Consider the following 72,089-nt stretch of genomic DNA (forward strand, 5'->3'; position numbering starts at 1 on the left):
TAGATCTATGTTTAGATGTAGAGGCCAATGCAAAGTGGGGCATTGAAAGCCTAAAACCAATATAATGGGATGAAAATAAGTGAAATGGTCCAGTCACTAAAACCATTCATTAAAGATGATTATTTTATCTGTTATGGAAAATTTCAGCAGGTGTGCAAATATTCATGTTCGAAGTCAGATATACATTCAAACTGTATCAAGATGTTGACATAATAAAATAATTGTGCATTGGAATAATGTGTTTTCATAGAAGAAATACCAATCATAATTGGTGTTCCTTGCGCATCAAAGTGTTGTGCCAGTTCTCTGCCTTTGCTGGTCAGATCAGATCCCGAGGTCACATTAATAAATTTTGATGTCACCTGTGTCAAAATTCATGGCATCAAAAGAGGTTTATATAGTATTAACTGTATTTAATAACACTGAATACCTTCACAATAAACAACCAAAGAGATCATCAGAATGAAGCAATTCATAGTATATATATATAGCAGCAAAGCAATTGTGCATGCACATTAATAGGGAGGAAGAGTTTTGACAAGTTGATAACATTCTAAATCACTTTATTTAAACAGCCGGATACTTACACCAAGAAAGTATTCCAGACAGAAGGAAACTTCAAAAGACCCAATCCACTTCTTGCTTCCAACAAAGTTCTGTTCTTTATCTCCAAGGTCAACCAGAGCCTATAAAAATGTGTTTTAAGTAAATTCTTCTTGCAAAGCAGGCTGAGTTTTTGGCCCTCTCAATCTTTTCCAAATGCAAAGACGTATTAAACGACACATTCAATCACTAATAAACCAATAAGGTTCTTCTGATTCAAAGAAAAAAAGTTTCATTACAGCAGTCAAATCAACTCAAAGCATGAAGTAGTTTTTGGTGTAAATATCGTTTCAAATGAAATCATTCTAAATTGTTAATCAGTATTTCCCTGTCCCATTATCCTAAATTGAAATTTACTTAAATCTCTTTAAAGATTAAAGTTTGATCATTCCCACAGAATGATATTACCTAACCTGTTGAATTTCTCTGTGGGAAGGGATAGGTTTATCTGTGTAGCCTTGATAACGAAACCAAGAAATGAGTGTCTGAAGTGATCGATAGGCACATCCCCACTTGTCATCATCAAATCGATCCTGCATGTAGTGGTGGTAAGTGTAGTTGCCTTTTACCAAATGAGGCGTTCCATTCTTTACTGAAATAGAGTTTAAAACACAAGCCTTTCAGATATACATCAAAACAAATTGTGTGAATACCACACAATCATTCTTGGCTGCTTAAGTAGTTTCAACAGATGTTTACTTTTACTGATAATTCTAACAGCATCATATGTTATCTCTCCACACAGAAAAGTTAAAGGAAAAAAAAGTATGAATTTAATGAAAAGTCTAACCTCCTGAGGAGAGAGACCCACATGAGGGTTAATGATATATCCCCCAACTGCTGTTTGGCCAGGAAATATCCTAGCATTCGCACGACGGAAAATGGGCTGATCCACTGCAAGGCACATCTGCTGATGAAGGGTGTGTCTTTGGATTCTGCAGCAAAAAAGGATTCATGAATCAAGAGTCACTCAACAAGAACTGCACAAAATGACAAACATGAATTTTGAATCAAACGGACTGCTGAAACAGACAAAGAAAAAGATAAGGAGTACAGAATTTTTAACAAAAATCGGATTTTATGCTGTACTAATGTCACCATATTCACAATTTGAAGAGTAATATCGCTGAGAATCAATATTTATTTACTGATCAGTAATGTTTACCTAAATCACTTTCTGAGAATCCCCTTGGATAAATGACGGTCACACAAGTATGGCGGCTTGGTATAGTAAAGTGGAAAGGCTCTGGTATATGAAACAGATTTTCCTGCAAATGCGAAACTGTACAATTTTTAAAAGAGCCACCATGTACTACACATCCAAACTAAAACTTTTAAAGGTTCATAGTGTTTAAGTATTCTATTTTTATTCATGAAGTTTTGAATAACATTCAATTAACATTAATGAAAGGAAATATTTTAGCAAAAAGAAAAAATTTTCACAAATATTTATTTGATCTGTCACTTCAAATAGAACAAGATCTAACTTTTTCCATTTAAGAAAATGCTTATTGATTTCTAGGGACAAGAGGAACATGGTGGAGGTCATGGTGATTAAAGTGGTGGTGGCTCGACTTGAAGGTACAGGTGCAACAACTCTGACAGTATTTTTAAATTTAAAGTGTAATTATATTATTCTGGTGTTAGCTGGAAACTGGTGCTAAAAATACCAGAAAAAAGTCTAGGAACTTGCTTTATATGGTTTCCTATGGACACTTTTATTAGAGAAAAATCAAATGACTTAAGCTCCAGCGTATATTACACAAATGAATTATGAGAGGGTAAAATTAAATCTAAAAATAAATGTATGAAGCATGGATACAAGCACAAAAAGATTAAGAATTTTAAATACTGGGACATAACAAACACAATAAATGCTAACCAAACTTTACAAGTTATAAGTTTAGGGCATGGCAATGAATGCAACAATATAGTGTCCCAGTCTTATTGGCCATGTAAGCACAAGCTGGTAATCAGTCTGAAGGACCTTTGAATGTTGGAGGAGTGATTCTTTCATAGCTTGGAGCTGTGTCTTTACAGCATTGGTCAAGACCTGAAACAAGTTGCTCAATGTCTCTGTTTCATGTACTTCCACAAGGACATCCAGAGGAAGTGTGATGTCGGTGACAAGAAAGCTTCCTATAAAAGAAGATACTTTGTGTTATAACAACAATATAACTCCTAACCATCATAAAAATAACAATTCTTTTCTGTCACAAAGCAATGAACAAACTATTCATAGCGATGTATAGCATGGTGTATTAAAATATGAAAATCGTATTAGTCAAGCAGCATAATAGCAACAGGCTTCTCAAAGACTTAAGTGTACATCTTAAATATTTGATCTAACTGTGTGCTAAGCAAGCAGATAAAACCAACTTTATCTAAACATCTTAAAATTAAAAAGAAGTTAGTAAAACTATTAGGCTACATAATAAATATATATATCTACTGATGCAGCCTTAAAAATATATCAGGTTTTAGCTTAAGTGACAAGCGAGTGTTTTAAACCACTACACTACCGGACTCCCTACTGTAAAATTCATTTCTGATATTGAGATATTTTTGGTACCTTTTTTATGGTGAACTGCAGGTGCACAGGATGGATGTGCAAAACTGTTGTCTTCTCCATTAATTAATCGGTACATGTCAACTACTACAGGTGACTGCTGAAAGAAGTTTGAAAGAAAACAATGTCAGCAAAATACTTTGAAAGATGCAATTTAAAAAAAGAGAAATCCACATGATTAAACATGAGAAAATCCAAAGAAACTTATACCGTTATCGATATATATATCTCTCTTTCTCTTTGAAAAAAAAAAAAGGAAAAATTATTTGTGTACTGATGTCAAATGGTAAATGAGCTTAACTTTAAATTTCGCCAAAATTAAATCAGCAAAATAAGTAAAAGAAACTGTAAGCATTCTAATATTTTTTTAAAATGTATGAATCTTATAATCTGCATAAACACTGTCTCTCTCTTATGACAATACATTCTAAAATACAAACTTCATTATTTCTGCTTATTTAAAGAAAATGCTACAAGGTGATAATGACAAACCCTTTCCTCCTCTCACTGATTCTGACTTTTGCCCCTAAAAATTTTATTAACCTGATCTGGAGTTACTTTCTTTTTGCGATTGTGTGTCACATTATCATTTTCATTGATGAAAGCACACAGGTCTTGGCAGGTATACAAAGACTTGGGACCAACTATGTTGCTTTCTTTCAGAAAGACTGAAGACTCGTGAATACCATAGCTGAAATGTCCAGAAGTCAGCGCTTCATCAACACTTGAGACTGCTTTTCTGACTTTGTTCGCCCATGTCTCTGCTGACAGAACATTTCCATCACTAAAAAGGTTTAGATAATAGAACACTTTATTTGTCCCAGAGAGCAGTGTTTCTTGAAACAGAAGATGCAAGCAACTTAGAAATCAGATGTTTCTTGCAAATACCAACTTGTGCACGTGAATATGTGCATATGCCTATCTACATTAATCGGTACATGTCAACCACTACAGGTGACTGCTGAAAGAAGTTTAAATTGCCCATTGGGACAAATAAAGTTGGTTATTATTATTACATGACTCTTCAAGTGGAAACACATCAACTTCTACATTTCTATACTTCTTTAAATGAACTTTTGTTATAGAATGTAATAATCTTGAAGAATAAATAAGTTTTTAAATAGACAACATCTTCAATATGCTCAAATATAAGAAAAAATTTTTAGTTTTCTTACTGTTGGGAGACTTTCCACTATCCACATAAAGGTGGAGGGTAATCTGAGCCTTGATGCGGAAGGTCACAATTCGTTTATCCAAATCTTCTTCAGGTTGTTCAGTTAGTTCAGTGACCTTTCCTTCATTACCTAGCAGATGAAAAGAGGCTACTTGTTTACCTGCTACTGGCTGCAGTATACAAAGGACAAATGGGTTTTTCGCTGCTGCATTCTGTGAAAGAAGAGATAGTAAACACTGATAAGGTAAGAAAATAGAGCTAGCTGAAAAGATAAACCAATAACTGATTATAAAATATGAAGATGCCAATGCGTTTTATCTGTTAATAAAATAGCAATAACAGTTAAATAGCAATCACAAGAATGGAACAAATCAAAGAAGCTTTGGTTACTCAGCTAAAACATCATGCTATTTATTTCGGTTCAATAGTATATTTTTAGTACAAAGACAAATATACAATAAACATGACATGAAAATAAAGTTTTAATAAGAATGCAGGCCTGCTCTTTTCACATAAGACTGTAATAAAAGTAAGAACCATTTTACAGCAAGGTTCAGGTGATTCAGGGACGATTTTTCTTACATTGGATTTTCTGCCTGTGACTTAATTCAAAGTTTGTTTTTGGTATTTTGTCTGATTTCAGAAGATAAGCAGATACCTGTATATCCCCTGGAAGAGACTGTAGTGCTGTTAGCATATCATCTGTCAATGAATTTTTGGCGACAAAAACGATTCCCAGAACAATAGTGCCTGGAAGAAAATGTAACAAAAAAAAAATTCATAATACTCTTCTTCAGCACAAAATATACATTTGTACTAATTTATATTAATGTAAGTCAGCCAAATACTGGAGCAGAGAAATCAAAAAAGAGACCACAGCAAATCATTTGTATGGTTGTCAAGCAGATGTTAGATAAAAACGTAAAGCTAGAAAAAAGGAGGCTTCAGGTTTCAAATTTAGATTCTTTATTGAATGTTTAACTGAAGGTCACATGTTCATGCAAAGGACATCACCAGAGGTTAATAAAGGTAAATGTCCTTAGCCAAAATACAAGTATGCAAAGGAAGCAGCTTGTTAACGTTGACTGCCAATAAGATCCGATAGCCTAGTGAATGGAGTCTCAAAGAAGATTCGCAGTGTTTCTACAAAATTCAGACCCAGCTCTTCATCATATGTGTGCATTTCACCTAAGTTTTGAGTGCGATGTGGATATACACTAGTGTCCACACTATAGTATTATTTTATTTTCCAGTTGTTAAATGCTTCTTACACCCTGAGTCTGGAAAATGACAGTCTGTGTCCACCTAATGAATTCGATGTCCTTTCTACTAGACCATTTTCTTACCACTATCTACACTTTTGTGACAGCTACTCATCCTGCACTCCTGGGAAGTTATCTGTAAATGCATAATAAAATCCAAGGTTGGAAGCAAGAGGGCAGAGCTTGCATATACACCGTTGTTAGTTTGGCATTGGTGTAGTCAGTTTCCTTTTGGAAAACCAAACAAAAACAAGTAACAGAGGGAAAAAAAGAGCAACAATAACAACAAAATATAGTTTGCAGCTGAAACTGGTTTAATTTATTTTTACAGTTTCAAACACATTCCCCCTTCATCTCATGATTTACGTAACATTACAAGGAATTCAATGTTTCCTACTGGAATAGGAAGAGTACAAGTATGCAAACAAAATCTGTGCCTCATGGCACTGGGTGCATATGTCATCCTCTTTGGTGATATGCTGAAGATTTAGAACCTTTTGGGTCAATGCTGCTAAAGTAACATCATCATCGTGATTTTAAGTTTTTTGACATGCGTGCCTTGCATCTTTCCTCACACTAAACCCTTTGGTCAGAGGAGACTGTTCTGCTTGAAGTGAAACTGTGACAGACTGGGGCTTCAAGAAGTCAATGACTGCAGATCCCTTGCAGCCGTTTTCTCAAAAATGTATAATTTAAATCTCCCAAATTGGCACACTTAGCAAATGTTTTATATTGAATGGGGATAATCCCTGATGTAATGTACACAAGGTAATTCTTTCAGTTACAGAATAACTGTCACCTAGTGGATACTAGTTACAGATGATATATGTCTGTTAGGACAACCAAAGATGATCAGCATATGCCCATCCATTTTTTATATCTTCACTTCGAGCGATGAGGTGCATGAGACTGAATATGCATGAACATGATCTACAACTGACCACTTGTAAAAGTCAGCAGCGTGTGTACTCCTACCTTCCCTTGCACGGGTGAAACCATTTTAAACAATAGCCACAAAAAGTTCCACCTTTAACAGGAGCAACAGTAAATTTAACATATCAGAGTTGATTGTATGGCCCATAACAGTCAAGATTTAATCATACAATTTAGCCTTAATATACCATAGAAAAATGATGACCAACCTCCTGTAAGATGAAGACAGCACTGCTGAAAGTCTTCCAGAAACTTATTTGGGTTGCTTGCATTACTCTTCCATACATTCTGTATACAAAGCTGCTCATTTAACATACGCCCAATGAGGAATCCCTGGACTCCTGTTCCCATCCATTTTGCTGTTTCCAGTGACTGAAATAGTGAATACCATGACTACCATGAAATAGTTTTAATGACTAAAAACTGCAATGCTTAGCCTAGTAAAAGAAATGACTTTTGAATTGATTGTTGTATCTAAATGTATGTTTTTATAAACTTGCACTGACTGATTGATTAACGTCAGTATTTAGATTTTATTTCTCGGTGCTAAATTGTCTCATGCAGTAACGCTAAACACATTATTTCGAAGTTAAGTTCAGTGATTAGCCCTCCCTTCCCAACTCGTACGCAGCACTTGTCTGACTGTGTGTACTTGTCTGACTGTGTGTGCACGTCAGGGCGGGGAAGGGAGAGAGGATAGGAGAGAAAAGCATTACAGAGACTAAAAAACAAATGCTCGATATGAACATGAGCTAAACCTTGAGGGTTGTATTGTCGTCGTAGTGGTTAAAGGGATCAGTAATTGAGTTACTGAGTCGCGGATATGGATAACGCAACATATGCTGGTACATAACTTAAAGCTCAAGATAACGCATATATTGTAAATGAAGATTACGCACTATAATTCTGAGCACATTTAGTAACAAGTTAAAGCACACAAGCTTACTTTATGAAACTTACTTGTTTTAAATCGTTTGATACCCAAACTTGTTTCAACATCGTGACAAAACCGCTTAACACATATTCGGAAGTGCTACCGCAGAGCAACAACCAAAATAAAATTAATTATAAACCATGTATAAATAGCACCGACGAAACAAAAAAGGATAGATGACTTGGTAAAAATAATTAAAGCAAAAATATTTTTAAAAAATCCGTTAAATAATAACTGTTTGATCATGTTTTATCTTCGATCTAATTACAAAGCGGACGAATATCATCTTCCAGTCGTCCGTCGTCTGCTTCACAAATTGTGCCTCCAGAGAATGTTCCTAGTGTATTATTTAAAAAAAACAAACACTTAGCAGCCAGTACATTGGGATGGACAGACGCGTTAGTATATGTTTCTCCACTTCTACTTTTTTTCGGTATGTAGGCGTTAAGGTGCACAGCTCGCTCACCAGTGCAATCTATTTCATCCACTTTACATTTGTTATGTCGATCGTCCGTGATTTCTTACCTCTGTTAATTGTCTAAAATTGTACATAGCACAAGCCTCAAAGTAATTTATAAATTATTCTATTATAATTTTAGTGATGAGAGTAGCAGAAATTAAAATTATTACATATGTAATTCTCATATATTCCCTAACGTTGACAAAAAGGGGGCAACACTCGATCTATCCCTTCAGCTACAACAAATTCGCTTCATTCCCTTACTCCATCGTGACGGAGATCCTCAGGGCCGCAAACTCATTGCGGTGTGGCCCGACTTAGGCAGCAGCAAGCGAGAAGCGATCTCATAAATTTCTATTAAGTTAGTCATAATAATAACGTAAATATGGCGGGACAAGCAAAGGAATGTCCATTACAAGATCGACAGGCCACGTACGTTTACATTACTGGATATAGACTTATGTTTCTCGTCAGCCTATATTGTGGTTACACAGAGAACAAGCAGACGGAGTGTAAATATACATGTTGCAAAAGTGTTTTAATACACTTTGACGAAACTACCGCTTGACCAAACACAGCAGGCTAATTTTGAAGTTGATAATTTTGTATGGCTCGCGAATAAGTGGCCCTTGTCCTTTCCCCACTCCTGCCGTACTATATAGTATTCTTTCCCAGAGACTATTGCTGCTTTAAGGCACAGTCGAAATAGAACGAACATCTATACAGCGAGGGATAGGTGAAAGACAACTTTCCTATCGGCCGTCTTCCCCATATTCTTTGTACTCTCCCACCCACCATTTCTTTCTCAATCAGACTTACATACAAATATAAAGGGAGAGGTGAGTGAGAGGGAACAGTTTGGGATGTTGACGCGGACAGGAATCACATCGATTACCCATGCCTGAGCAGTTAGGAAGGATTTAAGTAAACAGCTTGAAGGAGCGCTGCACCCTGGTAAGATTTTGTGTGTGTGTGTGTGCGCGATGTCTTTGTCCAAAAATAAGGATGCGTTGTAAGGATATGCTGGTGCAACTTTATATCCCACCGCTTCTCCCAGTCAGGGATGAACAGTTGCTCTTTAAAACGGTGTATGACAGATGGTTGTCTTTATTGAAGGTTAATAATCATACGTATTAAATGGTATCGCTCGCTGGAATTTCGGCTCGTAGTCAGCCGGTATAGATTGAGTTAACCACCTTAATCAAAACACTGATGTACTCTTCTGGGTATGAGGCAGCAGGAAATAATGTGTCGCTGAGACAATTGTTGTCTGGTGTGAATATCTCTGCTTTGTCAGTATTTCAGTAGGCTCTAAGCGCAGTCTGTTGTCAGATTAAGAGTAGGTATTTTTTCTTAAAAATGCAGTCACTCCCTACAGATACAGTGTGCGACAGCGACAGAGCGGAGTGTCGCACCTGTAAAGAGGCCCGTAATAAATCCGTTAACGAGATGTGCGAGACAGAAGCAGAGCTTGACGGGGCGCAGGAGAGATAGAGGATAAGAGTGCTTTTTGGTTCATAGAGGTTTTCTCTACATTCCAATTCAGTGTGGAAAAAAAACCCGGTTTATTTAGGTTTTGATCTTCAATAATGGGCAGCCTGAGATGAAAAGAGAACAAACACGCCTGATGCGACGTCACACTGAACATCTCTGTTAAAAGGCTAGTGACGCCGAATGCGAGCCCTGAGCCAGTGAAGAGGCATCCACTGTGCGAGCCACATAGTCGTCAACGCACACATATAAGAAAAAGGTAGGTTCTTTTAAAAAAAAATTGTTATAGACGTTAAGACAATGAATCACAGTAAAGCCATTACTGTTGAATTCCCGAATGATCGCTGATTTCAGACAATGCCATTCGTTATATTTGTATACTGCATTCTTGATTATAGCAATTATTATGCATTATTTATGTTAATGACTTTATTATGCATTTTCGATAAATAATTATCTGATGCTTAATTATGTTAGAAAATAAATGTGAAAACAGAGGAAGGAGCACTTGATTTCAACACTAATGATATTTCCCTCTTTTTTTTCTACTGCATTTAGTTACCATTTCTTTGCCTGCAGGATGACAAATTCTCCTTACTTATGAGAAATATATAAACCAGAATCTTTCTTTTTTCCTCGTCGATTCTTTTCTCATTTTTATATTTCATTCTGCTATCTGTCTGGATTTTCTTTCTATTGATGTCTAAGAGGGGATATAAGAATACCTTGCGATTTCAGAATCTAATGCGATGTAGCAGGAAATGTTACAGAACTTGCAATTAAACATTTTGAAACATTGACCCAACAACTCAGGAAAAGGCGCTGGATGTTTGTATTCCGATCCTACCCACACAAAATGTATTTTGTATGCATGCATGCGCTTATGTGATGAGATGATGACGGCTGCTGTAGCTCGTAATGTAGACTGAGTCCTCGGGAGAAAAGTGAACACATTTAGAGCTCTCCAACTCTTTTCGTCTTTTTATAGCTTAGCTTGCATTTGCATTTCGAATAAAACCGCAGAATTTATGCAGTTCCGAGCATAAAAACATTTTCCTAGGGTTTTTGTCTCTCCCGCCTCTCTGCAAATCCTTTGCTTTCTTGGATTTGACCAGAGGTTTATTCTTTGCGTTTAAGGTCTCATAAAAGAAGGGCAGAAAGAGGTGGGCTTGACAGAACATCTCTACGGGGTCGAACGTAAGGTACCGGTATGTTCTAGATACGCTAAACTTGTGGCCTTTTCTGCAGAGGTGGATAGAAACTCTTAGGTCCCCTTCATATCCAAACTGCTTGCACCTCTAAAGGCAACTTTTGTCGCATAGTTCTTCAGCCTGGAAAATCAGTTTCAACAAACACACTTCACACACAAAATATTGCCTCTGCTGACTGAAACAAAAGGGGAAATGTGCTACTGACTGAGGGTTATAAGGGCAAGGTGGTTCCAACCAGTTTAGCCTGACCATCAACACTGACGTTTCGTTGCCATATTATACAGCAACGAACATTGTCAAAGAAAATTCTATCTTCGCAAAACGCCACTGGAAATTGATCGTCGCCAATGCTTCCCAGTGGCCCTATTCTTCAGGGTTTCTACCTGTAAATGTTCATCACCGTAAGGGCTGAGAATAAAACAAAAGAAAAACAATCCAGCGTTAACAACAATTTCTAGCTCGAAGTCAGTCAAAATGAACAGATACTTACAGAAGGCAAAAGAATAATTACTTTATAGCCTCGTGATATTAAAAATATTAATACAGTCAATTATAAAAGCGCACATAGGTCCTTTGGTGTGAAGTTTTATTTTTGTCTTTGTCGGATTATAACTGACATTCATAGAGCAGAATAGAAAGAGGGATGGGTAGGAAGGGCGAGAAAGAGAAATAACTTCTGAGGTTTTATGCCCTCCCTGACTCTCAGCTCATGCTACACCCCTGCTTTAACTGCTTTTCCTTGTCTCACTGTTTTGATCCCATTCTCTATTTCTTCTTGTTTCTATATATATTTATTAATGTACAAAACACATAATGTTAAAAAGGAATAAGCACCACCACCGCTGCCTTCTCCACCAATATCATCGTCAAGTTAGCCTCTTCATCCGTCACCAGAAACGGAGGAGATGAAGTTACAATCAAGCTCAGGATGGTAAAACACTCCATAATGCGTTCCCGAGAGGCAAGTACTCCACAAACTACAAATTGAAGCCAGGCTCTACGGACTGCAGCTCAGACGTTCTGTAACAACAAAAGAAAATATAAAAGTCATTATCTTTACTCATGCTCTGTAAGTCTTGGAAGCCTTCTCAAGCAGCCAGAACAAGGAAATGAATGCCTTTACAGCAGCCCTATGCAGTCTGCAACAATCTGCTCAACATTCTTCTGGTGGATTTCTCTTATTGCAATATCGCGGCAGCGATCCAGCTGACAGAATGACAAAGGAAGAAGAGAGGCCGATCCGAGAGACCCCGCAGATGTGATTTTCTGAGGCCATGACAATAAAATCAAAGCCAGATAAAAGAAAAGATGGGTCCAGCAGCATCCGCAACTACTACCCACTTTGCAGGTTAGAAAGAGAGAAGAGGTGACTATCCTCAGACTGAGAACGGATCATTCCAGTTTCAGACATCACATGCTCATCAAGTTCCTCATTGAGAGTCTAGTGAGGGCCCTTGCCACGGCGCCAATGCCAGTGGCCCACCTCCTGCAGGACTGTCCAACCTACCAGAAACTAAGAGCAGAGTCAAAGCCTGCCGACACACCGATTAACAAAAGTTCTTCGGATACCTGCAGTGTCTGCAGCGCATAGCAGGCCTCTAGAGTTATCATCCGAGCCTACGAAGAAAAGGAAAGTTTCTTCACCTTCCCCCTGTCGAATCCTGGAATTTTGTGGTTTTTAACGAGAATTGGCAACACTGCCACATTGGAAGTATCGATAGTACGGACAGGACTGGAACCTCTTTTAGATGAGCCAGATTTTTGTGTATATACAAGTGGGTTTTATTTGCATGATTTTTACGTTTGATAAATCTTTTTTTTTGCTGTAATTTCACGTCGTTAAGTATTTTCCTTGAGGAAGACCAGAGGTGTTGGCGTGTAAGCCGTGTGGTGAGATTGTGACTGACGTGTGAACATTGTACTTAACGTTCCCCTGCCCTGCAGGATTATTGTAACGTGGGTGGCACGATTTACATAATAACTGTCACCCTCGTGTCCAGTTTCCCGGAGCCAATGTTCCCGATTGACGAGACAATGCAGAAACATTGAAACAATCGCCCATACCGTACGTGTAAGATTGAAGATCGCAGACGGTTGTCAAATAAAGTAATAAAAAGTGAATGCCTTTGTCAGAAATTATGAAAATAAACATTTCTTTCAGCGAGTCCAGAATTTCTTTATTCTTTCTCCCATACTCGCTACCCACATTAAAAATGCTACAATGTTTCCTACAGAAAAGACAACACTAAAGATACAAAGTAATTACTTTTTTTAATCTTCACGAAAGTGTGTGCTAGAAAATTAGAGCTCTTGAATTTTCATTGTTCTTATGCAAGACCGCTTAGTGCCTTGTCTCGGCATGGGAGGAGTACTTCTTGATATGTAGATGTGACAGGCCACAGACGTTACATGTACAGGTGAATATATATTCGTGTTTTCTGGTCTGTGTGTGTACCCATGCGAATGTGAGTTCATGGATGTTTGTGGGTGAATAGTTGCCTACTGTTCGTAAGTCCCAGGTAGGCACATCCCTTTGTGCTGTGCGTTTGCAATTACTTGTAAGCCAGGCCCGTTCTTACCCCCGCGGGGTGCGAGTTATAGGGATTAATTTGGAGCATTGTTACCATATTAATCAAAAGCGTGTGGCCCCTGACGACTATCAAAAGGGCTGGGCCCTAGGCAGATGTCTGCCTCTGAACACGGCCCTGCTTATGAACCTAACATCAACATTATTGCATCATCCCTGAAAGTTTTGGCTTCCACATTACAAAGCAAACGTCCTGTCATGAAATAAAAACAGAGGTAAAATATGTATATAGCTTAAATGCACGCAAAAACAGGAGCAAATGGAGTTTGTTTCAATTAATTTGCACAAGGGTGTATGCCGACTTTTCATCCAGCTCAAAATAAACTGTTTTTTCGAGAATTTGCTCACATGTGTGAAGAAAACTTTACAGCCGGAATTCAGCTTTTGAGATCAAACATAGCGCATGCGCAGACTGAAACGGATGCGTCATTGCTGTGAACATGTGGCTTGTCTCAGCAGTCAGTTAGATAACGGTTTAGGTGTGAGTGCCTTATTTCCAGGGCACGTGCGGTCCTTGGAGGTGCTTATAAATGTGTATATTTCAGGATGGGCAAGATAAGGCCTTAAAAGTGCTTAGTTTTAGCAACTAGGTCTATAGATATATATTGCTGTCAGGTCCTTCTACACATAAAGAGAGATGCTTGTTAGTAAGTTGTTTGTTTGTTTGTTTTTTGGTTTGTTTGGTTTTTGTTTTGTTTTTGTAAAGTGTGTTCACATTATTCTTTTCGCGCTCACAATTCAAAAACTCGTCACCGAATCTAGGAAATATTTTTGTTTCTAAAGGCCAAACTTCCATCGTCTCGCTTAAAAGAATAAAATAATGAAAGCTTCGCTCCCCCCCCCCCCCCCGCAACAAAAAAAGCTAAGATAAGAATTTTTTTATAAACTTGCTTTGGGAACGGCATGTTAAAATTTCATATTTCTGACTAAAGGATAAAAAGCTAATCTACTCACTTTATTATTTTACAAGAAACATGCGCCATTTTCAAAGGCTCTGTCTCTTACACACACACACACGAGAAAAGGTAGGTGTCCTCAAAAACCATGGCTGTTGACAAAAAAAAAAAAAAATGGAGGTGAACCTAGTGAACCAACTTAGGTACGAAGAGGATTAAGTATGTTATATATTCCTCTTTTAATTTATAAATCTGTAATAAAATAAAATAAAACGAGTGATGAGTTAGATTTGTCCTCGAATGGTCCTTATGCTTCCAGTCCTTATTTTCAATGTGGTCAGTGTGTGAACCCTGTATTTCTAATTCACTGTTTGCAAGAATGACTGAAAAGGTAAGGACGACCCTGTACGAGGGCTATGATAAATATTTGTAGAAATCGTTACTTTACGTGAATTTTCACACTGTATTCGCCACTGAGGTATCACATTGATTTGAGACATTGTCATTCCAGTGCCGAGAAGTGTTTTATTACGTCTGGCAACAAAAATATCGAATAAAGAGGCGATTTTTTAATTCTTTTCAATATGGGAGTATACGGTTCGATTAGATTGAGTGAAGCAGTCGCAAAAACCGGTCTGACTGGATGCAGTGCCTTTGAAAGGTTTTCACTTTTTTCTCTAGGGAGGCTTTGAAAAATGTTTAGTTTGCCGCAAAGATGAGATCCAATTTCAAAAGAAATGAATTTTTCTTGGCAGACGATCTGACATTTGCGAGCTTTTTGACCACAAGCTTTATTCAACTTTTGTTCGACCGTATCAGGTCTGCTGTAGGTGTTGTAAGCAGTGCGGCAAAACGTAACAGGAGAAGATAGTTTATTATTAAGAGTTTATACAAAAATATTCGAAACGGTTTAACAACAATGAAAAAGAAGACAGCGTCCCAGAGAGGGCGAAGGGTCGAGAGATCGTGGCGATGCACATATGTGATCAAACTTGAGTTTGGTAATTGTTTAACAAAAGAAGCTTCCGGAGTTTGTATACTTAGCGGGCTTCAGTTCTGATTAAAAGATATATATATCAACCTGTGGAGTGTCTATGAATTCAACGTTAAACCTTTGAGAGTATGGCGAGGCATACGACTGGTGTTGCAACAGGTAGTGCTATCACTATGGACAAGAACAAAACCATGGGAAAAGCTCTCACTGAATGACGAACAACAGCTCTTGTGTTGCCCATGGCTCCCACTGTCAGTACCACCGCTGCCATGGGTACCACGGCGACGACAGTCATGATAATGATGAATTCGTTAAGTGCGGGCTACTTGAGGTCGGCCTGTCAACAGCAAGCTGTGTGGTGAGAAGCCAAGGAAGCGCAATTAGTCTTCGCTCTCTTATCTATGGTGACGGCTTGACTAAGTTCGACAGGAATGTTAGGTCGGTTAAAGGCTAACCCAAGAGAGAACACCTCTACCCCGTTTCGAGAAATACCAGCTTTTCACCATTGCGATTTTCGTTCGCGTTCAGAAAACGCCAAAATCTCTCTTCCAACGACCTTATAAAACGGAGTCTTGGAGCGTTGGATTTGAACTTGAGAATGATGTCAGAAGTTAAAGGTTAGGGCTATGCACGTGTGTCTTTCTCAAAGAATCATTATTTTTAAATCTGAAAGTGTAAGAAAACACACAAGTATGAAAGCCTAAGTAAGCGTTGTGTTTTGTGAACCTGTCAGGAACTTTAAGTTTTAGTTTAAGTGGGACTCCGGTTAACCTTTAACAGGCAGTCCAGAGCTGGACTGACTTTTGGAAAAGATATGCAGCCAAGAGCTACTCTTGAGCGATGGACAAAAGTGATGACTAGACTCATCAACTAGAGACCTTTACCTCACGTTGACAAGGGAGTGTATGTGTGCTCACCATTCATACTCCCATTTCGTAATATTGTGGTACACGAGAGATTAAACACTTTGTCAAAAAAGGACTCTCCTCTCAAGAATAAAGTGTGTCTGCAAACACCAGTCGTTTGAACGGCGAAAGCTGTCGATGCTGGTGGTTTTAAGGGCCCTACCTTTTCGAAATTTTAACTGACGATTCAGGTGTGTGTCACGTATGTGCCGTGTTTGCAGGTGGGCGGCTTCTACGAGTTTTCAGTGTCATAATTTTATTTGCTTTCAACTTAAGCATCAAATAAGAACCCAGCTTTACACTTGAATGCCATTGTAACGTAAGTTTTCTGTATTTTCTTTTTCATCCCTTTTTCTTTCATTTCTATCGCTCTTCTCATCAACACAGATTGAAATGTCAGATAAATGCCCGCTTTTTCAAGGAAAAGAAACACATAGAGATATCCCCTCAAAGCCTACTGATTGCTCACGCACCAGTGCACATGAGTGTACCAGGTACATGTTAACGACAACACAGGGATGTTGGGGTCTTCAAAGGAGTCTGTAGTGAGAAGGGGCTCACAGTGTCAGTAAGAGCGCGCTTCGTAAAATTAGTTTTAAAATTTACCAGTGTTCAGGTAATGTGGACATAGGTCGAACTTGCCTCAGCTTGTAAGATGTCTTGCGTGGATGTCTTTGTTTACGAGTAACAATTGTTACATAACATGAAAACTGCTACAAACTGAAATTTTTGTTTTTTTAATGTAAGCTTATTTATTTGGTAAAAGCACAGACTCTGCTGCTCAGCAAGCAGAGGTTAGTGCATAAAGCCTAGAACATGGCCAACGCTAACGCTGTAGCTGAAATAAAACACTGAGTAACCAACGTAGATCATACTTTGCAATAAAGACAATCAATTTTCAGTTTGCTTGCTCATTGTCTGCTGAAACAGATGACGACAATGGTGGGAGACGCCACTTGCCAGGTGGACCGCGAGGACGTGAGACGGAACTCCTCTACACTTGACCCGACAGGTAAGACAGTCAAAAGGTCTATGTATGCCAGTCTCTAATTATTCTTACTTATTTCATTTCATACTTTCAAGTCTTCAGAAGATCTTTTTTGGGATTTGGTTTAGTTAATGGCCACCAGTGGAGACTAGCATGCGTACTTAGCTGTAGTAAGTGTGCCTCCGTCGGTGTGTAGTTTTCGCGCGGGTTCACATATACAGAAACAATGGAGTTAGTAGAACACATACACAGACCCTTCTTGACTAGCTTCAGGCGTTAGCGAAGTCCTGATGCGTGTCATCATCTATCATCTAATAGAGTGAACCAGTCCTTCAGCGTCACCCGTAGCTTACACCTAGTGGCGCTCATGCTAAACACTCGGAGGTGTGTGTGTGTTCGTGGGAAGGGGCAGACTAGGAGTGCACAGAAGACTTTATCAATATGACTTTTGTTAAAATATAAATATCTTCGTGTTGATGACAATCCTATTCCCTGCTATACAGTTTATGTGTTTATACCTTAGATGGTTTTGTTATGCTCCCCCTTAAAACGGTCCGATGGCCTTTTCAATAAAGTGATTCTAATTCTCATTCCTCGTCCACCATATCAAATTATTTGTATTTTTCGCTGACATGAAATGTATCCTAAACGACGTTCTTAACCGAGCACGCTCTGCTGTGGGACTGTGTCTGGTAAATCATTTAAAATGTTAATTTAAAATATATCAAATACAGTCACGTGCCTGACTAAAGGTATATAGGTTGCAATGTTTTTCAGATGGCTGGATAAAAATCTCGGTGTAAGATATTGGGTCAAGTGTAGGAAGAGGGACAATAACTATGTCCGGGACTATGCACAAAAAAAAAAAAAAAAGTACGATATCACAGTACGATGTCACTGAAAAGAAAACCATCAGATAAAAGGTCGATGACACCACGTTTTTCCTGTTGTTGAATGTCCAAAACTGTACTCCTTTTGCGTTTTGCCGAGTTCATTCCGCGTTTCGTGCACCAACGTCTTTCTAACGTTTTTACAGTGATGAAATACGCATATTTTTTTATCGCCCTTGTCTCAAGGTTATTTTTTTTTTGCTGTTGTGAAACTCTTTGTACTTGTCAGCTTGTCCACGTTCTCCCTTGACGCCTAGTCCGCTGTGGACCCTCAGTAAGCTCTGCAGTGCATAAACGTGCCATCATCCATTAATCTAGTTATTCATAGTAGCAAGGCTTGAATTTGGTATGAACAAATGCTGTACTGTTGAATTTGTGTAGACACTGTCCATAACAATGTGTCCAGGAGCCATACATGGCTTACAGATCAGACGCAGAATTTTTGCAGTATACATTTAAGCATACATTTCACATCTCACTTTTTTTGCTCTGTGACCCCACACTTTCTTTTCTTTCGTTCTTCCTTTCTTCCTTTTTTCTTTCCCTCCATCTTCTATTTTATCATCTGCTTCTTCTTCACATGAAAATGCACAACATGTTAATTCACATGATCAAATGAGTCGGTGCATTTCAAAGTCAGTAAATGTTGAGCACCTTTTCCCTTCAATCAGGTCACCACGACAGCGGGCCGGTGTCATGTGCTCACAATCCCCCTGCCTTAAACATCCGACTCTATAATGCGCATGCGTCATATTTAAATATAATTCAAGCTGTTTCTTGGGGAAGACACCTTTGTCAGAGTCTATATCTGAATGCTCTGCCTTTGCCGTACATTGCAAATGCAGTTATCTGAGCAGCACGTGTGATTTTAATATCACGCATGCGCAGGGCTTAACCATGCATATACAACCAAAGGACTGGCTTTCTAATTTGCATAATACAGTACAAAAATAAACATAGAATCATAACGCAAATCATTTAGAACATTTCACAATATCGGAAATGACGGCGCTAAAAGAAGTTATATTTGAAACCGTCCACATGCACAATATTAAGGACTTTCGGGCGCTGTTTCTTGGAGCAAGAAAACTTTGTCAAAGTCTAGATATAAATACTATGCCATTGTGAACACGCGTGATTTTAATATGACGACGCATGTATAGTTCAGGGTCGGATTCCTGTGACAGGTGGATTTCGAGCCACACGGCACCGCTCTATTTAAGTTATATTTTAAATTATATTTAAATATGACGCGTGTGCATTATGGAGGGGTATTTCTGAGCACAATGACACCGGGTGTAATTTGTTATCGCAAAACATTTCCATGCGTGTTTGTTGCATAGTATTTTCATGAATCTGTTAGCATGCATCTATGCCAGCGGAGATACCAAACAGACTCACAGGTGGTGCAAATACCGCCAGGTACGTCCATTCAGTTTTATTATTATATTTAGATTATGTCTAAACGGTGAGGTGGTCAAAAAAGCTGACGAACCTAAGACAGAAAAAGGACAACTAAACGCAGATTGTAATGCATACAGATTGTCAGGCAAGCCGGAAGACATAGAGATAAGCAGATGCAGGACAACAATAACAACGGAGCTATGCAGAAAGGTTAGAACATGGCGGAGCATTGCGCAATAACATTCCATTTATACGTTTGCTAAAGTATGAATATGCGCGAACTTGCTTTTTATAAGAAGAAAGTAAAGAAAAAGAGACAACGCTGAAAAGATGTGCTCCTGCTCTTTTTTCCCAAAATGTAAATCATATCATGGAGAAAGACGATAAAGATGCGCGCGCGTGTGTGTGGAGTGGGTGTGAATATAATATGAATGTGTATATAAAACTCGCCTTTTCACTAGAATTCCTGCATACGTATTAGACGTACGACAGTCTCGGTCCCTTTCCTCCCAGTCACATATACTCTTAGCTTTCCTTTGTTTGTCCCCACGTAATGGCCCCTACACCGCCCCTTATGTGGCACTTTATCTATTGCTCTTTCTCTCTTCCCCTACCCTCCCTGTCACGATCTCTACTATTGTCTTTTAAATTGATCCAGATTACAAGTGTTTCCCCTCAGGAAGTTGTGGGGATCAATATACAAAAGGTTGTGGGAGAGGACTGCGATGGTTATAGACGACTGAAAGAGAAAGCAACGTTAATTGCACGAACAATACATTATTGTCTGTATCTGCCGGTCGCTGTCATCCGCCCAACCGAGGTTAAAAGACAAGAACCCATCCACCCCAAAAAAGTTTGCTGGTAATAACATTTACCTCATTAATTCTCTTTGCGAGGTCACCAGTGCGCTTGCCTCATATATTTTTTTAAACGAATACTTTTACCAGTCACTTCAACCTCTTCCAATGCAAAGTACAATATCAACAGATGTACGACCTCACTTGTCATAGATGGGTCGGTCCGCTGAAAATTTGAGGCTGATCAACCCTTTAATGCATTTATCTCAATTGTTGTTGCTTTTTTTTTTTAAACGATAAGGCGTACAGGAGCTCTGGGTGTAGAATATTAGTGTCAGTAAAGCAGATACCCGTATCTGATATCCTACTTTGAGAAATGACTTGGCAAGTGAAGCGATAAAGCAGCTGATGGCGAAGGGTAATCATGCAAAGAGGTCATGACGATAGTTTTGTACTTTCAGTCGGCCATTCAGTTCAAATACTAGCTACCTTCCTTAACTGTACCAATGTATCAATACTTAGCCAATCTGACAAGCCATAAAAGTGATTTCTTTTTGAAAGCGTCATTAAAGGAAAGATGAAAAGAGATTCAGGGGACGGAGAAGTTTTTAATCTTCAGTCGTCACATTCTAAACCCTTTTACTAAGAGTAACAATTGCGGCAGTTGGGACTTAACTTCCAACAAACGCCAGTTACTTCCCCTTTCCCTTTCTAAAGGCAGTAAGAATTCTTTTGTCCCCGATCTAATTTATCTACACTTTATTTCAGAGAGTAAACTCGCTGATTCGAAAACCTGGCTGCTCAAGAGGTGCTCGCGTACCCCTTTCGCAACAGGTCTTGCAACAAATCTTCAGAACGCCGTATCAATTTGACACGGGTGGGCTCTTGGCGCAGTCATCGCTATAGTCTTTAAAGGATTGTTTGGTGTTAGCCTCTGGAAGGCAGGGCTGGCGCTGTCCTCGATTGCTTTTAGGAGTTCTGGTGATACTTATTTTTTTTAAATCTTCTGTCTTAATATCTTTCTTCTGAGTTGCATGATATGGATGGACAGAACTGTAACAAGTGGGACATCAGCAAATCTGAAAGCATCAGAAAAGGTAAAGGATACTGTGATGGAGAATCATTTTCCCCCTTTTTGTTTGTTGTTTTTTTTTATTGCATATCTTTTATAGAAATGTAACCGTTTTTCTGTTTTCTCTGTTTCCGATTTTCAGCAGTAATTAATTTTTTTTTATTCCTTAGCCCTTTTGTGATTTGTCAATCTTAAATTTCTGCCAAGCTAGCCTTTTTTCCATGTTTCCAGGTGCATTTTCGTTGGACTCTGGTATAAAATATGATTTAAAGTATGTTTTTGCCGCCTACTTGATATTATAGAATAGATAATCTGCATTAATCACAAGCTGCGCAGAAGGCTTATGCATATATAACAGAAGTATGAATAATAGTAGCTATTTCTGACCCCACCATCTGGAAGTCTCTGCTTTGTTTTCGAATAATGTCTACATTCCAAGCTTTAAAAATCCGGCAACAACACCTATGTAGTTAAGAAATAACTTTCATCGGATGAACTGGTCCGCTCACTCCACAACTTCTCATCCACGACCTTCCACTTCGTTCATGTTTGTCATGGTCGTCTGCCGATGCAATGATCGGTTTGTTTATAGTCTTTTGTGTATGGAGCATTGATCTCGCCTCCATTTAGAGTTTAAAAAATAAATTTTTTTCACAAGTAGTCTGTTTCTGCACCAATTTCTTAATTTCTTACAGTCAAAGTTGATCTATATACATGTCTGTTTATCTATATAGTCATGCAGAGATGGAAAGTAAACAATTTAAAAAAAAGTTTCTTTGATGGGATTATGGAAAAGTTCAGTGGGAGGGTTTTGGGTGGAGATCAGATGTTATGGATGCATCACAAACGTTGATGTTGATTTTGATGGGAACAAAGTGCTGTCACTATGCCGGATCTGCCATCTTGGGTGTTTTCCTCGCCACTTAATGATAATACAAAATATGTTTAATAACAAACACTCCTTGCGAGGCTCTATCCGGATGTATATAAACATATTTGTTCTTTGAAGTGTCCTGTCACCCCCTCTCTCTCTCTCTTAGCAACTTTGTTTCACCTACCTGTATGACCATCCCACACTTCAGCATGAGGTAAAGATGGAAGGGAAGCTGGGTTTCAGTGAGAATCAATATTATGCACAAAGACATTAAGATGACGGTGCTGTTCGAAAGGTTAGGTCTTCGGAAGTGTTAGATTCAAACCAATATTTATACCCTGTCTGTCAAACTTTTGTTAATCTCGATTAAAAGAAAGCAAGTCTCGAATGGCAAAACTTTATTATACGCAATGAAGTAGAGCATAAGGGTAGATGAAGACAAACAGAAAGGAAAGGAAAACCCAACAGTTACTGAAAATATGTCTTTAAACATTTTACTGGATGTATTCACCCGCTAAACAAGTACCCTGAATTGACACTGTAGTAACGAACAAGCTGGCTGATAGCGGATGTCAAGCGGTTCCCCTCCACGACATGGGTAGAGGTCAATCAGGGTGTTTGGCATGCAGTACACATTCCTCGGATGGTCATTAGTCACTCAATTGTCTTTACTGAGATATGCGAACGTAAAAAGACGGGCTGAAAAGATCACTGTTGTGTTGTAAACTGTCTCAACCTTAAATTTAAAAATAGGCTGGAGAAAAGTTAGTATTATCTGCTTTTCCGATAATAAATGCCTAAAACCTCGAAAGACGAAAATGTTTTTGTTACAAACGATGCGAAAAGAGAGCGTCGAGCTCATAGAAAATTCAATTATATGCGGTCGACATTTCATGATTTCAGAAAAATGACTCGTGCACGGCACGGAGAGAATTGCTAAATGCTGATTGGCTGTTGCCGTAGGACACTGATTCTCTTCATTTATCTTTTTCTCACTGTAGTGGAAAGAGGCCAACATGTCTCCAGCGAACTTTAATTCAGTCTATACTAAATGAAACCTACTTTTCGTTACAGGTCAAGTAAGACTGGTAGATTCTTTATCAGCTCACTGCAGTCCGCTTAAAAGATACGTGCGAATCCGGGCTCTGAATGACGGGATTAAAGACTTTCTCCCGCTGAGAGTCAAAGGGGTAACGAGGACACAATGATAGCAAAGGTTTGAGACACTACTGAGTCACATTGCCTGGCATGCTTATCAAGCCGAGAGTACAGATAACAAAGAGTGGCGAGAAGAAAGACACATGCACTTTGCGACTTGGTGTATTTCCGGAAAATGGCTCAACAAAGTTGTCGTTTCTTGTCTTGTTCCACTTTGGGAAAATGTAAAGGTCAGAAAGTGGAGTAATCCAAAAAGTCATTTTACTGCACTGGTCTGTTTCTGCTCTAGGTCTACCCGGGCGTATTCTGACCGCTGCTCTCCCTTCTCATATCTCATGTAGCGACAACTACGTCCCGCATTCCGACCTGACCCTGCGCTATGTCCGTCGTGAAGTAAGCGGTTCGCGGTTCACAGGCCTACTGATTCCAGGTGAGATAAGCGGTGGCGAGACTTCTTGGCCTTCTGTCCATCCTACGGTTCAGTGCCGCCAAAGGCCGACTACTCTGTCCTCGACATAACTCACCGCTAGCTCATTCCCACAGTTACCCATTTCACCTTCTGACAGTCTGCTTACCAGCGCGTCCGCCTGTCTCGTGGAGGAAGCACAAGTGCGGCACCAACACTATAGCCCTATTGCTAGTTATCACATGACAGAGCTTTTACTACAAATCTTCAAATAATAATCTTGTTTACCTGTTTGAGATCAGTAGTGTCATGCTAATACACGGACCAGTTAAGGTGGTCAATCAAACTGGTCGTCGGGGATGGGGATCAGTGGCTGACAGTGCTCGTTACTGCATGGAACATCCAGTCCATTTCTTCACGTATGCTTATCTTGGCGATGACCACTTTGCTCTTTCTCAGCAAGTAGATTCGACATCTCTATTCTGTAAAGCTGATGGGGACTATACGTAACCTGTATAGTCTGTACTTGGTAACCATGGTACAGCAGGATACTACTTCGCCAAATCCTCGCCGTCTGGCCCTTGCTGCTGTCGCTGTTGCAATTCTGATTCGGATATCTGCCATGCAGCTGCCGTTTTGGGGTAGGTTGGTTCCCTTACTGAAAGGTGTTTTTAATTTTATAAACGAAGGGAGCAGACAGAGCGGGTATCCCCAAAAATTCTGAAAATCAATACATTATAATGAACTAATTCTTTATTAATTTTTCTCCCTTTTGCATTTTCTATCTCATTCTTTCATCTTTACATCCCCGCCTGTTCTTCCTTCAGCTCAGTCAGGTGGAGCAACGGGTTAGCACGTCACCAGAGAGGATTAGGTGCCCGGGGTTTAGCTCTCGTCTCGGCAAACTGCTCGTTCTCTGCATGTGGTATCTGTTTACAGGGTTGGATGCTTTGCCGTGATATAGCCTTAGTTGCTGGCTTGGTGTAAAAAAGTCAATTTCATCCCCCCACACACACAACTACTCCCACACACACACACCGATCTTCTTTCACTGTACCCATCCTGGTTTAATTGTACTGAAGGACCTATATATATATATCACCTTCCCTTTGGCTACACCCACATGTTTCACCTGTTCACTCGCTTAATTTTGTTTTACCCGTGTTTCTGTATGTGTTGCACCTGCATATTAATTTCTGTTGCGTTCTCTTTTTGTTATCTTCTTTTATCGCCCTCTCTTCCTTTGTCTCTCTATTTTTATGTTTGCTTTTCTTGTTCTCTCTATTGCAGCCCTGGATCTAACGCGCGTTTTTCCCTTAAATTTGTCATTTTACATCTCCAACTGAGTTATATAGCTTTTTATTGACCTTTGATTACCTTTATATTCGTGTTTGCAAACTCCACATGGACACTTAACATATAACTATTGTTAGTAGGAATGTGTTTTCTGTTTCCCCTGGACATATCTCGTGAGAGAAAGAGAGCACGAGGTCGCAGGTCAGCGAACAGCTGCATATAAAGTGTTGATATTATGGTACTGGTACCGCCTGTGCTATTGACAAAACATGATTCAGCAGGTCACTTCGAGCCTTTTCCTAACAGAAATGACAGCGACAGTCGGCCGCAGCTGAAGGAGAAAGCGTGCTCAAGTGGTTCACAGCGCTTGTATCACGTGCCTTCCTCTCCCTCCTCCCACATAACCGTAGGGAGTGGACCGCGACACAAGCGGTGAGATCAAAGTAGAATGCCGTGACCCACCCCAGCGTGTTCAGGGTGCTCTGTCCGAGACGGCAGCGTGACTCAAGCACACCTGCCTGCCGATGTGTTTTCTACATGCTGCTACAGTCTCTGACCCCTCTAGCAATCCACCCACCATCGCGGATATTCGGTCCTTGAAGGCAGTATGTAATTACCTCTAAACCACGTTCTCCATTGAAAGAATTAAAAGCATTTTCAAAATTAAATAATCTTAGAATTTCTTATTGTAGTCAGTAACTTTAAGCCATAAAGCATGGTTTATCCCCATAGGCGTACAGCATCAAAGAAAGATTGACTGACGATAAGAACGGTTAAAAAGGGTACAATGAAATGAATAAAAACAGCGAAGAATAAATAAAATATTGAAATGATATATATATATATTAAGACGCAGTAAACATGAAATCAACATAAGATCACGTGATCGGTTACGCTCACACACGATATTTTTTTTAAATATTTCTTTGGACGTTCCCAAAGTCATTCACTGATACACTGGCATATTTGAGTGTACTCGCACCCAACGGAAACGGCCGATCCACCCCTACTGATAAAGCCCATAGCTATTTTGGGTCACACTCCCGTCGTCATGGGTGTCTACCCACTTTTGAAAGGGTGTTTTGCGCTCGGAGTATTCTGACGACACAGCAAACACCGATGACGTCCGGGGTGGTTGAGCACTGAGCAGTGGACTTGTGTCGCAAAAACAAATAGTAGCACAGCTGCAGTCACACTTTTCTCTGGTGAACTGTCCGCGAAAGATCGTGAGGGTAGTGAGCAGCAGACGGTGAAAAAACCAGCAACGATCCGAAAAGCGTGTTTGTTAGAGGAAAGTATCGCTACAAAGGAACGTCGTCTGCTTTCGCACCTGCGCACCTGCCCAGAGTTGTTTCACACCTGAGCGAAAGACGGTTTTTTCCCGCCGACTCTGAGCACGCTCAGCAAAGTACTGCTCCACTAGATTCGTACATTCGTACACGTTGGGGCCAGTCTCCTAAGCAATGAGCCCGGCTCCAGACTGTGAAGCACCACTGTCCCCACGAAAGCGTAACCCTTCGGGGCAAGACGGCAAGGCCAAGCCTCGTCGCGTCTTCAGCTTCCCTGGAACCCAAGATTTTCCGGAAGTGCACGAGGGTGAGATACCTTGTCTTATTTCATATCCTTTCTAAAGTCACGTGCGTTGTCTTTGGAAGAGTACGTGATTAATTAGTTATCGAGTGATATCTTTATAATTAAATTAACTTTCGACTAGGTTCAGAATCTACATAACACTTGAAAACCTCTTTCGATCGACTTTCGTACTCGAACTTTAATCAATTAATAGATTTATTGGGGCTTACTTAGTGCTGATGCTTTTAGGGGGCTCCTAACGACACAAAATTACATTGAGTGAATGGTTGGTGGATGGATGGGTTGGTGGATGCCTGACAGATTATTTAGTTTTCGTATGAGTAAATACCTCACATCCGTAGATCTGACGTTCGACAACCAGCTCGATAGAAAGAGACAAAGTACAAACTGAAAGACAGATGGATGAACAGATAAATAGACCGTCACTATCAGCAGTCCCATGCGCAATATTAAGTCGAGAAAGAGAAGATGAAGCCATTGAACTATTCTTTCATGTGTCACCGAAGTGCTAGTGAAGGCAGTTCTCACACTTTACGGTTTACTTTCTCTGGATGTTTGCTGTTCACGTATTCCTCCGTCGGCACATCAGCTGCCATTTGCAATATGCGCACACTCTGCAAGCTGTAATCCTGCACACAATGAAAGGCAATCTTCATTCACAGTGCAACTTTGAAACCTGCTAACGTGTTGTGTATGATGACAGAATGACAGCGAAAGTGATTTAGCTAGAAAACATGCCAATAATTTTTGTTTGAGTGAAGGGAATGGCTAAACTATAGGACGAGTGTTTTTGTTTTTAACCTTTGGCCTACCCCCACCTATGTTTTTCCATTTTTCCTAAACCAGTTTCTGCTCCATTGTTGATAAGCATCTTGTCGAACTTTCGGCATTTCAGTCTTGTGGCAGCAAGAGAAAATGTTCCTCTGCAATATCTTTTTACGACCCTGTCAGGCGGAGCATGAAATCTCTCGACTTCATTCTCCTGACCTGCGCAGCTGGTGAAATGACAATATGCGAGTGGTCTGACAGAGATGCAGATGGAAATGTCTGCTGTAGATAGGAAGTAAGCGATAACACGTTCGCGTATCCCTTAACAATGAAAACAGGTTCGTGACTTCCTTTCATCTGTTGTGTTCTCCTGTTTTGTACTTAGTGCTATCCCCTTCCCGAAAACATGTCAGTCTGATGCCAGCAAGTGCAAGTTTGTTCTCTCACTGGAACTATGCTAGCCGAGGGAGGGCAAAACGTTCTCGAACTTGTTTACAGCAACAACTTATGTTGTTGTCATTCCTGGTAATGTTACTTCGGCTTGATAAATAAACTCTGATCCAGTTTACTGTCTGTTGCTTGCTTTAAAAGCCTTTTGTGTGTCGAGTTTTCGATGGGAGCCAGCTAGCTTTGCTACAAAGAATACCTTAGTTGTTTTTCCTTCTTTCTTTTTTGCGGTGCACGGACGACCCGGCAGTCCATGTCACTAAGCATTACAGAATGAAAGCAAGTTGCGCGTTGTTGAAAACTGCCAAAGCCCTTCGTGCCCTTAGCTATAGCAATAAACAGGTAAAGCTCCACTGCCTGCGTCACCAGGTTGACCCGAAGTGAGGAAAATACAGGTGTGGTTGTTTGTGCTGGTCGTGCGTAACATGACCTAATACGGCCTGTAAGGCGAGGTGCGCTCGCTTCACATGACCTCGCGAGCAACACGCTTCTCTGCCTGCTCCATCTCTCTGATACGTGTTCCTTCATATTTAAAAACATAGTATCGATTACAGATGGTTTTATTTGTTTTGTTTTCTCCTGCTTCGGTTTATATATATAATTCTTGTCTTTACTTTCTCTTTTGTGCGTTATGTCCATGAATTCAGCTGTCTGTTTCTTGGACTCTCTTCTCTTTGCGGAGAGAAACGCAACAGTGAAGCAGCAGGTCATCGGGTCATGTGACCATTCGTGGTTTATTTAATCCTCCATCGTGTAATTTTTCTTTCCAAGACACTTTACGAATCTGGCAGTCCACAGTTATATCTGTGCTGTAGCACTTTTAGAATAGATGATTCCTTCATACAGTTTGAAAAACGTTTAAAACGTCTTTGTTGCGATGTACTGCTAAGATGAAACAAAAGTGTTTTCGAGACGCCTCTGTATGTTCCATCCCTGAGGTCGATCGTGGTCTGTCTGGAAAATGAAAAATTCCTTTCTCTCTTGCTATTGCAGAGGATCATTGTAAAACTCGAGCAAATGCTCACACGGATCTGCACAGAGAACATGGCGTATATCGTTTCAGATGACTTACCTCGTTTACCTCGTTAACAATGTAGATCCGTAAGTCTTTCTTTATAAATGATAGATGTAAATGGAACAACCCAGTTTTCAAAACCTATACTCTTCAGGTTACACACCAGGTACCACGCAGAAATTACTGTACTTCTCTATAAGAGCTCTTTCGCTGGCGCTGCTAAAAGCAAACTACCTTTTACTCCCCCCCCCCTCTCCTCGCAACCCTCTTTCCTTGCGGATGGATGAACTAGAGAAACGTTTTGTTCGAGGATAAAGGTTGAGCGTGCGGCGTGCTGAGCACTTCTTTCGGCCGATCATCATGTGAAAACTGAAGCCATTAGAGGTCTTGAAATAGGGGGATTTCCGTTCGTGTTATCTTTACCCCGAGGGTTTAAGTAAGGGGCTGGGGAAGGGGAACACTATCGATTTGACAAATATTCACCAAGGTTTCTGCCATTATCATTCCAGTATTTACACATAACTTGAAAAAGTGCTCTTATTAGGATAAAATCTTACGATCTCGTATTAGGGAAAATAAAGTTTTCAAACTCCTTCCACATTTGATTGAGTAATAATAATTTTGTAATAAATACCTATATATGTTTACCAGTTTGGACGTTTGAAGACAGCAACAGATAAAATACAAATGTCCTAGTAGGACATAACATGTACAATTTTTTTCTTGTTTTTTTTTTTTTTGAAAATTGAGTCAGGCTTTTTTTTTTTATTAAAGAGTTTCTGCTGTGCTTTGTAGCTAATGGTGATTAGGACGCGCAACTGTGGGGTAGAAGGTCAAGGTTCGAGATTTGCTAAGGTTTGTGTGCTAGAAAACTCTCTCCTTGTCCCCATCCAGCATGACTGATTACCTGATTTCTCAGCGAAGGTTAAGGGGGCAGAAGGAAAGGGTGTGGCTACACCTTTCACACGGCGTGCCTTAGACACAGAATCACATATATATGCTCAATGCCCTTGGACATTGGGACTATGGGAATTCTTTACTTTGTGCAGGATATTATCGTGTCAGCGTATGAAAACTAAGAACCTTCAAATCAAAATTATCAGACAGGTATTTTATTGCACACAAGCCGTGGCAGATGTAGGGCGCCACCTGTTCTGTGTACCTTACGCTAGGCTGTTAATTAGAGGTATATACTTAGCGTGTATTGAATGGTGAAGCCAAGCTCTCTTTGGCCCTTATGCCCTCTTTTACAGACGGCAGCTGTGAAATCATGCATGTAATAGAGTAATAGTGGAGAGCGAAAAACAGCAATTATCGGGATCTCTATGGGTACACACGGAAATAAAGCGGTGAGGGTGGGGAACAGAAACGATCATCTTGCAATCTCCAAAGAACTTTTATGACATTTGCTGCAGTGTCAAGGACATAAAGTTTGTCACACAACTTAAATTATCTAAATGTCAACATGCATGTGTGCATAAACAGTTGATATGCTTTGTTTCCTTAAAAACACAGCAAAATGTCTCCACATCGGTGAATGCATGTTGAATGTGGATTGATTGTACTCACTCGTATCTCATTGGTACCCGTTATCTGTCGTTTTTAATGAGTTGGATAAGGTGAAATCAGCACAATCATTAAATTAAAGTCAAGTGAAAACCACACAGTCGCTTTACACAGTTTTCTGACCTGCTCTCTCGCCCACTTACGTTTTAGTCATAAAATTTTACGACTTAATCATAACGGAAGAAAATTACTACCTATTTATATTATCTAGTTTCACTTCCATGTCGAGGTACACATATGCGTGACAAAGCCTTCTTGAAGATTATTACAAATTTTATATTCTGGTTACAAGACCGTCCAGAGGGTGAAAAGTTGTATATCACAGAGGGAAACAATAATATGAGGCAACAGCGCATGCCAGCTGAAACTATGCGAACTAGGGGTGAGGTCTCAGTGCGCGTGCCCTCACTCTCTGTGAGACACAAAGATGGTGTTTCAACATTCTGAAGGTTAATGTTGGTCATATCTCCTGTGCTTTGATTGTTGTTAAGGGTAATTAACAAATATTCGTGTAACAAAACAGTAATTTAAAGCTGCATTATACAACTCTGCATAACAGTGTAAACTGTTAAGTTATTTTGGTTTTGTTTGTTTGTTTTTATTTTTTATTTTGACAAGATCTGAAATGAGTAAGTTAGAGAAAGGGATGGCAAGTTAATGGGCTCTTACTCGCATATCGATTCGTTCCAGTACTTTGCTCGCTCACTCACTCAACACCGACCACTAAACAAACTAGTAGCCGATAACAACTTTTCTGCTGACAGTGAACCTGAAGTTGACAGAAGGCTTAGTATAAAATCTTAATTCTTTCATTAGTTTACCAGCTCACCACTCGTTGCTTAGGCTGCCCAGTCATCATGCAGCCTAGTAACAGGAACGACTGTACACTGTTTAAAGTCTGTCTAGCAACGCAGCAGCTACAGACACTTGGAAAGATATTCTGTTGACACCTGTAACCAACAACGACGCTTTTCTAATGGTCGTCAGAACAAAAGCGCCTTTAGAGCATAGTAATTTATTTTCTGTTGTATGTATCCACATAGCCTTTCTCTAATCGTTTCTTAAACTACTTTTCCTTCATTGACTTCGTTGTTTGACCCCTTCACCTCTCCTGTAACATTTGATACACACGTAACCATATATTATATATCTAGTGTCTTTTATTTATTGGTACAAGGAGAGGCCTAAAGCTATAATTATATTTAACAGCCTATCCCGTCTAAACGAATTTTTGCAAAGAAAGCATTTCGCGAGTGACAGCATTTTCTTAAATAATTCTGTATGCTGTGCTGTTTGGTGTTAGTAATTTAATTTCTTTCTTCATTATCTTTTATATATTACTTGAAGGGCTTTAAGTTCTTCGTGAAAGGGGTAGACTATGTCGTGAAATCCATTCTCTCTTGTTTCAGTAGTCACTGTGATACTTTATTCCCCTACTCATGACTGAACATGCATAAAGACGCTTTAATTGCTGAAAATGTATTTGTCTGCCATCTCCATTTCTGGCTCACAGCAAACATTCTCACGCCTATTTGGGAAGTCCTTCAGTCGTGTTTTGGCTTCCACAGACGACCTTGCTCAGAATCTTTAGGTCCTGGACACCTTCGTCGTCTGCCACATTCTCTATTTTCGTTAATGCGAGTCAGGAAATGTCTTAATCATCTATACGCCGCGAAGACATAACTGTTTGTCTTCTTGTCATCAGTCCTCATTTACATCTATCTTGACATGGTGGAGAGACCATTCCCAGTAGTCGGCGCTCTTGGTAGTGTACTGGCTACAAAAATGCTTTGACGAGCTTTACAGTTCGGTTTATTTCGTAAAATAAACAAATGGGAAATGTCTGCCATTAGAAGGAGTAGATTTTACCCCAACGTGTGTGTGTGTGTGCGCGCGCGCGTACCTGCCTGTGTGTGAGTGGGTGGACGTGAAGAGCTTGGAAGAAGATTAATAGGTAAACATGTAGAAGTAGACACCATGTACATTTTTCAATGACGAAAGATAAATCTGACTTGCTTTGTTTTCCTCGAACATAAAACGTAGGGATTTCGTAGTGACAATCTTTCTTTGTTAAAGAGCCATGTTAATATGAACACATTTATACTGGTCTGGAAGATCTACATTTTCCTCACGCGCAAAGGGCGTAGTAGTTGAGTAAAGATGTCGTGTGGAGTTATCATACATCACCTAAATATGTTATTCAACGTCTGAAGCACGAAGTACGTCCACACAGTCGCCTTTTGAGGACATACATAGACTGAAGAATCTCTCTCTCTCACACACACACTCACACACACCGACCGTAAAAGGAAAGAATGTTGTCCATATATCACAACAGACTGTACACGTAAAACCATAAGTACATGTCATCGTGCTGTCTGAACCGTGAATGTAACCGTCGGCAAAGAGCCGTTTCCCAACAGAGCCGCCATGCTTTCATTTTTTGCAGCTGTCCCTGCCCCCGTCCCTTAACCTACATACTCAGAAATATCTCTTGGAGACCACAGAAGGCGAGAAACGTTCATGATGCTCTTCTGAGCTCTGCTGGAATTAGAAGAGCGTCTAAGAAGATTTTGCATGGAAAAGAATTTTAAATCCTTTTTAAGTAGAAGCTAAATACGTGGATTTTGTGGCATCTGTTTAAAAATGTTTTCGCGAAATCGGTAAAGCCTGCCGAACGAGTTTCTACAATTTATCATTCTGTTGTATTGTGTGTATGTGTAGGGGGGTCTTTTTTGTTTGTTTGTTTATAGGAAATCAAACTCCCATGTTTTTGTTGCCCTTTGCTCTCAGTCACTTTTTCTTCTGCATGTTGTTGAGATATAAAGATGCCGTTTGACGGTGAAAAGCCAAGTCGATGATGATGCCGTTCGCCTAATTTCTATCTACTATCGCCTTCAATGCCTACTCGGTCTCTGTAAACTCATTCATCGTATGCATGGGCTCATAAAAAGACAAGATGTTTCTGAGTTTCTATCGATATCTGAGAAATTCGTGAAGAATGGAAAGCCAAAATTTACCCCATCCCCGGCCCCATTTTTAAAAAACCAATGTAATACATGAAAATATAAATGACAAATAAAAGAATGCAGAAAATGCTAAATATTGCTGGTTTGGTGTTAGAGTTAGCTTCCCTTATAAAGAAATGAAACGTTTCAGAACTTGTAGGCCACTATGTCACGAATAATGTATGGACTTTAATACTACCACTGATGTAGCATTATCGTGGTCACATGACTGGTCTAATTTAGGGATTTATGACTGAGTATCGAAAGTTAAGCTGCTCTGTATGGAATGTCTCTCTCTCTGTGCACCTCATAGGGAAGACACTAAGTTCCCGAACTCATAGACCGCCTTGTAGCACTGTTTGAGAACTCAATATTCTTACAAGTATGTTGCTGCATGCATACATGTCCTTAGTGTGTGCAGATCATAAAGTGTTCTCCTTTCCGGCCCGGTTAAGATTTTGAAGTAACGAGAAAGAGGCCTAGGAGCGATTAATAAGTTTTTCGCTAAACTCGCTTCGAGAGGCTGTATCGTAAAACTTTCTGGAACACCGGTCACATGCACTGTGCAGCATACTTTACCTTCTACCTGAGAAATTTATGGTGTGGGAAACATCGAGTGCCACTCACGGGACGTCTGTCAGGCTCGATCACATTGTGACTGACTGTACTCCTGTGACCGACGGTAGCTGGAGAGAGTTTACTAAAGGGCAGTTTCATAAATATCCTGCTAGGTTCTGCAGTTGTGAAACTTTCAATTAATTAAAAATATATATAAGATATATATAAGAAGATGGTGAAGAATAGCATATGTGTGCATACATGCAAACATAGATACACATACCCATGCACAGGAACACATACATACACACATGCATCCATACATTTGTCTTTAAATTATGATTGATATCTATTAAATTATGCTTAACTACACGGATGAGGGAAATGAGAAATAGGTTTTTGAAACTGTGGAACGAATTTTCTGGAACTGTGAAAGTAGTTGGTGAGGTCAAGGTCAGGTGACAAACATTCTGTAAGCTGTGGAGACCATTAGTAAAGTGGCTGTCACAAGTACGGGTTACTATGGAGGATGGTCATGGTAGTGAAGAGAGAGGATATCGGAAGGGTATTCATAAAAGTACTTGTGCGGGTTTTTAAATTGCACTATTTATTATCGTGGTTTTTATGACACTACATTTTTTTGCCGCGAGAATCTGTATGTTGGAATGTTTGTCCACCAGTTCTTACATCAGAGGATGGAGCTTATCTGCAGCTTATGAAAGTAAAAGTTATAGGAGTTCTCCCAGTATTTCACGTTTCACAGTACCCTTTGTATGTGACACATTTTCTTCCCTAAAGAATGCAGTTCGATTTGAACTTCCCACCTCCACCCTTCCCCTACCCCCCCACCCCCACCCCACAAAAAAAAAATCCTTTCACTAGCATCGCACTGCCTAATCTTTATTACATCCCGGACATTCGACATGACTTTTAGAGACGTATCTGGAACTTAAATTTCAGCTCGGAGCGAGAGGGTGTGCAACAAAATGCAATGCTCCCTTTCAAACACGCGAAGCTAACGAAGACTCATCAGAAACACATGTTTTTGAAGTTGGAACAAAACGTTTTGCCTCTGAGCCCCGGACAAAGCGCAAAAATACCCGCGAGAAGGGCAGGGTATATCTGACATAGATCTACATTAAGTTCATGCCGTGTACAAGCAAGGCTCCCATCCATCAACTCCACACATCTGAATGCATGAGAAGGGAGTCAGGGTGCGTTGAGGGCAGGGGATTGCACCGTGGGACATTCAGTCGTCTTACTTCTCATGGGCAGACTACCCGTGTAATTTCGCACTTTGTTGTGGAGAGTTCTTTTGTGGTATAGTCACTATCGTGGGAAACTGCTAGTACGGTCGAGAGGTTCTTTTCATTCTCTGCCACTGTAAAGAATGGCGCCTTGGACAACTGCTAATGTATTTCTTCAACGATTTGTAACTGTGCGCTGAAAAGAAAGGTTGTCTTCGTCAACGATCGATTACTTGTGAAAGTACCTCCTATTCACCTTTGCAAGAGCTGTGTTCCCACAGGCGCTCTGGGTACAAGTCAAAAGAAAAAAAATAGCAGATAATTTAGGTTACTAAAAGCAGTTTTCATTGCCATCACATAACCAACAGAAAAATCAGTAGAAAGCACGACAGGAATCGGACCATCACCCTAAAACCAGATTTACATCTTTTTTGATTATTGGCTTGAGATATTAAATAATGTTAAATATTGTTAATTTCATTTGCGTCAACATTGTTTTAGCTCGGTCTACATGCTGGTAAATGTTATTTGTCATTTTCCTGGAGACACAGAGGCTCTTTAGTTGGCAGTTTTTTTAGTGAGTCGCATGAAACACCTGCTTAAACATGCAAGAACATGCACTTTTTGTGTCGGATTCATTTGTAGGAGCCTTTGTGCCTCTTCTTATATATTTGGCTAAATTGTTTACAGATTTTCCTCTGGTTTCAACTCAACTAAGCCATTGTTTTTGCGGTTAGTGAATTCGGCTCACTACATTTTAAAGAAGTTAGTGTCGTGTTCATATTTTGGTTTCTCACGCCTCTCAAATGCATAACCCATAACCTGCTGACACAAATGTTCGTAAAAGGATAACTTCGATACATCTTGTTACACGATTATTTTTGTTTACTCTGCACAACAAACATAATGGAGAGCTTTCTGTGTGCAAATGTTGTTTATTGCCTCAGAATCCTTTTTGGTTTGTTTCTTACTCAACAAAAATAACAGCATCTCACCGCACCATGTCATTTTTTCTATTTTGGGCAAGAAAAGCAAAGATAATGAAAAGACACTGTGCAGGTCTGCGATTTCTAATGCATTTTACAAACGTCTTGCAAGATGCCATGGCGTGGGCCCCCACCCAACCATGGTAGGGTTTTTTTTTTTTTAAAGATGTAGGCCAAAATAGCCTTTCTCGCTCGAGGAGTCTATTCAGTAAGGCTTACACTGCAAAATGTTTCCAAGTAATTTTTAACTTTTCATGACACTTTTTTTTCTTTTGGTCGGGACGGCTGCACAGGAAGAGTTTGTTTAAAACCGATATTCTGTGAAAGATAAGTGTTGTCTTGAGAATCTGCTCATATCTCATTGTGGGATCTGATACAGAGTGAGCTTCAACTTTTTGTATGCATTTCTAGCGCACAGAATCTCGAGTGAGTGAATGAATGAGTGAATGAAGTGAGGGAGGGAGCGATCGAGTGACGGAGAGAGAGAGAGGCAAGAGAGGCATGCGTATGCATGCACACCTAAGTTGGGCGGGAAACAAAACTGGAACGCAGACGTGGATGTGGAAGAAAAAGAAACGAAGCCGCTCACCCTATCCCTCCTTTCCCCCCTTTCCCTCCCTAAAAACGCGTACACACGCATGCAAACAAAGCAGGAAATATGATACAAAGAAAAACAGCGTTTGTTGTTTATTTTCTCATGTTATATTCAGACCGCACGTGCATACGTTTAACATATTCAGCTGCTTGGCTTTTGATTTATTATAATGATGCTTGTGCGATGTATTTTACCACTGACTCTATTGCCAACAGATGTTACAGACAGAAGAGTTAACTCTTGCATCATCGTCATTCTTTTGTCTTGTCTTCCGTGGTTTAGACTGTGTCATAACAGCAATATATTTTTCTGCTGACATTGTATTCAGGGGCTGTTCGGTTTAGGAAAACAAGGCCAGCTATGCCAAACATCTTTTGGGGGAACAAGACGAACTCCGGGCTCCAGTCTGCCCCAGAAAGTCGGCCCCATATTAACCGTCTCCCACGCGTTTCTAAACTCTTATTACGAGCACTACTTCTGTCATCGCTCTGACGAAGAAAGCAAAACATAAGGAAAACAGTACTCTATCATCTAATCGCTATCAATCGTCTAAAAGTATCCAGACAAACTCCTTAACAATGGAGGCCGTTGATAACCGAGTTCTCTCGCAGGAGTCTGAAATGTAGGTTTTTTTCCTGCCAGGAAATAGATGTTTGGTGCGATTGTTCGCGCCATCTGGATTGCCAGCTTGTGAAAGTCAGTGAAGTATTTACTTCTATTACACCTTCTGTTCCTTTCAGTTGTCCTCCTTCCTGCTCAGAAATGTATTCATTTTAAAGCTAGTTTATTCTTTTTTGTCCGGACTCCCATCCTTCCATCCGATATCTCTCCAGCTTATCCGTCTCTTTGTTCTTTCTTTCTTCTTTCTGTCTGTCTGTCTGTCTGTCTGTCTGTCTGTCTGTCTGTCTGTCTGTCTGTCTGAACAGTTATTTCTGCTTTTCATTTTCGCTCGCTCGCTTTTTCAGCAACGATTATGTTGTTAAATGTTTCGGTATGGTAGTAAAAATTTTACGTGCTTGGCGAAATATATTTACGTGTAGCACAGTCAACGTTGTAACCTCATACGGAGGCACAGATCAGTACCACACAAGTGAAAGTGAGAAAGCCCCTATAGCTGTTACAGGTAACTTTATGGGGCAACTACACAAATGAAAGTTAAAAAGAAAATATGCGTTGAATGTAGGTGTGGTGTCTATGGTGTAGAGTGTAGACTGTAGAGAAAGTAGCAGTAGAAGTGCACTTTTGAAAGCTGTGGCATTAGCTGCGAGTCTCTAGCTGCCAGTTGGTGGAAACAATCTGATACTTTGAGTAGATAATTTCATTTAAATTGATATTTTTACAGGAAGGAATTACGTATTTTGATAATGGCAGCTGACCACCGCGAAGCCAAGCAAAAGTCCTCAGATTGCATTCGTCTTTCCAATTCTATGTGAAGCCTATCCCTGGTAGAACCTGACACATACACAACCCCCCACACCTCCCTGCCTATTATTTCAGGTTAGGTTAGTGCGCGACGATATGCTAAACACTTTTATCACCATACACTCGACTGCAGGCCTGACATGTCGATTCATATCTTTTCTTTTAACATGAACATGCGTTCTTGTTAAGTCCACTAATGAGTAACCTGTTATTGGAAACTGACACTTCGCTAGTTTTGTTAATGATTTGCTTTATTTTAAAATATTCTAAAGAAATGTCACTCTTGTCCATTCACGCTCCATCGTCTGCTTAAAATCTTTTTCGTTGGTGAAGAAGAAAGATGCGCGCATAATTATGCATTCAAGAACACCCGAGGTGTCATAGTCATATGCATTGCATCGCGTGCACGCACATATTCTTGCATGAACTGCTGCACACACCTCGCATTTCCTATGTAGATATTCTGCTAGCTGCAGTTTGGCTTACAGCTGTGTGAAGTCCTTGCCGCCCATGTTCAGTCGTAAGAAAAAAGTGAAGGGGGGGGGATGAATTGTTTCCGCCGAGTAAATATGTGTAGGTTAGCTGTGCTGCTTTTTTTTTATATTTTTATTTTTTTTTTTATCGGGCTCACCCCGCCTCCCCCACACTCCCGCTGGTCTGCTCTCTGTTCCTTCCCTTTAACAGCTAGGCACCCAAACTTCGTCTGAGATTTTCAGACAGAGTCTGCAAGAATCAGGTTTCACAACTACGAGCGAAAATTGTCATCATAAACACGTGGCTTGCCATTTTCTTTTTTTGCCCCGCCTTTTCTCCCGAATGACTTCTTCCGCTGCGGTGGGGGAAACCGCAAACGATCTCCTAATGCGAGACAAAGCGGCATAAAGTGCTGCAATCAGGCAGATTTTGAACATATTCTCCTTCGTTTCAGTACGAAAGGACATAAAGTGCTTATAATTCCACTGACTTTTCAGTCGTTACCAATTATTATAGAACAGTCTTGGTGCCAGTATCAACGGCAAAACTGCTTTAATGAACGCCTTACTTTTGCCCAGAGTTTAAAAAAAAAAATACTCGTACAACAGATGCTGTGTTGTAAGGTGGTGGAGAATAAGGAAAGAAACATTTCTGTGTGGAAGTTGGAGACGCTGATTGATTTATTGCTGACTCAGTGCAAAAGCTTAGCAAAATGTTTGACACGAAGACCAGGAAAAGCACGATCGCTTCACCGTTGTGGGCTGTGGTTGGTCTGTACTGTTCAGATGACAGCGACGACGAAGGTAATGTGGACACCATGGATCACAAAGAACCCTCCAAGAGTCGGAGAAACTCCACTGAGTCGGGTGCCTCATCGAAGTCGGGTACGTGCATGAACCGTGCAGTAAACCATCCTTTACCAGTCCCCCTTTTTTCAGGTTTATCAGGACCGCTCAGACAGGTGTAGTGCTTTATCTGTGCACGTGCGTTGTCTTAATTCTATATATCCAGGTATGTTTCTGTTAACCTGTAATTAACATGTCCTTGATGATGTCATACGCATGAAGGATACGTTAAGTTTAAAACGGTTAAAAGGGGGAAGGGTTGGTGGCAGAGGGCAGTGTCTGCTGTGAAGCCTTAGGTAGAAAGAGATTTCAGTCATTACCGTACACCAAATGGTCCGTGAAGTCTCGCGAGCCCCGACACTTTTTTTTCCCCTTAAATAGTTACTTTCTCGCTATATCTCTGTGTTTGCCCGCATTTGTATGTACGTATGTAAGCTGCATATGTTTGCGTGTTATTGCGTCTGTGCGCATCGCATTCGTGGTCTGCCTACACAAATCGTAATCGTCAGAAAATCAAGGTCAAGAGAGAAAACAAGAGACTTGAATGCATGGATCTGGCCGTTAGCCAGGTTTGTTTGAATAATACAACTGCCTCATCTTGGAATCTGTCTGCGTGTCTGAGGGGCTGCTTATCAAACAATTCCAGACGGCGTGCCGGAATTTCGTTGTATTCAATTGTTCAATCTTCGTTTTCTCATTTTTATTAGCTTGGCTGATCTCGCCATTTGCTTTTGTCCATCAGTTTAGAGCCAGCGGTGTGCTGTCTCGAGCAACCTTCCCTGTCCAGCTTTATTTTCAAATGACTTTACACGACTTTGACAGATTTAAGAAAGGTTTTCTTATTGACTGCAGTCAGCTTGGAGCCTTAATGGGGCTCTTTAGGACAAACACAAAAAATGGGATCCGTTTTGAGACAGGCATTTGCATTTTAAAAAAAAAAAAATTAAAAAAACATGGTGAGCCACTGCGGTGGACTTTTGTCTTTCGTTCCAGCCGTAGACATGTCAGGCTAAAGACCTGCAGGAGTTAGCCTTTTTAACATTGTGAGCGTGCAAGACTGCATCACCGTCCAGAGACAGAGATTATCAACACCGCTACGAATCACCACGCAATGATTGAAACAACCTGTACTCCCACGTATTTCATTGACTGTAACCTTCGCAACTTGTTCCTGTACATTTTTCCTAAATTCATTGATTGTGATCTTTTCTGTGCCTAATGACGTCTGTACACCTACATCTTGAAAACACAATGGGTGGTAATGGGGCAATGGTTTAGTTACCTACCCGTCGGAGACCCAGGACATCTCTATTTCATCTCTATTTTCAACTCAAAGCAGATTTTTACCCAAAGACATCTCACTCTACCCCCACTAACACTTGTACTTTGTTGCCGGCTTGCGTCCTCTTTCCCGCATGAGTTTAATCGAGTTCAGGTTTTGATTCATTCAACACTACTTCCTCTCCAGGCGTTGTCGCGTGTGCCGGCGGTTAACCCTTCACTACCAGACCGCATGCAAAATCCCCTTCCGGCTTGCACACTTAGAGGATGCATATCTTGCAAAGGCACGTTTCTTGTGTAAACCTTTCCTATTTACTATTGTGTATGAGCGCAGTGAGATTTGTAGCAGATGAACATCGATGAATAATAGAATCCCTTCCTAACCGGGCAAATGCGTTTGAGCAAGTTCGGCAAAGTTCTTGTGAAGGGATGTGAAGGTTTTTGAAGGGATGTTGGAGCTTTAGGCAACATGGTGAGCTAAGTTTAGAAGTGTTTGCCAGTCTATTTGCCAATGGGACTTTATGGGGGTGTGAGGCCTTGACACTTTTCCCGGCAGAAAACTGCTTTAAGAACAGAAAGCAGGTTGACCAAAGTTAACCACAGCACCTGCGCATTTGTCGCAGCAGTGAAGCAGAATTGAACTCATACTGCTACACTTCTCTGCTGCGCAAGCCCTTTTACTCGTTCGCTTCAATCGACGCAGCGTATCTCACGAACGGTTGCCTGTTATCACCTCACACGTGGAGTGAGGTTTGCCCTCACGTCTTTCAACAGCGTGTTGTGTCTGTAGACGAAATTGGCTGGGGCAGCGGTTCTCAAATGATGGGGCGCGCCCCCCTGGGGGGGGGGCGACGTGCTTACAAGGGGGGCGCGAAGGTGGTCATTTTTTAAAAAAGTTTCTTATACCGGTATTAGTGAAATTAGCTTACATTGCTGGCTAAGTGGGGGGTGGGGGCGGACGTACCTTTGCTCGTCAGGGGGGCGTCACAAGTAAAAGGTTGAGAACCGCTGGGCTAGGGGAACGATTAAGTCTTGCATACTCACTCACGTCTCAAAAGTAGCATCGACCCTTTCTGATAAAACTGATTAAGAGTTGACTTTTTTTTTCATAACTATTTTATAAAGCTCTGTAGCTAAGTGGTTAGCACTCTCTGCTTTAAAGTAGAAGGTCGCAGATTCGAGGCCTGTTCTGCATTGTGGCTGTGAAATCTATGCTGTCCAGCAGAAATGATTACCCAGTGAATCTGAGAAGGAGGCGGAAGGAGGAAGAGGAAGGTTGGACAGTTTTTCTGTTTCCCTCTTTCAATCTCTTCCAGCACCCACCCGTTACCCAAACCTTCCTCCTGACCTTTACGGTTTTTGTAAAAGAAAGTTTGCAAAACTATGATGGACCTGACAAGCGAAGAGTGAATACTTTTGTCCTCTCGTTGTGTGAAGCCCCTCACCCAGCCGTGAACTCGTTACAGGGCCCTAGCTCTCGGGTACCTTCAAACGTCTTGGTGAAAATGTCAGACAAGTAATTAGAAATCTCACAAGCAAAGCGTGTCATAAAAGTCTCGAAATTGTTTAGCCGGAAGCTTTTTTTTTTTTTAAACTGACGCGTGCTTTCTGTCACCGACTGCCAATGTGGTCAGATAAAAGACTCTCCCGAGAGAGAGAAAAAAAAGAGAGGGGTGTTCCTAGGCAGGGTTGGTCTCGGCCTGCAAAGGTGGAGCCCTGTTCTTTCATATGTGTAATTTTTATTGAGGGGTTGACCTTCCAAGGCTTTACTCGTTTGAAATGTGCAATCGAGCTTTTTTTAACTGAGGTGGCTCGCGATAAAATGCGAGGTGCTCAACGTGATCGGGTTAGAGCTGACAGGGACGCTTGTGAAAGCTGCCTGCTCTCTCGTTCTCTCGTGAGACCGCACTCGCCACGTTGAGCTGTTTTCTTTTTTGGGGTGAAGACCAGGACGCTTAAAAAGTCATGAAGGAATGGAAGGTCTGCATGGTGACTGCTACACCTGGTTTTGACCTGGATGTGACACGGCACGCATTGAAGATTTCACCTTAAAGTATGACTGCTTACTCTCTTCCGATGTTGATGTACTAAGTTGTAAGTAAACGTGTACCTCACCGTAAGTGTTATTTGATGAGCCTTCGATCCTGTTTTGTCGTCGTTTCAGTAGCAGCTATGTGAAACTGAAAGCACTAGTCCCCATGGGCATTGAGACAGCAAGGTAGCTTACTCTATACTGCGTGCAATATATTATGTGTAATATATTTCATATCTTTCTTAACACTTACCAAGAGTTAACATAGCAACTAAAGGTTCAATCCTGTTCAAGGGCCGAGTTTTATGCATCTCTTTACATTTTTAATAACTTGATGCAAAAAGTTTTATCGGCTCAAAAGCGGAAGACAAATCTTAACAGTTAATAGAGCCAATCATCCGGAACGCATTATATCTTCCTTTTTAAATGTCAGCTAAGACTGGCATTGTAAAACTGTAAGTTTTAATGCCAACAGTTTTTTCCACCTCATTTAACTCCTCTTATCCAACGCAAGAGTTTGCGAGTGACAGTCAAACATGACAGAGAGCCTCACCATAGTCATCGCTGCCTATCGCCGGGTCAGAGGGAAATAGGTAGACGTGTAGTTAGTATGCCTCATATAGTCTAGTATGGAGAGGACAACGAGTTGTATTGTCTGTAGGGACATCTGTCCGAACTTGTATTTCTTGCTTAATCACTTTTTCCGTTTGTGTTGTGCTATCCTATTTGAAACTGTAATTTAATATTTCTAAACTCACTCTGAAAACGCACGTTATTCAGTCGTTGCACAATACCAAGCTTTATAGAAATATCTGGTGCGAAACGTGTAGCAGTGCGTCAAGTGAAACTTTTGCACGACTTGCGTCCTGCGCTTTTCAGTGAACAAGAACCTTGCTAAAAGCTCAGAAAAAACTCTTCACTCTTTATGTTTGCTTGAAACGCAATCGCCTTAAAAACCACAAACAAAAGTTAAGTGCGCTAAAGAATCTTAAAAAGGGATGAAACATGTCGGCAACCAACATCGCGGAGAGAGAGAAAAAAACCCTCACGATATTCGTTTCGTCGTGAGGCCGTGCTTGTTTTTCAACTTCATATTCCATGGAATTTCGTTTCTTTTCTTGACATATTCATAGAGACAATTATAGTAATTATTTCCACGTTGTCTCACTCTGTCACCGCCATGTCTTGGTAAAATAACCGGATCGTCAGATGTTAATTCAGAATTGGTTTACACTTTCTCCGTTTACCATCGGACACTTTAGAAAACAAAATCCATGAGCGACAAAAATGTTGTTCATATAACTCAAATTAACTTATTATAGAGCGCCGAAGACCAGTTTATACTTCTTTGTGTTTTACGTGGAGTTAAATTTAGCCTTTTAATCGACTGCAAAGCTGAAAATCCTGCTCACCTAGCACGAGGAACCACTTAGATGATGGAACTTTAAGAGAAAATTTGCAGATTAGGTTAATTAGAGCTTGACGCTACCTGTGTGTAAATGGGATTTATAAACCAGGTCGCAGGTCCTTCAGACGATGTCTAGAAGCCTTTAGAAAGCTGCAGGAAACAGGGTCTTCGTTGAAAAATGTAGGTAGAACTGATGGCGACCGCCCCGGGTACCTGCCGAACGTGACAAACAACAAATAAAAGGCGAAAGAGCTTTAGCCTAGACCTTGCCCTGCCTGTTGTTATGTCTGCATTGTGTGGTTGCCTGGACTTCCCGCAAAGTCTCGCTGTTTGGCAGTCGGCGCTAACTTAAGCTCAGACCTACTCAAGGGCTGCCTGTCAGGCTATAGTACATGGAATCACTGCCAACGAAACTAGTTTCCCTCTTTTTGAAAGGATGACAAGGGCCGTTCTTGTTTCCTTGACGAGGACGTGCACTAGACAAGCAGTTACAAAGGAGTTTCTCAACTGCCATCATCTTGGCGAATGTCATTCGAATATTGTTCAGTTTAGACTGTAGACTACTCAGTAGCTGACAGACAGTACGTGCGTCTGCTCAACGTCGTCTGTGACCAGTCAGGCTCTGGTTCATTTTGTTTGCTATTCTATCTCCTGGCGATTACCACTTTGAAGGAAAGAACGGAGATGGGAGGAGGAACAGACAAAATGTTCGAAGAAAATTAAACTTCCAGCCAGTTCAGGGAAGACAAACTGTATGTCATATCACATTTTTACGGGGAAAACTGAAGTTTACAAAATTATATAGGAATTATCCCGCGTTCCCTGTTTACCAGCTTCTCATCAGTCAAATATCAACCCTAACGACTATCAATCTTAGGGATGTCAGCTTCAAACCTCTGTACACTTTTCATATTTTTGCCCTGAAGTTTCTTATATAATACCCAAGATCTTCTGGTATGATTCTCAGGACTACTTAGAACGAAAACTGTTTCTTCTTTCCCTAAAGGATTTTAAAAGCTTTTCTTTGACGACCACTTTTTAAACGATGTGCACTTGTTCGTTTTGTTTACTTTGCTGTTTAGTTTTGATCTTTTTGTTGTTTTTTTTACCTGAATTCTTTACCTTCACTTCTTACACCCTTCCCTTTTCCAAATAAGATTTATTTTTCTTTGCCTCCATTCGATTCTGCACTCAAAGGTGCTTTTGTATAGTCATTCACATTTCACATAGACACATTAACCCGTAAGTGCCGCAACTGTCGCCTCCCCCTCGCTTTCACTGCACTTCTTCCCGACATTGGGCGAGGCATCGTCGTGCTGGCGTTGATGAAAGAAACCATCTTAAGCAGTACGTGGAACTTTGATGAAGAACGCCCTAGCTTATAATACAACCACAGGGGATTTCACCCAATGTCAGCATGCTCTGGATGGGGAATGTCATGTAGCATGGACAGGCTGCCGGGGGAATCGAAAAAGAAGCGCGTGTATGTCAGGAATAGGTTTCAGGCGAGTGGGTGTCGAGAGTAGATCGTCGAGTCGGCTACAGCAAATGCACAGCACTTATTACAGGACAGGTACACGACTGCACACTTGTGCAAACTTTCCTACCGGAGTTTTCCACAGAATAGAAATGTGTAGATGGTCACAAATGACGGTGGTATAGAAGTTTTTTCCGTTTCAGAAAGCGGATTGTTGCTCAACATTTTTGTCAGTGGTGTAAAATTTTCTGCAATTATCATCAAGTTTTAAATGTGATTTAATTCGATTCCTTCAGACATGTTTTCGTGCTTTTGTGAGTGGATTCGACGATTTTTTAAATTACTTTTAACCTTTTCTTGTTAACATGAAATTATTTGTAATTTTCTGGGGGGTTTCAATCCTTTTGTCTCCTTTTGCGTTTCTGTTTTTATTGTACAATTCATGTAATGAAGTGGATCTGATTTTCCCCATATTTTCATTTAAATGAAAGTTAATTTAGAATACAATAGTGGCTATCTATATTTAAACAAAGTAAATCCATTTACTGAATACTGTTCGCGATTTCTGGGACTGCTGCTGGTTTATAACATAATATACTATGCTTATTTTCTATTTGCTAGTCACATTAGAGTAAAAAATATCTACCATCACACACATATTTTACTGTTCTTGATGACCTGTCTTTACTGCCACTAATGATCGCTGGTTGCCTTGCAGCTTTAGTCATCATTATAAACTTCGCCATCATTCGTCTCCTCTTTTTCTCTTACTCGTTTTTTCTCTTGCACTGACAAGGTCCTATGTTCTCTTTTTGCTAAGAAAATGGCACTTTTTTTTGTTATGCAGACAATATGCGCTTCCATTGGTGCCGAATCTTCTACCGTGCCAGATCCAGATCCCAGCGACGACGACTCCTCTTGTGGGGAGTGACCTTGGCATTGGTCATATGCCTCATGTACTACAACCATCAGGGTCTGGAGACGCTGTCGCAACTGTCATACAACAGTGCAGCTGGGGCCTTCAACGCGCAACCTAACGAACTGGTGGGTCGGCAGCCACGGGCCGTGGGACAGGAGAGTGCTAAGGACGTTGCCAAAGACGCCAACAACGAACTTAACGATGGCGCCAACGACGATGACGACGAAAAGTCGGACCTTCGGTCCGATCTGGCACCGGCAACGCTGCACTTTTTATGGTGCGGGCGGCGCCATTTTGAATTTCGTCACTACATGGCCCTGAGGCGAGCCGATCGCCTGGTCCGTCCTGACAAAATCTACTTCCACTACGAACACTTGCCGCTGATCGACCAGGAAGGCTACTTTCTCTGGTTCAACCGAACCCTCGCGGATGTGGACAATATCTTGCTGAAGCCTCTGAATTACACCGGGTGTCCCACCGAAGGGGCTGAGAGGTACATTCTCGTCCTTGACCTCCTGGAGAAGTTTGGTGGCATCTACATCCCAGAGGACGCGATTCTTGTCGACTTTCCAGTTCACCTACGAAGCAGCTCGCTGGTGACCGGCGTGGAGGCCGTCAGCCCCAAAGACTTTCGAGATGGCCTCATCGCTGGCAAAAAGGGCGCTTTCAAAAAGCCGACCACACCCGAGGAGCTACTCGTAGTTCTTAGTCTTGGGAAACAGGAGCACGGGGGCATACAACCATGTGGTTCCATCGAGCATTACAACATGGAAGAGGATGGCGACTGTATCTGCGTGAAGGTGTGTTTTTTATTATTATTTTTATTATTTTTTTTTAGTCGAAAAAGTTCACATATGCGTGGATGTAATGCCTATTCTGAACTAAAGTAACACTGTAAGCGACATCGTAAAGTTTGTCAGTGAACCTGGAAATATGGATTTGCGAGACATTATTTGGTCTGATTACAAACAACTTGTCTGTCAACAGTTTACAGTTCTGCTTCTGATAAAGTTCCCCAGTTAAATTTAAAGTTAGATTTGATTAAGGATATTATTTCCCGCATTGTTAGAGAAAAACTGTGCTACAGAAAACAACCAACAAAGTACACAGGTTTAATCTTTCCGCAGATAACGTCAGCTGTCTACCCGCAAGACATCTGGGACGGAAAGACGCCTTTCGCTACTCTGGCGCGGGTGGCAGCCTACGGTTACTCAGAGCTGAAGAAGGAGTACAGCTTGGACAACCCCATACCCCGCATTGCACACTACATCTGTATCCAATGTGAAGTCCCTTTTATCGCGTTTCTCAGTATGAAGAGCGCTGTAAACGTCGCAGGACTGAACAAGGTAATTACACATACTTATATTCTCTCTTTATTGCATCAGAGTTAATAGACAAGTGAAGCTGTTGAGCGTTTTTAAAAGTCCATCCATGTTACAAATATTGGCGTCTAGAAAACGGAATAATGTTTTGCTGTCTTTATGGGAATAAAGGAACTATTCTCAAGTTTTAGAATTTTTACAAATTTATTTCTGCTATTAGAACCTTTTGTGGGGCCATTTGCACAAAAATTGTAAATGAAACAGTGCAAGATATTATGCTAACAAAATAAATGATTTATTTTTCCAAAGTACCGACCAACTTTAATGGCCTTTCATTTATTTAACTTAAAATCTAATCTTTCTGGAAAACGTCTCACCATTACAAGTGGAAAGGTTCACGAGACCCACATTTTACTGTTCTTGATGACCTGTCTTTGCTGTCATAAAAGCATTATTGTGCCATACTCCGATTTCCTGTTTATTGAACGTTTGTTTCTAATCTTAGCTGGGTCTTATTTCTCTCAACTTATTTTAAACGATCTATTTTTGTTTGTGTCCACCCGACAGGTGTACCTGCACGGCGTGAAAGAGCCGCAGGGTAAGTGGTGGGAGAAGCTGAAGGAAGACTCGCGGCTTTGTTTACGTACACCGCGAATACCCAGAAGCGCTGTACGACAAAGCCATCATGACCCACCAGGTGGCGGTAGGCATCATGCGGGTGTCCATCCTGCTGAAGTACGGCGGCGTCTACTGCGACAACAACGTGCTATGGACTAACCGCATCCCGGACGAGTACTTCGGCTACTCAGCGGTGGCCATCGCCAGACTGGCATCTTCACGGCAACTGGCCGGACTCTGTCAACCACGGGGTGCTGATGGCCAAGAAGAACGCCAAGTACCTGTTGAAGCTGCGGGGTGTTCTGCAAAAGTATCGCCAGAACCAGTACTGGTTTAACGACCACTTCATGGCTTACAAGATTATCGAAACCGCCCCTGAGATCATCTTCCTGGACAGGCACCTGCAGGTCAAGTGCCTGAACCACAACTGCCACCCCACCTGGCACCCGAACTACAAGTCCGGGCTGACACAGAACAAGCCCGGCGGGCCCTTCAGTTGGCAGAACGACACACTCTCCGTGCACTGGACCGACACCTTCCCAGAGCTGGACCTGGACATGGTGAAGTACACCAGCGGAATGATAGTCGAAGTATCTCGGCACGTTCTGCAGACCTCTGGCATCATCATACAGGATCTCCGGTAACGCTAATATTCTGCCGTTTGCGTGTGTGAAATGAACAAAGGCCAACGTTATGGCGGCTTTGGAAAAAGCGCTTGGGCGACCGAAAAGATTTGTAAACAAAAAGCGTTCAGCCCGACATCAGCCATCCGGATAACGTGACAGCTTCTGATTCAGAAAACAATGGCATTCTCCTGAATTTTGTGGTTGATAACCGAAAACTTAACGACATGGTGACAAGTAACTCGTGTGAAGGGGAACTGCGAATGTATGCATGACGTGGAGGATATCCGACCTCATGTAAAAAAGAAGCTTTCGCCAGGGACAAAGAGCTGGCTCAGAAAATAATATTCCCTCAAGAGGTTTTCTTGTTCGCGCGTGCTTGGTGATCAGAGAAACTAGTTTACATCGTCATAATACATTTGTCGTGTATCTCAGCCTCATTAAAAGATACCAAGTGTCACTCTCTATTAGCAACAGATGATATTTTTGCACTTTTTAAAAAAAGTCACATTGTAAACAAAATGAAATGTTTTTTGTCTTGGGGACCAATGCAAATTTTAAAGTGGCATTCCACCGTTTTCCCGTATATTACATTTTTTATAAGCTCTAAATAATGTACTTAATGAACAAGTCTATACTAGCTGCTTACTCTTTCAGCAACTGAGTGCACAATTTTGGGGTAAAGGTATTTTGATTTTTTGCTTTATGCATTTTACGAAGATGGCTACATAAAAATAACCGCTGTGTGACCTTCAGTGGTGTGCATTACACGAAGGCTTCGTTCTCTCCTCTCTTCGAAGTTTATAACAATTTATGATTCTTTTTTTTTTTCTGGACGGTGTGGCGTTCATACAGGGTATTTTCCTTGCATCGAGATTTTTATACCTTTCCGGGTTCCTTTTAGACAGCTAGCTGTTTTTTTTTTTTTTCCTTTTCCAATTGATCATTATAAAATTGATACAAGGAAGAATTTGACAGAAAGCTTTGTGCGCATGAATGTTCACGTGCCTTTTGTCTGTCGGTGCAAGATGATGTGAATGCGCTAGTTGTATTTATTTCAATAACGTATTGACACAAAAACCACTTGTGAGTCAAACTGTGTATATATGATGGGATAGAGTGAACCCTCACTCAGATCTTTTGCAATTATGACAGGGTTATTTTTTCTATGACAGATGGTCGGTTAGCTGAAGTTTTTACAGCTGAAAAATGACCTGCTGGTGATAGAGGCTAGCAGCAAGATTTGTAGAAGATGGGCCTGTTCTTTGGAAGGTCTAGTCAGTTGCAGCGATAGGAGGAGAAGTGAACGAGAATGGATGATCAAAAGACTGAAAAAAGGCTCATCGTACAGGTGTTCGAAGCGAGTGAGAAATGCTCCAAGCGTATCTATTCCGCTCTTAAGTTGTATGTTGCAAAAAAGCAAATATCTACAGAACAGTTATTGGTGAATGGCAAGACAAAAATGTCATTCGTTGTATTGCGATGTAAAAAGTTGTATGGCAACATCGTTCATCCAAAGTACACCCTGGTGTCGCTAGGAGCACCCAATCGTCGCACCCTTAACAACATTTATTGCGTTTCTCGATGTTGCTCGTTTGGGAATCTTCGGTTGGCACAATAGCCAATAGGATAACGCGTAGCATCTAAAGGCAGTATCTGCTTATAGTGACAAATGTCATCACACCTATTACAAGCTATTAGACACTAGGGTAGGTAGCGTTTAAAACGACTTTTATAAAGATTGGTAAAGGTCTAGAATAAGACAGATCTTCCATTACAATATTATTAATTTTATACTCCGGACTTCAGCGTACGACGAGCATTATATACTATGTTACCCATGTCATGATATTGAACTGTGCTCATCTCGGTGCATAAAAAGTGGAAAACTACATTTAATTACTACTAGCTGGAATCATTATTTCAGTAAGTTGGTTTTGGACACATTGGTAATTGTAAATTTGTTTTCCAAATAAATCGATTTATGTTATTTTTGTGTTGCTCATGCTTCTTTTTGGTACGGGCTGCGTGTTAATAAAATGAAATAGGAATTTAAGGTGAACAAAAAAAGATAATCTTTGGATCCATAGCCATTATCTTTACTTACAAATTTGATTAGAAAGAACTATGTAAAGGTTAACACCTGTTAGCTGTGCAGTGTGTGTGTGTGCGTGTGTTGTAGTTGGCAGTTGTGCAAAAAAGATGGGTAAGCGGATAGTCAAGTGGCTATAACTGTATAGTGCAATAAACTTCCCCCAGTCGACCCGGCTGTCGATACCTCACTTCCATAGAGGTTTGGGGAATGTAAGGCAGCGAGGGAGAAGAGGTTGGCACCACCCTCACATAAAGCTGGCCCCAAGAAAAGTGGTCTCACCTCACTTCCCCACAACATTAAAAAAATATGGAAACAATTTTTTTTCATTTTCCTGAGTGGATATTTCGGTCGCATTAGACATGGAGTTGGATCCCGTGCAGTGTTGCCTACTTCTGCCGGAACTTTATTTTTTACATCAAATGACATGCGGTAAACTAACAGCAAAAATATCAGGATGTGTGGTAAACAGCTGCACGCGCGCGCGCATGCACACACAGAGAGAATGAGGGAGAAAAGGGACTGATAAAGTTCTTACTACGCACCATTTACACATTGTCATACTAATCTTAAAGTAAACGGACATGTCGCCCTCGACTCTCGTCTTTTCAAACTGCAGCTATTTTCGCTGTTTATGACTTCGCTGTGCCACCCGCACCGAGTCTTTTTATGTGTAAGAACCACCCGCATCGGTGCTACAGGTCGGTCGACAGGCAGCAGAATTTATCTGGAGCGAAAGCAAATATTGTTGAAATTGTTGGAAAAAGATGGAAGAATGCGTCAGACTTTCCCGACGTTGTATCCATATTTGCTTAGAAGTCAAACGTTTTACGAAAAGGGAACCTCGTGTAACGAAAAAAAAAAAAAAATTGCAATGCATACGTACCCACCCAGTACTATTGTCGAGACGGGGGCGAAGAATTCAGAGGCAGAGGAACGCACCCAAGCTTTGAACTGGGACGATAAACGACCGAGATAAAAAAAAAATGTTCGATGTAAATGCGTATCTTTCTAAAAGCACACAACCCCTAGAGCTTTTAGTGTTGTATCTCATGTCTGCGTGCGTGCATGCGTGTGAGTAATTGTATGTGCCTGTACGCGCTCATGTATGGCGGGGAGGGGTAGATAGAAAATTTACACTCGGCAGCATCTTCTTTGTCTCAGATTCATTCGCCCATATCACTTCACTTTAATGTTAAAAAAGAACTACCTAAGATTATTGCAATTTTTTTTAAAAGGAAACTCAACGTGAAATTTAATTTGTTACCGTCTCTAAAGTTATCAAGGAAATTTCAGAAGTAACTTTAAAGAAAAAAAACTGGCCCATATGGGGATCGAACCCAGGACCTCCGCGTTATTAGCACGGCGCTCTAACCAGCTGAGCTAATGGGCCTGCCGTCTCATGGTGGGGTTTCTAACATACAAACCTTATTTTGTGTATATACTTAATCAGGATTGCTTAAAAAGACAATCAACAGCCAGAATCTCTACGGCAGCTTGATAGTCACCATTAATTTACCAAAGATAAAGCAGTATACGTAGTTCTGGACCATAGGTCAAGCTACCTAGGGGATCCGAATTCGGCAGGTACATGTAGCTTATATAGGTCATCGTCTGTGAGGTGTAAACTTATTTTAATCTATATCTACCTAGGGTTTTCGATCTATACCACTGAGGCAGACACACACCCTTTCACAAGTAGTCCATAGCTACACGGCCCTCGCTGCATGTTCAGCACTCGACAACGCGCAGTGAAGAAAACACGTGAACCATGTGAGCAACGTTTCAGTGAACCGTGAGAACGTATAAAAACTGTACCAACGATCCCCGTTCCAGACACTCAGAGTTCCCGCTGGTAAGGAAACGAATACCTGTTTATAGAGCAGAGTGTTTAAAAGTGTATTAAAGGCAACTGTTGACACCTGGTGGGCCCGATCCTTTTACTTCTTCTTAGTAAGACTGTGCACTCGACTCGATATCGAGACCACTGGATGAATGAAAACCTTTGATTCTTTCTTTCGTTCCTTTCTTTTAGTTGTTCTCCGGTGACAAAAGTGAGGCGAAAGGAAAATAGCCGAAAGGAGCTACCTCTCTGAGCGCACTTGTCCATCAGTAATAGCCGTGTGCACGTAGGTGCGTATACGTGTTTCACGTGCCGTCACGTGATGCAAACGTCCCAGAGACCTCTCGATGGAAATGTACTAGAGGCAGCAAGTGGTGCACGAGTGCCTGACAACGACAGTGTCATGGGTTTTTCCTCGCTCTCGACCTTTTTCACACGACTGGTTTTTAAATGTGTAATGAAACGACAGCGACAATGTTCCCACGCACCACCTATGGCGCCGAATCTTTAGCGCATTTTGAAACATTTAGAAACTTGGACGGGTGGGTGCTGGGTGTATTTCGACTATACCTGTATCGTTGTCGCCCGTCTGCTAGGTTTACGGATACTTCACATGAAGATTTATAGAAAGCGAAATGGAATCCTACAGAAAAAGCTATGAAAGTATGACAAGTACCGTCGGTTAGGATTTCATTTTGTGTCACCGCCAAGTTTTCTTGGCGACTGGCGTCAGTTGATTGCCGCTCACATAAAAGCGGGTTGCTAGCATTATGGCGTTTGTGGGGTGTGCTCGGCTTTGCCAGGGAGAAAGTACCCGAATACCAAACGTCTATCGCATTCTAAAGACGGAAATGGAAATGTAATCTTTCCAGTAGTTGCCTTCTTCATGATTATTATTGTTGATGTGAATGTAATTATAATTATTAATAGTAGTGGTATTATCGTGTTGTAGAGTGTCACGTGCCAAGGGTGCCCAACCTACGGCCCGCGGGCCACATCGGCCCTCAAATCAGACACAACATAATTTAATTTTTAATGTCATGATTCTGGCAAAACCGCCATGTTCTGGCCCCACGTGATTTTATATTTTGTCCAGTCCTGCCCTCAGGCGACAAAAGGTTTGATAGATTTTATTATTAATTCCTTTTAACCTTATTAATAGGTGCAGTAAATGACCCTAGGAGCAACTAATCCTAGAAGAAGAGAACCGTAACACTTCATGACGAGTTTTGTCGGATTTGATACAGGTGGCCCAAGACTTGGCAATCCAGATAGAAGAGGATAAGGTCGCCAAGAGGTAATGGCATCTGCTATTAGATGCTCGTCAAAAATTTACAGTTATAGATTCCAAAAAATATTAGCTCCCAGTGACTAACCCTGGTCCAAGAGTTGGCAACACAGAAAGAAGAGAGTGTGGTCGATTGTTCCCACGGCGTCTTTTGTTAGATATCCGTGAAAAATATACAGTCATGGATTCCGAAAACATCAGTCCCTAGTGACTGCAGCTGTGTGGTGGGTAAAGCATCGTGAGAGAGCAATGTTTGACGATGACATAAGTAGTTCCTGTTATTGTTCAGATCCGGTTAACTTTTTTATTGAAGAGAACTTCTGATGCGTTTATAGTGAGTCAACTTTGGATGTGACTGAATTCATATATTGTTTTTTTTTATTTTATCGTGTATATTTTCACGCATCAAGTGTTGCCAACATTTCGTTTTCATGATTAAAATTAAGGCAGGGCCTGCAACACGCATGTATAGTTGTTTTGTGTAGAACGAAAGAACGTGTTAATGTCAAGACGAATACGTGAGTGTTGTTTGTGCATGTGGATGTCTACGACAAACAATCTACACACATGGCACACATACCTTTACTTCCTATACTTTAAGAAAATAACAATAACAGCTTTTTTTTTGTTGTTGTTTGTTGTTGTTGTTGTTGTTGTTGTTGTTGTTGTTGTTGTTGTTGTTGCTGTTGTTGTTGTTTATCGAGTGTTTGTCGCGTTTCGCACTTTCTCACGACAGCAGGTTCAGACTGCAAAAAACAAACACATAAATAAACTATCTGAAGGGTTGTATTGATAACAACAAGGCGGTTGCCAGAGGCGGTCTGCTATAAATTAAATAAAATGTAAACCGTGCCCTTTTTCTCTTGCATGTTGTGACATTCATTGCTATTTGGTTGTTGATTTTTATTCCAGTAAAGGATGGGATGGTGTCTGAGAGGTGACCGCCTTCTCCTTCGCTACTGAAGCGTACAATGAAGGCAAAGAACAGGAGTGTTAAAATAGAAATGCCTGGTGAGATATTGTTTGAAAAGGGTACCGGCAAGGGCACAAATTATGTAAATTAAATAGGGGAAACTTGCAGTGCTTGAGTGTCAAGTAGCGGATGTTGCATGACATTTAAAATAATAATAATAAAATGCACAGAGAAAGTGCACAGAAAGTAGAAATGCTAATTAAGTAGAAACACGAACACAAGCGCGAGCGCGCGCCCACACACACAGAAAGAAAGACAGAAAGAAAGAGAGAGAGATGGGAAAAGAGATAAAATAGAAAATCGAAACAAAAACGAATTAAATGCCTTTTTGTTGAACCACAACTATCGGAATCTTACAAAATGTAAGCGCCAGTTAAAAACAGCGGATTGAGCTGAGCTCTGTAAAGGTGGAACATGTGGGGAAATGTGCTTTAGAAATTCAACTATTATTGTTGTTCTGTTGTTGTTGTTAAATGTATTTCTCAACAGAAAACTGTTAAATGTAATAACTAGCAGCTTTGGAAGAAACAAGGAGGGAACTAAAATTGGTAATGCTTACGATGTATAGATCCTTTATTTCAGTTGCTCTACTGTATTTTTCAATAGGACCTCCCATTTGACAGACCCACGTACCCCAATGAAGTGTGTGTGTGTAAGTGTGTGTGTGTGTGAGAGACACACACACACACACATACACAATCAGATATTAATAAGGGTATTATTCAGCACATGCGCAGTACACGCTGGTCGGCGGTTAAAGTAAATGTGGGGTGGGGTGGGTGATTCATCTGCTTTTACCGAGATACGTGAGCACAAAAAGAAAGGATGAAAAAAATCACTGAAGTGTTATAAACTGCTTTAGTAAAATTTTAAAAAGGCAGGAGAAAAGTTAATAGTATCTGCTTTCAAGATAGTAAATGCCTCAGAACTGGAAAGACGAAAATTGTGGTTATGTTATAGATATGAAGAGAGAACTTCGTGCTGACAGAAAACTCAAAAGTATGGGGTCGACATTTTCACATAAATGACATGTATTTAATCAGCTACATCCCAACGTACATCGTATAAAAGTGAGACACACAAGCGTCACCACGATGAACATAAAATATAGTGTGAAAAACACAAGTTGTTTAAGCCTGATATTTATTCAAACCCATATATATATAATCATCAAATTGTGCTGAAATATAATGCTCGGGAGTTTCAGATGGGGCGTCGGCTGTTGAAAGCATGCCTGGCCTTGTTGATGCGGCTTTTGATGTCATCGTCCGCTCCACCGTCCTTGTTGACAATTCTCCCCAGATACGTGAAGCGGTCTGTCTCCAGGATGTTCTCTCCTTGCAGTTCGATCGGGAGTTCCTGCTTGTTGTTGATTCTCATCAAACTTCGGTCTTCTTTCTGTTGACCTTTAACCCAGTCTTCTCTGTTTTTTCTGCCAGCTTATTCAGTTTCATTTGTGCATTCTGCTGCTGATGATGATGAGATAGGAGACTAATGTCATCTGCAAAGTCCTCTATCTGCTGTTTGGTGAAGGTCCACTACATACCGGCGTTGTTGTCTTGGTTTGTCTTGCGCATAATCCGGTCTATGATTATCAGGAAGATTGTTGGGGATAATATGCAACCCTGCCTTACACCTGGTCTTCATTACGAAAGGTTTAGTGAGTTTGCCATTGTGAACAACTTGGCTTTACCAGTCTTCGTACAACACCTGAATAATGTTTATGAGCTTAGGTGGAATGTCATAGTCGATGTTCCATGTTAAGGAAGCTGAAATCGTGAAGCTCGTAGAGGACGCCCACAGAGAAAGAACGCTGCACACCAAGATATAAGCTCGACCCACTCCGACGAGCTCTCCGCAGTAAGAAAGCTGCTAAATGCTGATTGGATGTTTGGATGATACAATGTTCCGTTCTGTACAGATGCTGAGTAATCATGTTATTATTGTTGTTGTTGTTTTGTTACTATTATTATTAAAGGAAATTTATATGGCGCATTTCGTTCGTTCGTTCGTTCGTTCGTTCGTTCGTTCGTTCGTTCGTTCGTTCGTTCGTTCGTTCGTTCGTTCGGTTCCTTCGTTCGTTCGTTGTGGGGAAAGGGGGAGACTTTGCTTGAGTTGAATCAGTTTACCTTTGCATCGACCCTGGAGCACAGTTTAAGTAGCCTATTTCACTTTGATAAACTGATAACGCGCGATTTTTTTTTCCTGAAAAATATGACATTAATATGTTTACACTTATTCGTGGGGATGGGGGAAGGTGGGGGAAAGAGCCCCTACTGGCAGCTCCAAAGCACTTTGCGCTGATAAGCCACGAAATATCAGCCACCTCCAATACCCATCCACCCCACTTCTCTTTTTCTCAGCCTTTCTCAGAATGTCAAAAAAGAAGAAGAAGAAAAAAAAAAGAACAAAATAACCCAAACAGCTCGATCTCAAGATTTGCTGGGTTTTTTCCCCTCTAATAAACTAATAATCTAGTCGTCGGTGTGTTTGTGTGGCAAAGGGTGGGTTGTGTAAAGGAGTGCAAACTGAGTTCACTGCTCTTGTTTTTGATGTAATATTTGGTACCTATGCCTTATTTTATTTTGACTAACTATAGTAGATTCTGTCATACTGTCATTCTGTCATCTGCTGCCAAAAACTGTAAATTTATTTTACAACATGAGATCTGCAGAGAAATATAGTTTGGACGTATGAACTATTCCCACCTATTTTTTTTTTCTTGTTTTCTTTCTTTCCAATAAATCTACCTTTGATGGTTGAGTTTATGCCTGATTTCTGAGTCCATTGCATGCCGTTACCTGCTTGACTTCCGGTAGAGTTGCTCCAGCACAGCCGACTGGAATACGTGTTGATAAAGGAGGGTGAGGCTATACATAGGCTGAGCAAAGTCCACCCGCACACACAAACACATAGACATACATATGTGTATCTTACTCCTTCGTCATCCCATCTGTCTATTAAACTTTAAGCACTCTTTTTTACAGGTGTCGCTGCAGTTAATCAAAAATTTTTGTTATAAATATTTTTTTTTCAAACTGTTTTTCTTTTAACCATTATACATTATACATTCCCCAGATGTGATCATTTTTAAGTTTACATGGTGCACTGAAAGACATTTAAGAAAAAATAGAAATACAAAGAGTGTTAAAATGGGCTGCACTGATTCAACTGGGGAAAACACTAGAGCGATACATTTTGAGTGCCTGATACATGTATAGAAAACATAATCCAAGTATAGAAAATACACAGAAAAGGAGAAAAACACTAGAACGATACATTTTGAGGCCTAACACAAGTAAAGAAAACATAATCCTAGTATAGAAAATACACAGAAAAGGAGAAAAACACTAGAACGATACATTTTGAGTGCCTGATACATGTATAGAAAACATAATCCAAGTATAGAAAATACACAGAAAAGGAGAAAAACACTAGAGCGATACATTTTGAGTGCCTGATACATGTAAAGAAAACATAATCCAAGTATAGAAAATACACAGGAAAGGAAAGAAAAAGAGGGTCAAAGTAAGTTCAAAGAAGTAAATAGCCGGTGTAACATTTTTCTGATACTGTTAAAATTGCTAGTAAATGCAAGGTTCAGTTTGTTCCTTAATTCTGGGTCTTGTAAACATTATTAAAAATGCAGATAGAAATGACAAATATAATAGATGAAAAATTAATTTTAAAACTTGAAATTGGAGGTGAGGTGAGATGATTTTACAATGGCTTTAACAGAATTTTTTTAATGCTCCAAAAATCAAAAATTCTGTTTCTGTCTCAATCTCACGAATTAAAATGCGTCTGCGTGTTATTGCACCTGTATGAGAGAGTGTGTTATTATTTCATTTTTAACATTGTCGTTCTTCTCATTTTTCCTTTTCACGATAGTTGTCGTCTGCCAGTGCCGTCGCTGTCCATTGTGAATGGATCAGTTTACTATGTTAACGACCGTTTTTAATTCGCTGTCATTTGTCCCTCCGTATTATACTGTTGCTGGGAGTGTGAGAAGGAATAAAGGAGTTCCGTGAAAGACATTATTGGAGGAGAGAAAATGTATGTGCTGTCTCATATACCTGAATGCCTCTTTGTAAAAACTGTCATCCCTTGCTATGAGTCATCAGGGTAAGTCAACATTCAAACTTCTCCGTTCCTGTATATTGCAGCGGCTGCTGTATCTGGTTTCAGTTTATTCATATTTATATAATAGTTCACAACACAACAGAGGCTAAGTGTCTACTATCAGTCTACTTGTGACTCGTAACATCACGACAGAGAGATTTCTGATTTTCCTTCTGTATGAACAATAATAATCATACAGAACATTTATATGGCGTGTTTCTCCACCAGAAAATAGGAGCTCACATCACTTTACATACAGCATACACGCAGGTCCACGGACACAACATTTTTTTAGGGTAGCCATCAAATGCACTTTCATGCAAGAATATGTGCGAACAAACGTAAGGCTCATTACACAACAAACAGTGCATAAAGGACGGAGGAAACTTTGGGTAGCCAAAAACAAAAAAAAAAAAAAAACAAAAAAAAACTTAGTCAGTGCTATAAACAGGTGTCACTGACAGATGAGTTATGTCGCAACCGAAATTCGATCCCACCACTCACGATTCTTACTATCGTGGTTACAGGGGATTTAGCCTGTGTGCCATCAAGTGCAATATTCTTGCAACAAAGACCTCTCTGTTGTATGCAGCTGTTCACAGGGTCTAGTCACGAAAGAAACCTTCATAATCATCCTGACAACTCCAATGTCCGATGACTATGTTTTTGCGTATTTCGCAACCTCCTTCAAACCCCGGTAACAGAATGTCACAAAATCATACACATCAAAGCATGTCAAACATGCCGCCGTGCGGCCCTTTGCAAGCACACCTGAGGCCCCCCACAAAGGACACTGTACACGTGTGCGGCCCTCATGTCAACATAAATGTGACCCATGCGGCCCTCGGGGGACCCTCGGGTTTGACACACCTGATATACAGCCAATCTCGCGTCAAGCATTTCCATTACATTACATCGACAAATAATATAACAGAGAAACTGTAAACCAGTCTGCTGGTCATTAAAATTTATTTCCGTTTAGAGTTTTACCTGCTTCTGATCTTTTTCCTCTAGTGACAATATTTGATTCCATGTCAAACAATTGTTGAACAAGCACGTTCCTTCATTTTCCCCACAGTTTCCTTTACACAAAGGAGGCCATAATTTACATGCTCCACAAACTAGTCGAAGTTCACATACACGCTACAGAGTTTTGTATAACTTTAGACCATGGGTAAGTAGTATGACAGAGCCAGTCAAAACCAGTCAAAAATAAAGTTGTATTGAATTGAATTGAAAAAAAACCACGCACCACCAGCTGGCTAAACATGTATTACTTCTTACAGAACTGTTATTTTTGTACTTTTCGTTTATTGTTATAGAGTTAATGATGTTTGGGGTGGCAATCAGGGCATTATTAGCTGTCCTGACAGCACTGGAGCGAGCAGCTCTGAAAACACAACAGACCCGTGCCGTGGCAGGCTTACAATTACACCGGAAGTTTGCCTTCCATTCTTGACACGTTCACAACATACTAAACATCTCTTAACAAAGTCATGTAACATCGAAACTGGAGGTAGAAGTATTCACAGGTCTGTACGTCAGTGGGTGCTTTACAATAATAGCTCAGATGGTTTGTCCACAGGGTTTCTTTTGATGTCCTGATAAGTACCCCACCTGCTCCTGGCGTCATTTTTTTTTTTTCAAAGAACTTTAAAATCATGTTTACTCCCTCCGGCAGGGCAAAAAACAAAGCAAACACGTTTATAAAAATCCTGTTACGAAGATTCTTGTGGAGAAGCCGGTCCCCCTAGATGTCAGATGTAAACAGTCTTTAAATTGAGAAAATATTTGCTGGGTTTGCTGGTGTCAGAGTATGTGCTCTGTGACGTCATGGAAGATCAGGTTTCTCTGTCAATCTCGGCTCTGGTCGCTGCTAACGGGACTTCGTGGTGATCATATTGCTCCATTCTCCCACCCCCTTGTCTCGACAAGGACCACGTGTGTGCCTACGTGTGTTTCATTCTTATCTGCTTGTTCCCACCCAGCCACCCACGCTTTTCCCTCCTGACGCAGATCGCCTGGCGCGTGACACATGAAATGCGATGTGTAGGTAGGGAATTATAATTTGTTGATCAGCACTTGCTCACGTGGCTCGCTTTCAATGATGAGAGAAAACAGAGTTGAAAGGCCAGCAACCCGAGGGCTGACAGAAGCCGGCTAGATACGTGACTTCTGAAGAAATGACATCATGTATAGCAAATGGCTAGAAATTTGATTACATCTGATCACTTGCTGATGGTAACTTTAGACACAAAAGGAATGTAGCCCTGTTACACAAACGGAACTGTGTGCTTGTGTGTTCTCGCGAAGTGCACGTGCGCGTTTCTGTTTCTGCTTGTGACTGACTGTGTGCGCGCGTGCTCATCCGATTATGAGATTGCTGATATGTTTGCCCCCACAACTTCAAAAGAAAAACTTCCAAGGAACTAAAATAATTAATTTTTATGCACAGCAATACTTTACTAACTTTTTTTAATTTTCAGAATGTTTGCTTACGTTATACTTATTTTACATCTTAGTGTCAGCACTAATGCATTATCAAACGGTTGATCAAATATAAATTTATATTTGTGAGGATGGGGCAAAGTTTTACTGTCAAAACGAACGATCCAGTCATCGGACGAACGCGTGCAGACGTTGGCGATGGAGGGCAATTACTGGCAAACAAGATGTCCTGTCTGGCAAATGCCAACAACAGTGGACAACAGGACCTGTTACAGTTGGTTCTTTTCTCTCTACGTCGAAATAGTCATGCACGCGGAATGTTAGGGGCAAGATGACTTGAGACGAGCCATTGTAATAAGTAGAGAAAAAAAGTTACAAAAAAAACATACTAAATAGATAAAGATGAACGGGATGATGACAGAGACTTCGTAGGTTGACAGGTAAGAGTTGAGTTTGGCACAGACATAAAACATTCGAGAACATTGAAGGCTAGAAGGCATGACGGTCACTTTAAGTTCACGATAAATAAAATGACTTAACATTAAGATTTTCCTCGTCAGCTGTTAAAACTTGTTTACAAAAACGTAGCAAACGTTACAGTTGTGTGTTTCATGCTTTATTTACAGCACCAAAGCTTTTCTCGTTTTTACCTGGAGGAAACTGGAAAAAGTCATCTACGGTCAACCCTGTGTTACACCCTGAGACGTTGTTGTTGTTGTTGTTGTTGTTGTTGTACTCTTTAATGTGAGCTTCATACAGTATATATATATAAAACATTTGACAAAAATGTGATGTTAAACAGGCTCTCTCTATATAAACATGTGCTTGCATGTGGATACCTTTACACAGGTATGCAAAATGAGCAGAAACCATGCTATTGTACATGTGATATATGTGTCCTCGTGCGTGTCCCCCCCCATCATCGTGCATAAGAACTCCCCTTCCTCTCTCATTTACATGCCTCATTTAAGGCATTTTCCAAAAAAACACAAATCTGGCTGCATGTATACTGTCGGGAGTTGTCAACTCGCACTGGGACTCCAGCAACGACTGCACGGCCATTATGAATCATCCCATGCGGACCTGTCGAGCCGTTTAAAAACCCATTTTATTGCAGCCATTTTTCTTCTTTTTTTATCCCAGGGTCATACACGGAGCTACCTGGCCAAGGAATGTTTTCAACACCTGGACTGACAGGTGAGGGTTTCATCGATTGTAACGAAGACATCGCCAACGTTGAATGGGTTCCGTGGTCACCTTGACCACTTATTTTGACTTCTTTTTTTCTTCGAGGCGAGTTTTCCCTTTCCATCTGTAGCTGAAGGTGGCAGGTGGGTCGGTGCACTTCATTCATTCCTATCCCTGGCTTTCTTCTTGTCGAGTCCTGCAATGTCTTCTATTCACGACGACAAGCCTCGGTCTTGCTCAGCGACTGGTCCCAGGACTGTGATACCGTGGTCTAACCTCTTAAATACTATTTAGTTGAGCTACTTAACAAGCTTTTCTTTTCCAGAAAGCTTTGTGTCGTCTGCAATATACTGTTGGCAGGGGAATGAGCATGTTATCGTATTCTCACGCTCCACACCAGTCCTGAGGAGAATATTAAGTAACACAACAATCATTTGTCACCCATGAAGCTTAAATCTTGATTCAGTTTCTCAAGGTGTAGATGGCGACAGTTGACGTAGTTATCTTAAAGAAAAGACGAAGTTCTGCTAGAAAATAGTTTTTGTCTTTGCAATAATTTCACGGTTGAGAACATTTAAAGGGAGCTCAGTGTCTGTGACGGAGTTTGTTGAAATATGAAGCTACAGGAATTAAGAACTACGAATTTCCCAACATGGCTGTAACATGTACAGGAGGCGGTTGTCGTGGTGGTAGACATCTTCGTCGTCGTCGTGTCTCTCTCTCTCTCTTTGTGCGTGCATGTTTATGTGTAGACTGCACATAACTTTGCACATCAATACACAAAGACGCCCACGCACGCAGCGCACTCTCTGTAATTTGTCTTCTGCATTTGAATGACTTCTGGTAGCAGTGGATGAAGTATAAAAGACCTCAATTATCTCGTATTCAGCTTTTGTAATATCCTTGCTCATCTATCCCCGCCCTCTCTCTTCAAAGTGGGGTACCCACCCACAGCTGGGCCAAATGTGGAGAACGTACGCTGCATCAACAGGTATCGAACCGAAGAAATGGAGACTGCTTCGGGTCTGACGTCGACTCAGGGACGTTCTGCATCAGCGATTTCAATTCTCCATGTGTCTGAATAAAACAACCAACACTTGCACATCTTTGCACATCTGTTTTGAAAGCTGAATTTTGCTATTTCTTGACAGGCGGAGCAAATAACTCTTTCAAAACTCACCTTTAAATCACGAAGACTAGACAGATTGACAACGCTTCTTGTTACTTCAGAAATGGAGTATAGATTACCTGAGGTTTCTTTCTTATTAAGTTGGAACATGTGGCCTGATGCATGACTCAGATAAACTCAAAACTCCAGGCTTTGCACTCCGAGACCCGGGACCTTGAACCCCGAGATGTCAACGATAGATAGAAAACCCATGACGTCAGATTGACCTGTTTAATACTTTCCTGTCTTCTGTCTTTCTTTGTGTTCTCGTAATTATTACTGTTGGTAAGTGTCGTATTCATAACCTCAGGTAAACAAATACAGAAACATAGGTGGTTGTGCAACGTGTACTGGCGCCGCTCTGGGAGTTGTCTCCACTCTATGCAACAAAGAAAATTCACTTCGGTGGTAAAGCGGAGGACTGTGGACTCGAGCGTCAATAGAAGACAAGAACGTGAAGGTTGGGAAGAAAAAGTCTTTCATACAAGAGCTTAGCAAGCGTTCTTGTCAAAGTCCACTTAGTCGTTTTTATTGAAAATTGTAAGGGAGCTAGCGGGAATAGCAAAAGCGGGTGGGGTTGGGCGAAGTTTGCGCTGGTACGAATGAAGGAAAAGGAGGGAAGTGAAGCTAAAAATAAACGGTTTTCAAAAGAGTGGCGAGGAGAGTTCAACTTAATTTATCTAGAGGCTGAGCATCGTGTCACCAGTTATAAATGGGACGATGGAACGAGCGTTCGGGGGGAAAACTTGTTTCCTCCAAAGATTGTCACGCAGCAAGTGGCTGACCTCTACCTCGCTCAGTCACGTGCTTGAAACGTGAATCCCACGTCACGCCTGGGCGAGGTGCGCCACGCCGCGAGCCGTGACGTGCACAAGCTGGTGTGTGAGAGGAGAGGTGAGGAGGTGGGTGAGAAATGAGTACGAGCATGAGCAGAACGCTCGGAGTGCCATAGTGAGCAAGTCCTGTTTGGATCTTTATTTAGAAGATCCATGTCTACTCGAATTACTGTGACTCATAGCTGCATGCTCGTCTGGGAGATTAAGCCATGTATATCTACTTTCGCACCTTTGTAAGGTTAATAAACCGCGAATAGCCTTCAGATGTCGGGTCAAGCAGACAATCACCTAGCGACGTGGAAATGCGAGCGATTTTCTTTAATATCTGAATGTGTGTGTGTGCTTGCGTGCGCGCGTGCTTTTTGGCAGGAAAGCATATCATTCATCTCCTTCACACCCCATGGGTTACTGCTGTCGTGATTTCAATAGACAGTCTTAACTCGAGCCTAACACCATGACACAATCCTAACTTGAGCCACCACACATACGTGAAGCCTTTGTGCACAGGGAGACATCGCACCTCCCATCATGCACCACTTCACTGCGTTCCTCGAAGGTGCAGCAGGCCAAGCGTCCCGTTGAAAGTGATATGGTGCAGAAACTGCTGCGAGGAGAGATAAGTGACTTCAATAAGAGCTGGGTTAAAAAAATATTTCCACACAAAAGCAAACCGGGCATTTCCTCCTTTTTTATTTGTTTAAAGAACTGGTGGGATAAGAATTTGTTTTCTTACGATTATGTAAAACTCGGTGCAAGATACTATTTCCCCAAATATCACGCTTTCTATTTTCGAGGAAAATCGCTGTAAACGTCATCGTGTTCAGAAAGAGATCAAACTTGTTACGTCACGCTTGTATATATACATATACTCTAACATGTACGCACGTTTCCTTAAAGCTCTCCCATTTGCTTGAAGCTTTCACTAGTCAAAGTCATCATGTACACTCCTGAAGTGTGTGTTGTTGACCTCATTTTGTCCATGGTGATGTTCGTATGCGTGTATATAAAGAACGAAATGGCTATTTGGGAAAATTTAATGTCGCATTGACCTTTATCTTGTTGGGAAAAGTCTTGCTCCCCTTTTAACTTCAAACTCATAGATTTTTTTCCCGAGAGAAAACTCCGAGGTCGAAGATACCTACCGAGGAATCCTGCCTTCAGCAGTTTCTAAGTGTCGGCACATAAATCCGAATTCGTACTTAGCAACGCGAAAACTCCGAATTAAGTCAAGGCAGGAAATCCCACGAAGGGAGATAACTGGCGAAGGGAATACAATGAATACAAGGTTAGGCATAACAACGTGTAAGGTTATCTGTCCTTTTCCAGCTCAGAATGCCCTACCTATTTTTAAAGACATCTAATTGCAGCTTTAAAACAAGCTTCAGGATTCCCAACTTTAAATATTTCACGATTTGCTTACAAAATAAACAGCTCATGACATCCTTGTTCGTCGCCTTTGTGTCATTGTTATTCTGAGGACTTGGCTCTCACACATAGACGGCTTCGTATAAACAACTCTCTCATTTTTAAGCTTTCTAAAATCTTGTTCCTACTTTTTTCGCTCATTACCTTTCCTCCAGAAAGTTTGAAGTCTTTTGTGCTTGGACATGAAGACGATGTCTGCGGGCCACAATGAACCTTTGATTCGTCACATAAAAGACTTGTTTATTACTCGTCCTTAGTCTCTTGACTATTATCTACTGCAAATAATGTTCTCATGTCAGCAGACGCGGCAGGAGAAAATGCCGTTTCCACCCTGCTAATATTTGATTCGCTTTTTAATATCCGGAGACCACCTACTCCTCGAGCGCCCGTGTGTACACAACACATGCTGGGGGTAGTCGACACAGTGGATGTGATGTTTGAGGTAACGGGTACTGCTTTTCTAGAGAAGACACTGTTTATCTTTAAAGGTCTAGTGGGATACGAGTTTTTTTAATGACTGGGGGAAGCTCAGACCAGGATAATATTTCTCAAACCTTTTGCACAGAAAGAGATCGAAAACACTGACGTAATGAGAATTGTACGTGGATACGTTGTCAGGTCTACAACCAATGAGAATAACTGAGACCATATGTTAGACATATCTGTGGGATAACATGATATTTGTAGGTATCTCGACTGGATATGGATTGTACATAGATACATATACGTTTAAAGGGGTAGTTGACCCAATTTGGAAAAAATAATATCTTACTCTGAACTTTGTACAGTCGTCAGTTAAATTACACCCTGACTAGTTTGATATAGCTATTTAAATATTTGCAGTTTCCTGCTATTTCAGGTTCCGTAACAGAGACCAGACTGTCCCATAAATTTCCACAATGTGTTATCAAAATAAGGAAGAGACTGAGATTAGTATGGAATGGGTACCATGAGCTACATCTAAGAGGTTTTTTTTTCCAGATGATATCCAGCTCTACACTCCGAGTAGAATAAGAAGAAGGTTATTTTCCCATTATGTCACATCTACAAAAAAGGGTTTTGTTATGGAACAGCAGGCCGCTTCTGCTTTATATCGCGACGAAAGGTTAAACATCCGACTAAAATTTATGGGCTTGCCTAGAAGGTAAGTGTGCAACCCAGAAACTGTGGAACCCAAGCAGCAAGCAGTCGAGAGAGGGTTGACACCAAGGGAAACCTTGGTTTTATTGATGTACAAAGGCGTAACTAAACATTTTCACTTGAATGTACCTCGATAGATATTATAGAATCTCACTCAAGCAAACTAACGATTGAGAAGTAAATGGAAATTAGACAGAAGGAAAATAGGCCAGAGACGAAGTAAAACCTTTTCGGGAAAGTATATTCGAACTCTCTGGTTCCTGACTTGTCATTACGCAAAAGGCTACTTTTAATTTAGAGTTAATTGTTTTAGTATTAACAAATTAAATGTCATATCCAAACACGTTTATCATGTTCTGGTTTTAATTTATGTAGTTCGTTTGGAGACTGGTTCGGTATTGGTTTTGTATATTGGTTACACGAAGGTCTGGTAGTGCTGTGTAATCAGGTTAAACATTAGTACATCACACTGGATCGTACTTAATTTCTTTTAATTAACCTATCACTGCTATTTAAAAAATAGTGTCATTTAATATCCCATCCGTCCTATTTTTTCATTTACAAACAGGATTGACAACAAGCAAATGAAGGTAATTGGCTCTGTTATATTTGCGTGCACTGGAAAAACTAAGTCTAAGTTGTTTTTTTTAAGAAAACAAAATATACAGCAAATAGCAAACTTCCCTTCTCAGCGATTAGAAACAACCAAGCGAAATGAGCGAGGCAGACATGCCAACAACACCCCGTTCTGTTAGACAAACTCCACCAATTCACCACAAATATTAATTTTTATTAACTCTCAAGTCTGCAACCTGGTGTTGGTGTGTCAGGCAGCCCGGCGATGGACGCAGACACACTATAGAATGTTAAACAAACTTAGCGATTAATGTAAGCCTACTAAAAATTGGTTTTAGACCGGGGAAAAACATTCGGTGTATTGTTGAGGAAGGGAGGGAGACCATGCAACCTGCTGACATGCACTTGTGAACCTCTTGCCAGGTCATCAACGTTACAGTGTCAACTCAGAGCAATGGCGGGTTGACCTTACAACAGGCGAGGTTTTTCTGAGAGGATGTATTTTATTCTTTCTCTCTCTCTCTCACACACACACACACTTTATCGTACATGCATGCATACTACTCACAGACGCATGCACACAGATGAGCACACGTGCAGAAGGTGACTCGTCTGCAAACACATGCCATCCAACCGTGAAGGTGCCCCTAACCTCTCCCCGAACGAACTAGGAGGAATAAAGAGTACAAAGAAGCACTTTTAGCTGCTTCGACATGTTTCTTGTTCTCCAGGATTGGTTTTCATCACAAAACTGTTATGTCACGTGAACTGTAAAGTGAACGCGGTACCCGACACGTGTAAGTATTTTACTTTGTTCGGGGTTGTCTTGGCACAATTTTTGTCTTCTATGCAGGATTGTCAATAAAAAAAAATTTTTTTAAAGTAAAATATGAAAAACTTTGCTCGGAAAGGCAGTTCCCAAACACAAGCCGTTAAAAGCCTTTTAGGAAGAGAGTGTCTTCGAGTAACAGAAATCGTAAGTTATCTTTTTTTTCGTCAAAACCATTAGCAATGTATACACGGTGCAATCTTGAGATCAGGTTTCAAAGGAATTAATTTGACATTTCCTCAGTTCGCAAACAAACTGGATAGCCTTGTGAGGAGGTGCAGTGAGATGTTTGCAGAAGCTGGTCTGGAGGAAAACTTGAGGAGGTTGAGGGAGTGGTAAATTGTGACATATGCCTTTTACAAACAGCTTCGCAGCATGAGAGGAGAGAGAGAGAAAGCTCGGAAACAGGTTAGTCTACCTAAGAGTCGTAATAGAAATCTCTTGATGCAAGGATTGAAAAGGCGATGATGAGAGTGCACCTTCTGTGGGGGACATCAATGTCTTCTCCCCATGGAGTAACTGCACCTCATTCAACGGCCGTCAAAGAACGTTTGCTGACGTTTGCTGAGGCCGCCTACACAACGAACATTGCTAGAAATTGAGTCAATCCCCTGCATTTGAATTTTCTGTCGTTGTATATGGCTTAATAACTTATAAAAAAAAACATCTTCTCATCTCTACACAGCCTCACATATCTATCAAAACATGTGTCGCTTCAAAATACCTCAAAACATGTTTTGAAAATTCCCAGCATTCCCAGCTGTTTTGTGCGATTCGTCACAGGTGGCGCTCAGCTCAGATAGCTAGAATAACGAAGAACAACAAATAAAAAGAGCAAATGTTCTGTAGAAAAACAAGCTTTTGAAAATACTTTCTACAGTACGAATATTTAAACAAAACTCTTGTTTCTCTGTAGTTTTCGGCGTAGGCGGTGTGCAGGTGGACAAACGTTTAAGAAAACAGTTTTAGCTTCGGTCTTTGGTCGACAAAACTCTTGACTTTCTGTGTTGTAGGGGTGGATGAGTGGGTGTGGGCGCACCTGCTTGCAACGATGCACAATGTGAATGTAAAACTGACGGAAAAAGTAAACCTTCTCTGGAACTCCATTTTTCCTACAGGACGTTTGAGCACGTGCGTGCATGCGTTCGTGTGTGCGTGGGTGGGTGCGTGTTGTTTACGCACGAAGGGCCGTTTACAGGGCAACCCATCGTTTTCCAATAACAGTTGGAGAAAACGGTTAAATGTTGGCAGTGACCCTTATTTTAGACCACATGTTGCGAGACATTTCGCAGCGTCAGCAGCGTCGGAATCCACATCTTGGAGGCTGAGGCTGAGAGCAGGGCTGCGGCAGTCTAACCTACAGACACATACTTTGTGAGGTTCACCGTGAATGATGTTTTGCTAGTTATGCTTCAAGATGCGTGATCTTCTGACAATATCTGCGAAACATTCGCTGTGTCATCATGTTTTTATCCTGAGCGATAATTTAGTTACTTTTTTCCCATGTTTTCACGAGTAAACATGAAAAAAATATAATTACTTCATCCAGTTGTTGCAATAGTGAAATACAGATAAGAAAAGGCAAAGGAAATGCTATACGGTTGCACAAGTTTCCGTTTAAAGATCATATAAACATACATTCGTCGTCTAAAGGAACTTTACAATTAACTAAAATTAATTAATATCAATTTACAACTGTTATTTAGAGTTAGAAATCTCTGCTTTAGTACACAATGGACTGAATATTGTGTCTATCACTGTTGTCTTAATGTGCTAATATTTGAAACAAGGCAGGCTCGTGTGTTTTGCAAGACATGTTTCAATACAGTGTATGCCTGCACACCTAAGAAGAAACCTGGAGATACTGTCTTGGTAGCTGAGGTGGCATTGAGTAGCTACAAGTAGTCGGTAGTATAGTCATGACATCATGCTACTGATGAAATCACGACTCTTGTCAAATAAAATACGTAGTGTGGTTGGTCTGTGTGTTTTCATGCTCGATGGCTTGAGCAAGGAACACTGTAACGAGTGTTCAAGTCTTGCGTTGTCTTGCGTCGCCCTGTGTTTTGTAACGGTGTCGCAAGAAGGTCCTGAGGCCGAGGACACACCAGAGTGCAGAAAGGCGTGGGTGGGACGGCAAGCTTTTCCCTGGGCCATGAATGAGGCACCAGTCCGGCCGCCAAGCGAGGTGTAAACACATTTCAGATCCCGCCCCGCGCTGCTGTTTAATACAACCAGCTCATAGCTTCGAACCAGACCATTGCATTGGCTGTTATTCGATTGATTGAAGTCTATAGTCAATTTCCGAGTCCTGATCAAGGGGATCTCATTGATCATGCCCCTCTGACATTCTGTCTTTATAACTTTTATAAAAACACTATGGGGTTAACGCAGCAGCAAATACAACTTAGTGTATTAAAATCGTTCCCCTCCCTTTCCCATAAATACATTGATTTCCTCCTTCGCCTGCCAAAACTTGACATGTACTTATCCATATAGAAGTATACACCCAGTTCTCCAAGTCGTTGGTTTTCTAAACGGAATCATTTTTTTTACGGACAACCGAGCGGGGATTTTTCAATCGTGGAAATACTTCACAGGAATTGTATTGCACTTATAGTGAGACACACAGTTGTGAAAAGTGTTGACGGGTAACCTTGTAAGCCATCTATTCATCAGATTATCAGGTAGTTTTTTTTAAAGAATGGTCACTGGTGTAACCATCTACAGGTAAGATGGCGCCGATATGTCTAGAATGTACAGCAAGGGACAGGTGTGCGCTGCCGAAAATCTGCAGGACGTTGAATAATTTCACAGGCAAAGTAAAAACTTTACACATATTTGTTGACATCTGATTGTTTATTTTTGTTTCTGGGTTCATAAGAACCTAACATGGGTGAAACCTGTTTTTCTGAAGTTTCACCCATCAACATGTCTTCTAACCAGTATTTTCTTCACGTCGACTTTACTGTCCTGTGTCTCTTGGTTATTGCGCAAAACGCGATGTTATTTTTCCTTTTGTTATTAGTTTATTTTTATTTAGTATTGGCCCT

General features: G+C 40.8%; 2 protein-coding genes and 1 non-coding gene across 16 annotated transcripts; 1 reads left to right on the forward strand and 2 right to left on the reverse strand.

Moving 5' to 3' along the window:
- Nucleotides 1–587: 587 nt before the first annotated feature.
- LOC112558730 (ufm1-specific protease 2-like) lies at nucleotides 588–7,647 on the reverse strand. Of its 4 annotated transcripts, none has more exons than XM_025229354.1 (11): nucleotides 7,502–7,647; nucleotides 6,751–6,913; nucleotides 5,005–5,096; nucleotides 4,348–4,558; nucleotides 3,716–3,933; nucleotides 3,176–3,272; nucleotides 2,591–2,742; nucleotides 1,769–1,871; nucleotides 1,394–1,538; nucleotides 1,017–1,195; nucleotides 588–686 (listed from the first exon to the last, which is right to left on the reverse strand). In XM_025229354.1, the coding sequence occupies exons 1-10, from the start codon at nucleotides 7,538–7,540 to the stop codon at nucleotides 1,126–1,128; spliced, it is 1,290 nt and encodes a 429-aa protein (XP_025085139.1). In that variant the 5' UTR covers nucleotides 7,541–7,647; the 3' UTR covers nucleotides 588–686; nucleotides 1,017–1,125. The 4 variants fall into 4 exon arrangements, with proteins under 4 accessions (XP_025085139.1, XP_025085140.1, XP_025085138.1 ...); XM_025229355.1 differs by having other exon boundaries at nucleotides 3,176–3,269; nucleotides 3,716–3,936; XM_025229353.1 differs by having other exon boundaries at nucleotides 3,716–3,936.
- Nucleotides 7,648–8,770: 1,123 nt separating this feature from the next.
- LOC112558729 lies at nucleotides 8,771–51,098 on the forward strand. 11 transcript variants are annotated; one of them, XM_025229346.1, is made up of 6 exons: nucleotides 8,771–8,889; nucleotides 9,509–9,685; nucleotides 16,950–17,031; nucleotides 46,474–47,345; nucleotides 47,673–47,891; nucleotides 48,435–51,098. In XM_025229346.1, the coding sequence occupies exons 3-6, from the start codon at nucleotides 16,950–16,952 to the stop codon at nucleotides 48,642–48,644; spliced, it is 1,383 nt and encodes a 460-aa protein (XP_025085131.1). In that variant the 5' UTR covers nucleotides 8,771–8,889; nucleotides 9,509–9,685; the 3' UTR covers nucleotides 48,645–51,098. The 11 variants fall into 11 exon arrangements, with proteins under 11 accessions (XP_025085131.1, XP_025085132.1, XP_025085130.1 ...); XM_025229347.1 differs by having other exon boundaries at nucleotides 8,871–8,889; nucleotides 9,596–9,685; XM_025229345.1 differs by lacking the exon at nucleotides 8,771–8,889 and having other exon boundaries at nucleotides 9,245–9,685.
- A 1,421-nt stretch (nucleotides 51,099–52,519) lies between these two features.
- Trnai-aau lies at nucleotides 52,520–52,593 on the reverse strand. The gene has a single exon. It is a non-coding gene; the product is annotated as a tRNA-Ile (tRNA).
- Between the last annotated feature and the right edge of the window lie 19,496 nt (nucleotides 52,594–72,089).

Source organism: Pomacea canaliculata, linkage group LG3, assembly GCF_003073045.1.
Source record: "Pomacea canaliculata isolate SZHN2017 linkage group LG3, ASM307304v1, whole genome shotgun sequence".
Taxonomy (NCBI): domain Eukaryota; kingdom Metazoa; phylum Mollusca; class Gastropoda; order Architaenioglossa; family Ampullariidae; genus Pomacea; species Pomacea canaliculata.

Excerpts from the sequence above, each read along its gene's own strand:
- LOC112558730 (XM_025229353.1), bottom strand. The coding sequence starts at position 7,540 with ATGTTGAAACAAGTTTGGGTATCAAACGATTTAAAACAA. Across the intron at positions 4,559-5,004 it reads CTCTTCCAGGGGATATACAG|AATGCAGCAGCGAAAAACCC; the intron begins GTATCTGCTTAT and ends CTTCTTTCACAG. Across the intron at positions 3,937-4,347 it reads TAGTGGAAAGTCTCCCAACA|CAGAGACATGGGCGAACAAA; the intron begins GTAAGAAAACTA and ends ATGTTCTGTCAG.
- LOC112558729 (XM_025229342.1), top strand. The coding sequence starts at position 39,296 with ATGTTTGACACGAAGACCAGGAAAAGCACGATCGCTTCACCGTTGTGG. Across the intron at positions 47,346-47,672 it reads GCGACTGTATCTGCGTGAAG|ATAACGTCAGCTGTCTACCC; the intron begins GTGTGTTTTTTA and ends ATCTTTCCGCAG. Across the intron at positions 47,892-48,434 it reads ACGTCGCAGGACTGAACAAG|GTGTACCTGCACGGCGTGAA; the intron begins GTAATTACACAT and ends TCCACCCGACAG.